At 41.9% G+C, this 72,089-nt stretch overlaps 1 protein-coding gene across 2 annotated transcripts; it reads right to left on the bottom strand.

The window, feature by feature from the left end:
- Positions 1-25,466: 25,466 nt before the first annotated feature.
- Positions 25,467-67,889, bottom strand: LOC309337670 (VIP peptides-like). Of its 2 annotated transcripts, XM_081854403.1 has the most exons (8): positions 67,702-67,873; positions 37,173-37,542; positions 35,388-35,508; positions 30,981-31,121; positions 30,601-30,705; positions 28,957-29,094; positions 28,334-28,454; positions 25,467-25,843 (listed from the first exon to the last, which is right to left on the bottom strand). In XM_081854403.1, exons 3-8 carry the CDS (start codon positions 35,492-35,494, stop codon positions 25,835-25,837), a joined length of 621 nt encoding a protein of 206 aa, XP_081710529.1. In that variant the 5' UTR covers positions 35,495-35,508; positions 37,173-37,542; positions 67,702-67,873; the 3' UTR covers positions 25,467-25,834. The 2 variants fall into 2 exon arrangements, with proteins under 2 accessions (XP_081710529.1, XP_081710530.1); XM_081854404.1 differs by lacking the exons at positions 25,467-25,843; positions 28,334-28,454; positions 28,957-29,094; ... (2 more) ...; positions 35,388-35,508; positions 37,173-37,542 and adding an exon at positions 58,331-60,918 and having other exon boundaries at positions 67,702-67,889.
- Positions 67,890-72,089: the final 4,200 nt, after the last annotated feature.

Here is a 72,089-nt window from a genome sequence, read left to right as displayed (position 1 = left end):
CCCCTCAGCAACTGTCGCCTGAGGCAGTTGCCTCCCTCTGCCTGGTGGTCACACCAGCCCTATCTGTCAGCATAAAACAAGTGCATCTATTTTCATTGCACAGGCATTAAAGAGGATGGGAAAGCTAACCTTGTTTCAATTTCTTCCAAAGTGGGCATTTCAGTGATAGCTGTACACCTCCCTGTGTGCTCAGTGTTTTCCCTCTTCCTTTTGCTGAGCCCACATGCCTTCATTCAGAATGGAAAATCTGATTAGTACTTAACTGACCAGTTTGGCTGAAATCAGAAAAAGGCAATTAAACAATGGGAATACTGCGTAATTAGATTTGCCACCAGCTAATTATCAGCCCGACCGCATCCAGCACTTCCACAAACGGATGGAAGGAGGAATAAAAGTTGCAGTCCGGCAAGTGTATATGTGGCTTTCCCTCTGCCTTTCCCCAAAGAACACTTTAAAATTTAAGCTCTCCCCTTCATTCCATATGCATTTTCACAGGCCTCGGCCAAAATAAGCAATTGTTTGCATTGAGGCTGGGGGTGGAATTGGCATTTCATGGGGAGAAAGGAAAGAAGGGGGGCCTGCAGTTCTTTGATTGGTGAGCTGGTAGGAGAGGGAAGAGACATATATGAGTGACAGCAGGCTGCATTTTTAAATCACCCTATTCCACAAAAAAGGGACACGGGTGGCGCTGTGGGTAAAACCTCAGCACCTAGGTCTTGCTGATCGCATGGTCGGCGGTTCGAATCCCTGCGGCGGGGTGAGCTCCCGTCTTTCGGTCCCAGCTCCTGCCCATCTAGCAGTTCGAAAGCACCCCTAAAGTGCAAGTAGATAAATAGGTACTGCTTTCTAGCGGTAAGGTAAACGGCGTTTCTGTTTGCTGCGCTGGTGCCGGCTCGCCAGAGCAGCTTCGTCATGCTGGCCACATGACCCGGAAGTGTCTCCAGACAGCGCTGGCCCCCGGCCTCTTAAGTGAGATGGGCGCACAATCCTAGAGTCGGACCCGACTGGCCCGTACGGGCAGGGGTACCTTTACCTTTACCTATTCCACAAAATTGCTTCCTTTCGCAGCCCACAGATACGGCTGGCAACCTTCCTTAACACAACTGAAATTCCTACCAAACTGACCCTGTATCTTTCCTCAGAAGTCTGACTTTTTATGGAGAAAAATGACTGGAAAGAAGGGAGGTGGTGGCAGAAACACAAAGTGGACTCTTCCTCCCCCCAATAGAATGAAAGTATAGACTCTCCAGGTTCAACCTTAGGTTCTTGGGCTCAGCCCTAACATGAGGTACCGTAGTCCTAGGTGGGTGGGAAATAGAGAATGTGCCTGGACAGTCACAAAGTGTGGGTAGGCATGTGTGAAAGACAGAAAGACAGACAGACAGAAAGAAAGACAGACAGACAGACAGACAGACAAGCCACATCAGTACAGAGCTACTAAAAGATATCCAGGAGAAAACAACAACGGATGAGTGAAGAAGGACCAGATTCTTTCAAAACTGCTGAATGAGCTGGTGGCTGTGCTCAGGTTTCTTGGTTTCAGACCTATATGAGAGTCATACCACAAGCCTTGTAAGTCCTTTTGTGTGCGAAGGAGTGGATGTACATACATGAGTAAGTTGTAGTTGATCAGTAGCTGGAGAAGAAAACTTATCTGCACATGCTCAAAGGAGCTTTCCCTCACATATTCCACAGTCAAGCCACAATATTGAACAAGGGAATCCGAAGAAGCGAACTACAGCTGTGATGGTGGTGTCTGAATTTTGAATATTTACATACTGCCCTCTCATAAAATATCAGGGTGGTGGGCAGTAATTTAGAAGCATAAAAACAGTAAAAAAACAGTACAGAACAATCCTTAACTTGACCGGCTACTCAATAATAATAAACAACTGCACAGATCTGTTGGCATAGTGACCGCTCCCCACTTAAAACGGGGGGCGCCTTTTGCGTGGACGCGTGCAGCCCTGCCTGGATCTGGAGTGGCCCCATCAGCATAGGCTTTGCCTTCCCTCAGGTGGGATACCTGGAGGTCCCCGCCTACCCCAGTGAGTTGTCCAATCCCACCTGGGGGAAGCGTTGCCAGGGAAACCAGGCCAGGTAAGGGGAGGGATTACCTGCCCACACAATAGAGGGTGGATCTTAATTGTTAATCCTCACTTGGCTCCAGAGCTTCTCCCACCCTACCCACCCTCAGTTAATGTCTTCTTTTGCAGGTTAACTTTTCTTCATAGGTTTTGCAGGTTAACCTGTCTCCACAGGTATGCGGGCGCTGCTACGATAAGGTCGCTGTTAAAGGGCCGGAAAGGAATTTCCCTGCATTGGCAGGTTTCGCCTTTCCCGTAGCAAAACGTCACAACTTTGGCGGTATCAGGCCTTGGGCGGAATCCTTTAGTCCATCTTCCTCTTTGCGGCGGCGATACCAGGGTTCCCCGTTAAAGGGGTTTTTGAAGGGAGGCTTTGGCCGTACGCCGAAAGGTCGTCATTGCTCTCCCCTGCGGTGGCGGCGTAACGGGGGCGGCTATCTCTGCTTGAACATATGTTCTCCAGAGCCGGCCCATCCCCCCCCACACACACTGGATAACCCTGATGCTCCCTAGGTCCCCGGCTGGGGACTAGGGAGGGAGAACGCCCAATGCCTGAGCCAAGGTCTACCCACATTTGAAATTTAATAAAGTTGTGGCCAATTTAATCCCATAGCACGTTGTCTAGAGTCGTTATTCCACATGACGGGGGGGACCACTCGGGATCTGGGGACTCCGCCTGTCCACGCAATTACTGTTTACAACTAATCAGCCAAATCAAGAATTTGGACTGCCAGTCCACCAGCATGCAACAAGGATTGCAGTTTTACTTGGCCTCTGCCTATATTTAAGACTGATTAGAAAACACACCCTCTAACTTGTGTAGAATGCACAGAAATTAGCCACAGTCAAAGTTGATTGCCTCTGTGTTTACAGAACACCTACAAAATTGTTGGATTGATGCAGGAAATCCAAAAGTGATATTTTGCATTTGAGGTCACACAGTGAATCATTCATGCCTGTCCTTTCTGGCTTCAGATCTATTATTACACAGGGGCATCTTCATGTTCTGCAGGCTACCCTGATTGATCACATCTGCTTTATAAATCATATTTGGCTCACCATTCCCCCCCTCCCCGTCTCCAAATTTGCATCAGTACTTATCTGTGAGAGCCACAGGGCAACCTTATTCCACTGATTGCTAAAATAGCCCAAGGACAGGAATTATAAGTGGAGAATGGAAGTAGTTTTAAGATGTTGGAAGTTTGATATGGATAAGCATCTAGGATTTGCAAGGCTTATCCCTAGATTATCAAAGCCCTTTAAGATTTCTCCTTTCCTCCACACATTTTCCCTTTTTAATCTCTCTTGTTTCATTCACCATACCAATTTACAACAGCAAGTCTCCTTCATGCTGTTTGAAATTCCACAGAGTGATCCAAATAAGGTGATCCATGGATGAGATTAGGCTTCCAGATGCCCATCGTTTTCTGAATCAAAAGCAATTATGTCACTGAACAATAATCTAGTTTTGAAATATAATTTTGGTGTGTGTGTAATGTGTACGTATCAATCTTTCAGTGCGGCAACACCCAAACTTCGAAACTCATTGCCTATTGAAATCACGCAGGTACACTCGCTGTAGTCTTTTCAACAACAGATAAAAACAATTTTAGATTGTCTGAAAAGCCTATGGGGACCTGTAGATGCTGCCATGTGATTTAAGCTTATTGCTGATTTTCATTATTTTGGGGGTGTTGTTTTTAACTGGTTGGGTGTGTATTTTACTGGTAATTCTATGCTTTCGTCCTTTTTGTAAACCTGCTTTGAGGTTTTATGATAGTCAAGCTGTATATAAATGTTTTGAAATCTCCTGAACTGGGTCCATGCCCTGCCATACTTCTTATCTGACTGAGTTTACAATCTGAGCAGGAAAAGAAACAGGCCAACAAGTGAACAGCTACTCTTTCCTCATTCTTAGGCTACTTACCAAGTTCTGGCTCTTGTAATGGTGGCAGGACAGCAGGATGGGGGGGGCACATAAGCATTCATGGGAAAATATTAGTGAACTATCATTTGTCTTGTGTTTTTGGCTGTGCATCGATCTGCTGCTGTGAAAAGTAATACTCTAAAAGGGTCTATAGCGGTAAAAAAAAGATGCGTGTCAAATATTCCATGCTAAACAAACTCTCATTGTGTCTATACTAGTTTCTGTACACATACTCAGATTTTTCTTCCGTTTTTATCTAATAAAAGCAATAACACAAAAAATCAATACTGCATTAAAGCCAACAGCAAACTCCCTTTGATATTTATGGCTGTGGACTGCATGGCTATAAAGCAATTGGGGGGGGGGGTGTAAAAAAAACCAAACTCATAAGGCTATATAGCCTGAAATAATCATTAAAATATTGTTGGAAGTGACCTGCTGGGCCCAGTAGCATCTTTAATAGGGGTGTGCAAGCAGGGGTGTCATTTAGTTACCAATTTGCTTGTGTTATTAAAAGATTATTATATTTTTTAAAAACTTTACTTATTTTTTTAAAAAAATTATAAATCAACACACATCAAACAATTCATACATTAAACATTGACTTCCCTTCTCCCCACCTCAATGGTTCATTACATTGCTTCGTTGCTGCATACTCTGATTACTATCTATTTTAGCTCGTCCAATTCTTCTCTTGATTATATTTTTACTGCTAGATTTATTATTCTAATCCTGCTAATGTTTTAAGATGTTTACAGCAATCTTTCAAATAATCAACAAACATTTTCCAACATCCTTAAAAATTCCCCTTTCCTGCTCTCCTAGTTTACCAGTTAAGGTAGCCAGATTAATTTGCTTTGTTTGTTTGAATTATGTTAATTATTACTCCCCTTCATTTTCGTCTCCTGTTACTATCAAAGGGAGATCCTGTCTGTCTTCTGCTGCCTGTACCTTTGGGTGTCTTTGATTCAATTGGGAATGATATCTTTAAGGTATTCTATGGCTCCCTCAAAGCATTAGATTGTTTAAAAGAGGTTCCATTTTAGAGGCACATCCTATATAATCCCCCATTTATTTCAGCTGCATTTCTTCTGGTGAGGTTTTCCATCCAATTGTTATGCCATTTTCAGACATTCTATTGCCTCTCCAAAGGATCATCTCTGACAAATTTTAGATTGAGAAGAGCCAGGGTTCTCATATTATGGTCAATTTTAAAAGGTGAAGAGAGAAAACAGAGCTTATCAACTCTCTCCCCCCCCCCTTTCCTCTAACCTTTTGGTGATGTGTACAGGGAGTACACATCTCCAGTTGAAATGAACGAGATATGAATGGATTTCTTCCTTCAAAATTCATTCATTGGAATTCTCATTTATTTCTACAACTAAAATGGTTTCATTTCTTTTCAAAATCAATGCCCATACTTAAGGCTGCATCCAGCAAAGTTGTCTTGTCCATGCAATGATTTCTGCATGTGCTGAGGAACTTCCCTCTCCTCTCCCTGCATATCCCCCAAATCTTTTCTGGGGTTACTCTAAGCCCTTTGGTGCAGATTTGAGGGCATGCAGGGAAATGTGAGAGTGGGGATCCTCCCATACCCAAACAGAAGTCCTTGTGCGAATGGGAAGCCTTCACTGGATACAACTCTTTCTCTCTAAAGATGAGGTGAAGAACCTTTCCCCTTGCCACTTTTCTTCATGGGATATTTTTTCCTTCTGCCACCTCCTTTTCTCTCTTTCTGCCACCCCTTTTCTCACTCCCACTCTCTTTAACTTCTCTTCTCTTTCTTTTTAACTCCCTGTCCAGGAGCAGCCAGCACAGAATGGTGGTGTCATGCAGCCACCTTCTCAACAATGCTATTGAGACAGGGGTTGGGGCAGGATGGCAGTGAGCTCAAGGCTGAGAAGGCACATCATTGGGGCAACAGTCATGTGTTTATGTTTCCAAGCTAAAGCAAAGGAAGTGGCCTTATAGAGGGATGGAACTTTCAGAAAACCTCACCGAATATTTTTCTAGTTCCATCTCATAAGAAGCTATTCCGTTCCGCTAACAATAGTATTTTTTTACCATATTATATGCATTATTATATGCATATGTACATTATGATACATGTAACATCATATATTAATTACATGTATAATATATGCATGTTATACACATACGCCCTCCAGGTTTCCTAAAGTAACCAGCACATGAACTGATGCATACAACAATGCATATAACTGCGTAAAAATATATTTTGATATTATAAAGTTATGCTACAGAAATATTGTACAGCATAATCCAGACTCTCTAATATGTATTTTTGGCATACAATTAGTAGGGCTTAAAAAAAAAAAAAAAACACCTGAAGAATAATACATGGACAGTTCAGTCACGAACGGAAACGCAATGAGAGACAGTCCAATGCAAGCAAAGCTTGATTGGGTTGGTACTGGCAGGTTTCAACTATAAATCTATTTAAAACGGGTTCTTCCTCCATCTCTAGCCTTACACCAGATCAGACCATCAATCTAGCCTATAGGCACTGGCTCTCCAAGGTTTCAAGAAGAAACCTGCTATTTGATCTTTTCAACAAGAGAGAATATGGTTGCATCCAAGCATGTGCTCTACCATTCAGCTATGTTCCTGATGCTCTTTCAAAACAGTCATCATGTAGTCCATCAGCAGAGACCAGAAATAAATACCAAGTGCAATGCTTTTAAGTTTGGTGTTGATACTTCTTCCCCTGCTTCATAGGGTTCTTTCCTATATTTGGCATCATGCTTTAGTATCAGCAAATGTCACAGACAGACCTTTTGTTTTCACTTGACCACTTCAGCCTGCATACAAGTTCAATATTTAGCTAGGCACTGTTCTACTTTATGAATCCCAAACATTCCCCATCTGCTGCAAACCACATAGTCTTAGCAAACTTTGTCCTGTCTTGCTGGACAAAGAGATTATTTGACAGCAGTTTAATAAGTCTTCACCTGGCTCCTTGAAACCCAAAAGGAGCACTCCAAATGAGATCCAGATTACAGTCAATATTCAATATGCCCTCTGGAAAGCAGATGTATATCATCAATAATTCTCTCCATTTTATGGTAGCTTTTCTTCCTTCAGGTACTTATTAAGAACTTAATTGCATGGTGGAACTTATCCAGTGCTTTTTTCTAGGGAGTATTCAAGGGTACACAGTACTGGCACCTCTGTTGTTGTTGTTGTTGTTGTTGTTGTTGTTGTTGTTAAAAAGTGTAGCACTTACTGTAACAACTTCATGGTGAGTACCGGCACCACTTTTTCTAGGAAAAAAAGCTCTGAACAACTACCTATAGATGTTAAGAGAAAGAGACTTTTTTCAGAGGACCATGCAGGAATTGTGCCATCTGAAGAAAATTACAAAAGTGTCAATCAATCCACATGCAATATGGAATTAGAAAAATCAGTGATGGGGTGGAACTAGGGTTGGGAACATAGGAAGCTAACTTCAGACTGGGATCTCTCCCAGCCGTTCCTGAAGATCCTGGGATCTTCTGCATGCAAAGCAGCCATTCTGCCACTAAGCTGTAGCCCTTGCTCAGGGTTGATCAACTGAACTTTGAAAGAAGCATAAGATTCCATCCATTGCAGCTTTCCTGTTTCATACTGAATGGTTGAGAGGACCATAAAAAGATTAGATGTTTCTAGCTTGATCTTGTTTTAAGGGGTAAAGCATATTGTCAGGGACTGGCTGAACACTGAGGAGTGGTGGCTCTATTGCTGAGCTATGGAGAGTCTGACCATAGCCAACATCCAAATCACATTCTTTCACCCAGAAATCTTTCATGTGATTATTCCATAGATTTAACATTACTGAGTATATGCATTTCTCCTATCTTCCAAATTAATGTTCTATTGTATTTGCTTATCTATTGAAAATTGTTATCGAAAATGGCTTGTTCTGTTTCACTTTTAAGACCCAGTGAACTATGGCTTTAGTGGGGGAATTTAATCACTTCAAAACTTCCTTTCGGCAAAATAAATTTTATGTCCATATTGTAGCAGTGTTTCAAATGTGCTACCTATTAGAATAGCTTTATAGAAGAGAGATGCTCATGGCATTTTTATTGCACTTTCATTTGGCTGATCTTCCCCTTAGTTTACAAGATTCATTTTGTTAACACTACTCTTGGTATTAAAGTGCAGGAATCATCTTCGTACACCTTAGGGTTGCTGGGGCCAACAGCAAAATATACAGACTGAAATTAAGTATGAAAAAGTGTTATAATATTATAAGAACAATACATGTTTTGAAGGCCACTAGAAAGGAGGCATTTTAAAAAAAATATCTAAAATCAGCTTCAATTTCTTCCCAAACATTAACTGGTTTCCTGTTGTAATGGCATCTTTTTTCAATTTTTTAAAAAATGAATCTTAATACTACTCTGAAAAGAGATATAAAAAAAAACCTGTGCATATGTATTTGAAAGAGAAGTACAATCAGAGCTCCTAGCTTCATGGAGAAAGCCCATATGGAGGCTTTTCAGACATTAAAATATGAGGTTAAGCATACATGAACCCACGTTCCCCTCCATGTGTTCAGCTAACATCTGATCAGGGCAAAATTTGGAATATTGACATTTTAAGGCCATGGGTTGGTTCAACATGAGCCAATGCAAGTTCTGGATGATATACAGTATATACTGCTATACCATCTACCAGAGGCACGTGAAATTCATGCTGAAATCTGATATGCCATGAGCAAGATTTGCCGTTGTGTGAATGGTGTATGTTCTTCATGTGTGAGGCACAGGAAATTTACATTGTGTTTAACAGAGAGTTCGGTTTTCTTAGACGTGTCAGTAGCCTCTACTTTCTCTACCTCTCTAAGATTGTTCATCTTGGAAATTCTAGACCACAACGTTTCCCATTTCCACACATTATACAATTATTGTCAGATCACCATAATCTACAATAATGCATGAAACCATGATGCCAGAACTTACTTTTTAAATTACTATGGCAAGAATAAAGTCATCAAGTCACAGACTTCTATGCTGCATAAGTGCTCGAGCTGGAAAAAGATATGAAGGCTTCAAGAGTAATACACTGGCTTTATTCAACTGCATGAGTCAGTTCATTGCTCTGCCAAATGGAGAATGTCAGTGTTATTTCATTTTCCAATTTGTTACAAGTGTACTTGTCATGCTTCCTGATCAAAAAAGCATATCGGCTTGGGCAGCTCACTCTGAAAGTTATGAGGACTGCTGCACCCAACCACAAGCAAAGGCACTCCATCCCGTGAGGCAGACGTTGGCATGATGGCGCAGGACGGCTCACATACACATCTCATGCTGTCTGCTCTGGTTTAATCACGTGTGCCAAAGTTGCAGAATCAGTTACTAAAACCCCTCTTATTTCAAGCACCACAAAGTTGGGAAACTGGAAGCTAAGACTGATGTATTAACAGGCAGGCCCTGCTGAAACGGCTGAGCTGATGCTTCCTGATGGGAACACTGGATTGGCTCTGCCAGTGCCCCTGTACCATGCTAACCTCCCCACTGCCGCACCCCTCTCCCTGACAGTAAGCAGCAGTGGTACTTCCTGCTGGGAAGTTAGTGTTGTAGCTCCACTCTACTGGGCAAGCCTCTTCTGGTGTCCCATGATCAGCAATGATGATGTTGAGAGCCAGTGTGGTGTAGTGGTTAAGAGCAGTGGACTTGTAATCTGGTGATCAGGGTTCGTGTCTCCGCTCCTCCACATGCAGCTGCTGGGTGACCTTGGGCCAGTCACACTTCTCTGAAGTCTCTCAGCCTCATTCACCTCACAGAGTGTTTGTTGTGGGGGAGGAAGGGAAAGGAGAATGTTAGCTGCTTTGAGACTTCTTAGGGTAGTGATATCAAAGTGGGATATCAAATCCAAACTCTTCTTCTTCTATGTCACCAATTGTGCTTGCTTGCAACTTATTCTCATAAGCCGTGTGGCTCCATCAGGACTGGGCTCATACTGATGAGGAGGAAGTAGAAGGGAAGAGGAAATCATATAGGTTCTCTCCCTTCCACCTCTCCTATGCAGCAGGGAGCCTCATTGGGAGCTGAGGAGGGCACTGACCACCCACTGGGATGGCTGAGGTAGAGGCGATGGAGAATGAACAGGAGTCAGAAGGGGAACTATCACGTGCTGCCTCTGTAGATGGGTACAGACTCACCCATACCCAGTGTGCATTTACAAATGTGGCCTTCTTGCCATGCCTCATATGTAAAAGCTTGGCAGGAGTTTGGGACGTATTCGTTGCTTCTGCTCAGTTCCGAACTTATTGTCTGGCTCTTGAACTCTTGGCTCCTAATGCTAAGACCATCACTTTAATTGCTTGAATAAAGAACTCTGTCTTAAAGGTAAAGGTAAAGGGACCCCTGACCATTAGGTCCAGTCATGGCCGACTCTGGGGTTGCGGCGCTCATCTCGCTTTATTGGCCGAGGGAGCCGGCATACAGCTTCCAGGTCATGTGGCCAGCATGACTAAGCTGCTTCTGGCAAACCAGAGCAGTGCACAGAAACACCGTTTACCTTCCCGCCGGAGCAGTACCTATTTATCTACTTGCACTTTAACATGCTTTCGAACTGCTAGGATGGCAGGAGCAGGGACCGAGCAACAGGAGCTCACCCCATTGCGGGGATTCGAACAGCCGACCTTCTGATTGGCAAGCCCTAGGCTCTGTGATTTAACCCACAGCGCCACCTGTGTCCCATGTCTTAAAGGTAAAGGTAAAGGGACCCCTGACCATTAGGTCCAGTCGTGGCCAACTCTGGGGTTGGGGTGCTCATCTTGCTTTATTGGCCAAGGGTGCCGGCGTACAGCTTCCAGGTCATGTGGCCAGCAATGTCTTACATGCAAGTTAAGATCCTCTCCCACTGTTCTGGGCAGGAGTCCGCACGTGTTCTGTCCAGGAGTGAATGCAGTTATGGGAGAAGTAGCATGTGAACTTTAGGCTTCCCTTCTGCCTATGACAATAATACTTTGTCATTTCAGTGTGGTAGCCACAGGAAAGCAGCTCTCCAGTGGTCTGATTTCACATAGCACTGGAAGCACAACTGATGCTAGGATATTGCAGTGACTTTCAATGGTAATTTCGGCAGTGCTTATGGAAGGGTGATGCTCCTGTGGCCACAACCTGGCGGCCATCCATAGATCATGACACAGACAGGGAAGCAGTTTTTGGTGACCTTAGTTAGGCCTTAATGAGGCCTGAGTATAATGAAGACCTGAAGTGATACAATAACACAAAGAAAAGGGGGAGGGAAATATTTACTATCAATTGCCCAGAAAGTAGTACAAGAAGTAATGTTAAATCCTGAAAAATTGAGCTAGATATCAGACTGTTCCTCCTAACTGTATATTTGCATTCCAACTGCTCTTATCTTGTCCACATCTTAAATAGTTTAAACTGAATTTTTGCCCTGCCTTGTTGGCAATTTTACCTTGCTATGCCACCAACAATATGAATGACCCTAATACGTTTATTAAGTCAGTTCCAGTTTGAAGCTGAGCATTCACATTTGCGTCTAACATTTTCTTCACCTCTGGGACAATTATTTTTTAAGCACATCAGAATGTAATCAACATGTTTTCAGGTTCCTGAGGCTAAAGATTTACAGAACAGAGCTTTGTAGCTAGGCCAGTAAAGGCCATGGTAAGAACACTGCAGGTTAAAATGCCCTCTCACAGACATCTTAAGCTCACCAACAAATCAAAGTTTCTGTCCTTTTGGAAATCCCCAGAGCCATGCTCCTCTGACAGGGATGATATTATCTGTCACCTTTAAATCGTCTAAGCCTCAGTTCAAGCAAGCCTTGACAGTCTCTTTAGTTGCCAAGGTCAATATCTCTGTACCTGTTGCAACCACTTGTGACAGTAAAAATGGAGGTAAAGAGAGATGTCCTGATACAGAAGAATGCTGCTCACACAATGCTAATTCATAAAAGAACCTTTTGCATGATTGTCAAACACAACATGTGGTCATCTATTCCATCTTTGCAAATGCCAAACAAGAGTAGCCTTGAAGAGGATGAGTCCTGAGGTTATAGCTTTGTTGGAATCAAGGGGCTTTTTGAAGTTTCAGTGTGTATTAAAAAGGAAGCATGATGCATGGTGACATCATAAGACAATCAGCAGATAAGCCATTGGCAAATATATATTTACTAATAATCAGAAAGGATTTGTTAAAAGAATCACATCAGAGTAACTTGGTTTCTTTTTTAAACTCCAAAGTGTTACAAGTTGAAAGAGCCTTTTATAAGAGTACTACTACCAGTGCTCCCCCCCCTCCCCATTTAGGGGTACTCTCATTTTCCTACTCATATTGAAATAATGTCCCTCAATAATGCCAAACCTACAGTATGCGTACCCCTGCGTATCCCCAGGAAAAAAGGACTGACTACTGCTATGCTGGGAGAACATCTAAATGACCCAACAACATGAGCAGGGTTTTATGCAAAGGTCTTCCCTTCTGAACTGGCAACCCCTCCCAGCAGTTTGCTAATTCCACAGAAACAATCCATGCTAATCCTGCCATCCAAACTGTTCAGTTAGTGAGACACAGCTCAATGATGTAGACGTATCTGCTCGTTGATAAAGAACTCCAATGTGGATGGGATAATATTTCTATGTCATTGGACGTGGTTGGGGGGAAAAAATGGCAGTACTGCTGTTTTACCACAAATCTTTTATTGTACTGATATGTTCTAATGCATTGCTGTGAACTGCTTTGGGCTTTTCAAAATGTAAGCAGTTCACAAATGTTTTTAAATAAATGAATGTCCCCTTATTTGACCCAAGACTGACCAATTGTTAGATAGATAGATGTATAGACATAAACGAAAGAAAGAAGAAAGAAAGAAAGAAAGAAAGAAAGAAAGAAAGAAAGAAAGAAAGAAAGATGCACACCAATTGCCCATAAGAAATTGCCTCTATTCCTGAAGAAAATGTGTATACAGCTCCTTTTTGGGAAACAAATAGCCTCTATTGCAGCAGGGAAAATGTCACATCTAAATCAGTTATACCTGATGAAGAGTTGTTTCTGATCCCAAACACACTGGAAAACACTGAAGAGGTGGCAGTAAAAAATATTTATTGCTTTCACTTTGATTACTTTCATGCTATGTTTGCTGTACCACCTGCTGCATTGATGACACTTCAAGATAAGCCAAGGTAGCCCAATGGATGAAGCTGGAGGAATAGTGTGGATACAGTGAATCTTGACTCTTAACAGCGGTGCCACACTTCCAACTGAGAGACAATAATATAATGTCATGTCAAAATGGGTATGAAGAGAATGTCTGCAGTAGACTAGAGGTAGATAGAGAGGATTACACCTGTGAAATCAATCCATTTCTTGTATTTCCTACCAATAGTGAATGAACCCGCTTGTAATCCTAGCAATGAGATTTTTGATAGCAAAACTTGTTTGACTTTAGTAGACCAGAAAAGGTGTAGGTTTTAGAGAGAATGATAATATGGGCCCAAGCATCATTTTACCCCCTTCAATTCAACATCCCTCTGCATGTGCATCGGCTTGGTGGCTCAGCAATAGCAGCAGCTTTCCAATTTATTTTAACATGACTATTCTCAGGTAAATGGATTGTGAAATGCAGACTTAATGAGAAGATTTAAAAAAGCATGTTCAAGAGTATTTTCAGCCCATTGAAATGTAGACTATAAACAACATACTTACTCTTTTCTTATTAAGTTTGATTTCTTGCGTAGTATGCCTTCACAGAATAGAATGCACAATGTTTTCAGAACTGGCAAATCAGCGAGACCAATTCCTGATCAGAATAAAGAATAGTTTATTTTTCATGCTCCTCTTAACTGTTGGGAAACTCTTGTGTACCCATTTCAAAAAAGAAAGAAAAAGGAATAATCCTGGTCAAACTAATAGTTCTCACCCGAGCTCAGGAAGGCCACACAGGTGAGATAGCTTGAGAAAGACAACTGAGGAGAACAGTTTGAATATTTCATTTGCACTGACTTGACCATCGCTCAGTGCACAGTGATTTTAAATTGTTGTCATATAGTTACCAACCATTTTCATCCATACATGCCATCATTGTAAAAAAAATGATACATGTACAAGTGTAGTATAAGCTCTGCAGCCACAATTAGAGACCTGTGGACATATTAAAGGGCTACTATAGGGCGGGTGGCGCTGTGGGTTAAACCACAGAGCCTAGGACTTGCCGATCAGAAGGTCGGCGGTTCAAATCCCCGCAACAGGGTGAACTCCCATTGCTCGGTCCCTGCTCCTGTCAACCTAGCAGCTTGAAAGCCCATCAAAGTGCAAGTAGATAAATAGGTACCGCTTCAGTGGGAAGGTAAACGGCGTTTCCGTGTGCTGCTCTGGTTTGCCAGAAGCGGCTTAGTCATGCTGGCCACATGACCCAGAAGCTGTACGCTGGCTCCCTCGGCCAATAAAGCAAGATGAGCGCCTCAACCCCAGAGTCAGTCACTACTGGACCTAATGGTCAGGGGTCCCTTTACCTTTACGGCAAATTAATTTGGACAAAAGCTGCCATTTGGAAACAAAATCTGACTCTTATGTTTCTCTGCTGGCATGGGAGCTATTAGCAGCATAGGAAAGAATGACACTTCAAGTAATGTTACAAACCCCAGGCCACATGGAAGCATAATATATTCCAACTTGTCCCCATACTAGGGAGGCAGTTCTTGACACAGAGGAACTGAAGTATGGGCAATAAGTTGTTTATGGTGCAGACATTCTCATATTCCTAAGAAGTACAGAATAGAGGAGCATTGAAGGAGCAAAATTAGGCAGAGAAATGGATGTGGCATTTGTATTGCACACTAGACTACATTCCAACCACACAAAAGCCAGAGGTTCTACACACCTGTCTCGATCCAAACAAGCACAAGGACATTTCAATGACACATTTCTGCCAGACAAAAGCACTCAAGAGTGGTGTATCCTGGGGCCAGACAGAGAAGTTGCTATAAATCTACCAGGAGGCCAAATGGTGCTGCTAAAAGTTGAAAGTATATGACATATTTTAAGCTAATTATGCAAATACTATGGAAAAAGGAGTGGATTACTTGTTTAGTATTGAGAATCACTGCCACAAAGACTAGAAGTTTATTCTTTTCAAAATGTTTGCTTGGATTTTCATTATTCTAACGCAGCCAGGAAGAATATGAAAGAATACTGTGAGGCTATAGACTTAGCAGCCCCCTAGAGAATGATATTTCAAACTATGTGGCATAATGGTTAGAGTGTTTGACTATGACTTGGGAGAGTAGGGTTTGAATCTCAACTCAACCACAAAGCTCATTGACTTACTTTGGGGTAGTCACCATCTCTTAGCCTAACCTACCTCACAAGGTTATTGTGAGGATGAAATGGGGAAGAGAACCATCTACACAACCTTGAGCTCCTTAGGAGAAAAGGTGGCATCTAAATGTAATAATTAATTAATTAATTAATTAAAGATAGTCCAGAGTACTTTGTTTCACTGCTCTACACATCAGCTAAGGATGTGGATGTCTCTCACTCCAAAAGATCACTCAGGATCTCCCAGGTTAAAAGTCAATTACATTTTCTTGAACTTTGAGGACTTTTAGGCAAGCCTACAGTGTTTTGGAATGGATATATTCTGCCCTGTTCTGAGATGTGTTATTATTATCTGTTGATTCATGATGCAGAACTTAACCTGGCACAGGAGGAAAAACACTTCTTCATTGTAAAAAGTAGAAAATTCTGAGATGCTGATATTCAAGAACAACCCATACAAGATGTTGTAAAGAGATTTGTATCTTAAAAGCTTCAGATAAAAAGTCAGCACTTCTTAAAATTAAATAATGCTACCTGTAAAGAGTTATGTGCTTGGGCTACAATGATGAAATTTAAGTTTTAGTGTTCTAATTTAAAACATGATGTAACAACATAGTGACTGGATGATATGTTGTTCATTTTATTGGAACTTGCATTTAAAGTGGGTAGGGGGACCCTGTGGCCCTCCAGAGGGACCAGGCGACCCTTAGCTATGCTGGCTGGGGCTGATGGAGTGCCACATTATCTGGGTTGCATGATATCTTAGTAGTACCCTGAGTAGACCCATTGAAATTAATGTACATGACTAACTGGTTCACTCATTTCAGCGGGTCTACTCTGAGCTCACAAACTGGGAGAAGTTGTCATGAGCTAGGCTCGCGGAACAATATAACTGAAATACTCTCTTGTGATAGAAGTAAAGTTACTAATGCAGAGCAAAGAAAAAAGCTAAATTAAACTATGCTATACTAGAAACAAACTTCACTTGCATCCTCTTAAAAAAACCTGCAAGGGGGAAAGAGTCCGTGAGGATCCTGGGGAATACGCTGAATGTGTGAAGTTTGTGAATGATAATGCTGGTATAGCTCTTAGCTTGAATAAATTCTTGTTTTGCCGTCACACAAAAAGCCAAAGGTCACACTCTGGGGACTCCTATATTTTCCCAAGTGGGAGGAAAGGAAAATCAAGCCTTGAAAAACTTACTAATTACATCAAAGAAGATAAGCAACTGGGGCTGATGAAAGATCACAAAGAAAACACACAGATACATTGCATTCCAAATGCTGCAAGCTAGCAAAGGAACCTCATAAATCCTGCAAAGGTTTCTGTTAGCTTAAGAGGAAGGAAGGATGGAACCCACATGCAATCAGTGTTAGCAACTCAGATATATAAGGAAGGCGTCAAATGGCTCCTTAAACCAGGGTTACAGTCACCAAAATGGAATGCCTAGTTGCCATTTTGGGGCCAGACAGCTCAAAATACGACTTTTATGGTTCCTGAAATTCATTCTGATTGCACAGATAAAATGAATAGAATTCTACAGGGTGTGTTGCTTGTGTGTGGAAACAGTAACGATCCAAGGATCCCCAGGCAGTGTTTGAAACTCCCATTGTTTTAAGCACATTCTGCAACAATTTAATTTCTCCAAAAAAAGGCACTTACAGTAATTCAGCTGCAATTCATTTATGTATTAAGCAGATGTATATATAGTGCTCAAAAATGCCAGCGAATACTCCCACACCACAGTGCTTCCATGAAGATGAAATAAAATTGCCACATACTATTTGATCCAAGTAAACACAGGCGGAACACAATATGCAGCCCATCAGAAACCCTGATTAAAAATCTCAAATAACAGGAGTCACTGTTGATGCATAGTGCAGAATAATTCTGCAGCACTAGCGGAGATTTAATGCTATTAGTACCATTCATATGGAGCTCTGTATGAAGGATTGTAAAGGAGCCTTTCTATGGATAAGCTATTGTAGCACCCTGCTTGTGGTTAACGCTTAGCTGGAATGAAATATTCAACGCAGCAATAGAGAAATTAAAATAGTAATTTATTTGTCAGACAAATAAATGAGAGGCTCAGTGGTATATGGTTACCAAGCTCTGGCCTGGCCTCCTGCCATTCTGGCCAGCACTTATATTTCCTTAATCCAGCCCCCTTGCTCCTCCTGTGGCTGCCTCTGTCCAATCAGCCTGGTTGAAATTCCTATTGGCTGTTTGCTAGAACCAATCACAAGAGATACACCCATTTCCTCGCCCTTTTATGGAACACAAAGAGCTATATATTGTTACATCTATAAATGACAAATAAGTAGTAATATATCTTACATATGTCTCAACAAGGAATCTTAATTACCAGCTCACCTCTTGCCCTCCTTGCCCTATTGCCTTCTAAAACAAATAGTTAATCTTAAATTTTTATCTTCAACAGATGTCAAGGATCTTGAGTTCACATCAACATTGAAAGATCTCCTTCATTTGATGGTTTCTAAACAAAAAGGCCTGACAACTATATATCAGGAGTGCTCGATGGCGTCTCCTGTCTGGCAGGCGGCTGGGCTCATTTGCCCCTCTGGTCTCCTATTGCAATATGACTCTATGAAATAAGAATCTAGCATTTCTTAAATCCTTTGCATAATTACATTTAAGCCAATATATTTAAGCTAATATATTTCATACATTATCATAGGTAGCCTTTTAAAAGGAATAAGGCCTTTGTAAAGTAAAAAAAAGGAACTCAGTAAAAAACAGCTTTAAAAGAAGCCTCTTCAGTTTACACCCCTCCTTTCACAGCCAGCTAGATGCTTCTCCATTGCTCCTGGCCTTAGGAAAATACGGCTCAAGTTTTAATGGGAGGCCCATGGTGTTATTTTACCCATTCCTAATTGTGTTTATCTCTGCTTTTTTATCTTCTGTAACATGTAGGATCAGTGTCCTCGCTCTCAGCCTGTAATTTCCTTTTTTTTTTACGACTTTGAGAATTGTTTTCTGCTATAAATCAGGGGGCCCCTTTCCTAGGAGGAAAACATTGCCAAGGTTCTTTCTAAGCAGCTGGTCTTCTGCCTGGCATGAAACATTTGAAAATCTTTAAGCTTATTTTAAAATGCAAGCCCTGATTAAACATATAGAAGCTTTGATAAAAATGCAGGCTTATGATTAGATGCCTCATTATTAGTCTGAGTTTGCAGTGCTACTATAATGCAGCATGGCTTCCCAAATTAAAGATATATATGACTAGATTCAGGAGACCAGAGTTCAAATCACCACTCAGCAATCACCCTCACTAGGTGACCTTGGCCTACTCACTATCTTCTAGCCTAACCAACCTCACAGGGCTGTTGTGAAGGTAAAATGGGAAGCGGGGGAGGGAGGAATAAACGCACCACCTTGAGAGCTCTTTGGAAGAAAGGCGGTATTTAAAAGTCATAGGAATAATAATAGCAGCTATTGGACCTTCCCAGAGACAACTGTGGTATGGGGAGAGGGGGATGGAATATATCAAAGCCCCACATTGGAAGCTGGCCTATAAAAGAAGAGGGAAATACATACACACAGCTGAGGGGCGAGAAAAGGGAACAGTGCTACTCAGGTATTAAAATACACACAGGGGGAGAAGCACTGCACGACCTACTCTCTCCCCTTTCAAAGCAATGGGGCAGAGAAGGCACATAGTAAAGGCTATTCTTTGTCAAAGTATTTTAAAAGGACAGGAAAGAAGAATGGGGGAAACTACCTCAGCCATCCTTCACTCACAAGTCACGGAAACAACAGCCGCCGTATGGAAACATACTGGGAGCTAATGTAGGTCTTGAGCAATTCCACAGACAGAGAAACATTCAGTATTGTTCTTTCATATTTCTAAGTGCCCATAGGCTGTTCTTAATGAGGTCCTTCTGAAAGAAAAAGAGTGGGTTTAAAAAACACAAACAACCCCCATACAAAGGAAAAGCTGCTGTGACCTTCTTACGTGATGTTCTGTATGTTCTGCTTTCGAAAGGCAGCCTAATTATCTCGTGTGAGTAGCACTCTTTGAAATATAAGTAACGTGTAAACACTGTTCTACCATATTAAAGCCTAGAAAAATGAGCTCTTTGAATTGATTACACTTGGAAGAAAATATATTTAAAGACTAGCATTGTAGTGCCTGCTATGGATAATTCCACTGTCTTGACCCCAGTCTCTTTCAAAAGTTGGCTCCATTTCTAAGGTAGAAAGAATTAGGGTAAGTACTTGTGGCCCCCTCACCTCTTTCAAGTGCAGAATGAATCACAGAGTAATCTTCCAAGCTGTGCTTTCAGTTGGATTTCTTTATGCCTGCACAGCTGCAAGCTAATAATCCAGTAGGTAATCCTTTTGAAAATCCTTTGGCTCTACCGTCACCCTCCCACCAATGGTGACCAGCACTATGCTTTGGCTAGATTTCAACTGCAGTCTGTCTGTCTGTCTGTCTATCTATCTATCTATCTATCTATCTATCTATCTATCTATCTATCTATTCAGAAGCATTATATGCTGGCTTCCTCAATCTACTTTGTCAGTATCTGGTTAAGAAGTGTCTAGAAAGAAAGAGAAAGTGGTGATAGCCATGTCATTGTACCTAGAAAAATTTAGGCACTTCATACAATAATTAATTTCATCATCCATTTAGAAGTAGATTCTGCTGGTATTGGGCCTTGCAAATAAAAAAAACCACTATATTCTCCTAAGTGTAACAGCAAGGCACAGTAGTGTGTCACAGGAAAAGTGCTCTAAAATGCCTTCGGTGATTAATTATTGTGATGAATGTAATGTAATTAAAGAATTGGGCTCCTGTGAGCCCAACCAAGCCATCTACAGAGGATTGATTCATTATTCTTTTATTTAGCCTTTGCCCATAGCACACAGTTTGTAGAGCATAGGGCTACCATACGTCTGTGCAAAGGTAGAATTGACATCCAGGGGGAATTTCTGAGGGGACTTTCCGAAAGGCGGCGTTTTGTCCTGGATCTTAGGCAAGTTGATCAAAAAATCACGTGGTTTTTTGGCATTTTTGTAAAAAAAAATATCTCTACAACTTTGGGGTTTGTCTTTAAAAAGCTCAACCAATTTGGTGGTTCTGGTTTTTGCTTTCTGAAATATGGCAACCCTAGTAGAGCACCCAGTTTGCCTGCAGATGATCCAGGTTCAATCCCCAGCACCTCCAGTTGGGACTGGAAAACGCCTTCATGTCTGAAAGCGTTGCCAGCCAGCTTAGACAATACAGGCAAATAATCTGACTCCATGTAAGACAGCTTCTCACACCCTGAAAGCCTCTGTCGAAGGCACATAATTCTGTGCTATCTTTTTCATGGGTGCAGTTAGACTATCCAGTTGCTCCAATACAAGAGATGCAGCAAAAGTATCTGACCTAGAAGGAGCCACACCCCAAATGATGCAGAAACTCCACATGTCAACTCCCTAGCCTTGGGGAAATCTTCCTAAGAGATGTGTAACTGGCTGTATCAGTGCCAGCATTCAGAAAGGCTTTGGAAACCCATCTGTTTCAATTGGCTTCTGACTAAGATTATTTTTATTAAGATTGCTGTTAGTGTCAATGTATTGGTTTCATGCTGCTAGTTATGGGATCTTGTTAATTTTTTTAGGCTGGGCTGATCAATGCCTCAGAGTCAAATGTAAAGACTCTGAAGGCCTTTATTGACTTATAGAAGTATGCCCAAATATAAGTTCTACTATCAGTCTTGGGAATGATGAAATGTGTCCTGCCTGTGACTCAGAATGCCCTGGGGGAAAAATTGAAAAGTGAGTTGTATCAATCAATGCATGCATAAAAAGGCTATGGGAATCAGCCATCAGAGTGGGAGAATATGGTATAAAGCCTGGATCGGTAGCTGTTGTTGCATTTAGAATTCAAAGATAGGGTGACTCAGACTTTAAAGATGATTTAGGTGAAAACAATATTTCGGCTTCTCTGCTTCAACCTTGAACAGGCTTTTCAGATAGGCAAGTGATTTATTTTTTGAGGTTCCAATAGGAAACTGGGTTCTGGGCTTTTTCCAGTTGAATGTAATCTGTGGCTATTTGAGTAAGTCATGTCTCCAGAGACCACACATGCTGGCTCCACAGAAGCTGGGCTTATCCTATGAAAAGGTCAGTGTGCTGCAGAAGTCAGTAAACCAAACTAATTCGGGCTGGGGAATTGCTTGGAAACAAGGCAGAGAATGTTTGTAAATGAGAACGCCACTTCCTGCAGTGTGCTTGTGCCAGTTTTCTGGAAAAATAAGTCCACCATCCAGTGCAGATCTAGTTTTTCCCATTCTTACAAAATATTCTAACATCTACTGCATCTATCTTATTGCTTCCCAGCTTCTAACCATAACTCATTTGCCTATGTTAGCCATATTGCACTTTAACTTACGTTAAGCCAATTCCTCCTCTAAAAATCTGAGATTCCCTTTATGTCTGACCCTCTAGGGTCCTGCCCTAAGCTTTAGGAACACCGATCAGTCTGGTGACATTAAGAAAATGTCAGCTGGTTGACCTCGTGAAATGTGTTCTTCACACCCAAATGTGAGCTCTGCCATAGATAACAAATGCTACAAGTGATGAACATGAGATTCCCTTTTCATAACAATGGACTGTCACAAAATGTGCATCTCAATCTTAGCCATGTTTATTTGGTCCCACTGGTATCAGTGACACTGACTTCTCAATAAGTGTGGTTTGGAGTGCTGCCTGCACACACTTGTCTTCGAGTGAGCACGGTTGACGTCAGAAGGACACAGTTGGAAGGGGTCTTATAGGCTGCCTAGCCCAACACATTGCTTGTTGCAAGAAATCCATCACTAAATCATCCTGTAGAGATGGCTAGGCTCATGCTGCAGTGCAGGGTGTCTTAGATGCATGCTGGGAATGACTGGAGAAGGTGTACAATGCTAGCTTCTCCTCAGTGGTCAGGTTGCTACTGAATACCAATTGCTGGAATCACAAATGGGGACAGCGCTGTTGCACTTGGGCCCCAAAGACATCTGGTTGACAGCTCTGAGAACAGAATACTGGACTTCTTATGTTCTTAGGTGCAGATCTATTCAATTTCATATTCAGCATCAGTTGCTTGAAAGAACTTCTGGGTGGTGGTTACAGAGATACATGTGGTGGTTACACCAAATGCACAATACAAACAAATCACATGCAGTTAAACCCTAGTGGGCTACTTTCTTACTCTCTCCAATGAGTCAAGAGTACTGACCTTTCCTCTACACATTATTTTTCCAAACTCTGTAGATAGAGGGACAAAGGGGCTTGTGGGAGTTGCAGCAGAAAAGAGCAGGTGGGTAAAGCTTAAGCATTCCCTATGCTTTTCTGGTTCTCTGTTTCAAATGGCAACCTGTAGATGCTGCTTCAAATGGGAGCTGGACAACTGGGATTTCCTTACACGCATTCATGTGTAACATGCAGTTTGATGCTGAATTTCTCTCTCAAAAGCAGATGTTCTAACATCCTTGAAGTTTGGGTAGCTAATATGGTCAGCGATGATGGGTGCTGCAATCTAATTACTGCAGTTGTGTGATTGCATTCTAGTCTCTGGGATGTTCTGTTTGTAATGCTCTCAAACTTGCACACATCTTGACCCTGAGGAAATGTGATGAATGCTATGGCAGAGATCTCCCCCATGGCCAAATTTATAAAAACAAAGCTTCCACCCCTGCCCCTGCCCTACAACATATTCTACCCCCGGGCAAGACCCTGCTGGTGGAGCCTGCCCCCTCTTCTGGGTGAGAGAGGGGAGGGGTGTGTGTACAGTAATTCGTTCCAGAGGTCCGTTCTTAACCTGAAACTGTTCTTAACCTGAAGCACCACTTTAGATAATAGGGCCTCCCACTGCCCCCGCGCCTTTGGAGCACGATTTCTGTTGTCATCCCAAAGCAAAGTTCTTAATCCGAGGTACTATTTCTGGGTTAGCAGAGTCTGTAACCTGAAGCGTCTGTAACCCGAGGTACCACTGTACACCTTAGGTGAGAGATAGGATGTCTTAGTGGATCCACTCCCCATTTCTTGGCACATGGCTAATTGGCATTCCTAAGCTATATCCAGTGGGATTGATTAATTTCCTACAGGAAGCAGCAATGGCTTTAAAAGGTTAGAAAAATTCATTGAGAACAGTTATGTTGAAAGCTACTAGCCACAATGGCTGTGCTCTGTCTCCACAGTTGGCGGCAGTAATGCTTCCAAATACCAGTTGGTGGAAACCACAGGAGGGGAGAGAGCTCTTGAGCTTCCGTGTTTCCCACAGGCATCTGGTTTGGCCACTGGGATAACAGGATGCTGGACAAGATGGGCCATAGACCTGATCCAGTAGGCTCTTCTTATGTTCTTATGACTGGTGTTTTGTGCTAGTTTGCTTTTTTCCCTTTGCTGCATTCATTGTTTTAATTATAGTTTTATTGTATATTTATTTTGAATTAGGAAGTGTTGTTCATATTTGTTAACGCTGTGAGCTTCTTTCACATCAGCTTAGTTGTTGGAAAAGCAGCTTTCGCATATTCAATCAAATCAAGTGATTTTCTTTGGAGTATGCCAAGGCAGCTGCTGGATACCTATGAGTTTCTCATACTGTTTTGGAGAACCAAATATTCTATGTGAGTGCCATTTATTCCACCTCTGCTTTTTGTGGCACCCCTCTTTGTGATGGCCATATACACGCCATAATTTCACAGAGCAAAATAGGAACACTCCTGTAACACTCCTACAGTTGTTATAGCAGAGATCGTTGCTCGAGGTGCCCACTTGCACACCTTCCTTGCTTAACGTGGAGATGGTTGGGGACTCAGCACACAGGGTGACACACACAGGGACCTTGCGGGTGGGGCTTGCATTTGTAGTGCTGCCCCCCATCCACAGCTGCAGAATGAATGTGTACAAGGGAGCTTACAAAACTATGGTAAAGTAATACACCACCTGAGGCCACTGTCTCACATTGCCTAATGGTAGGAGCAGCTCTTGTCTAGACCATTCTGTTGTACTGGAGCAGTTCCTGGAACTATTTCAGGCATTGCAGAAGGTCAGTTAATGCAAGGTGTGAGCTTGCTTTGAAAAGTGCTATTCCTTTTACTTTGTATTGACCCCTGTTCTCTTGCTTTGGGAAATAACAGAGTTAGGGTGATGTCTATCACCTGACAACTCCCCAGTTTATTGCAGCACTGAATCAAACCAATGATATTTGCAGTGATAATAAAATGTCTTTATTGTCTGCATATTTCATCGGTTACATTCATTTTGGAAAAAAATAGTAAAGTGTCTCCAGTCCTATATATACTTTCATTGGTAAACATATACAATGTCAAATGCACTTTAATCCTAGCATCCATGATTTTAGCACAAATCAAGGGGAAGCGTTCACCTTTGGCAATTGTGAGATTACATTGATTCTGGTAGCCCAGTAGCTATATCATTAATTGGAAAAAGATACCTATAAATATACAGGATATATATCTGACTTTAGTTTGGTTGGCTATGAAAATAATCTGAATTTGCACCAATGATGCAGTCGCCTATGAAAAAGTCCATCCAGTGTTGTGCCCTTTTACTTTAATTGGTAGTCTTTCACAAAGGTTTATCTACATTTGGAGGGGGGCATTTACTAAACTGAGCCCGGCCTTGGCTGGGGAGGGCGGGGTATAAATAAAAAATTATTCTTATTATTATTATAAACCTGGGGGTGGGGAGTTTTAAAAATGTCTCTCATCTGGCTGAGATTCTTTTCAGTGTCCTCGAAATTCCTACAGGTATTTTGCCTTAGGAGACCCCTCCAGATTGTCTGGAATCTTGCTGGCAGTGAGAAGAGGGTTCAATGGCACCTTAGGGGTACATGAAACGCACCTGATAAGTGTTATGAATTGTACTGAAAAATATTTCACCACCACCACTCCTAAATTCCTGCCAACATTTTGCTTTAGAATAATTCTTCAACATATCCCCCTCCAGTTTCATCTTAGGCAATTCTAAGTATAGTGAAGCAGCAATTTGAATATAGTTAATTCATTTGGAGTCGTGCCGTATCCCCATCACTGCACTGAAAAAGTGAGAAAGCTCACTCTCTGCCCATCCAGTTCATGAGTTCAAGATAGCAGTTTAAGTGCTAAGGAACAATTAATCAGCATACAGTGATTTTGTATATGCAGCCATAAGCAGCAGTTTAATGTACTTTCTGTCCTGTGCGTTGCTTGTCTTTCTTTGAAATGCAGTTATCAAAATAACAGATTTACAGCATAAGAGATCATAGGATTTGTTGTGAGTTAAAACTAGCATACATATGTACAGCTTTAGGTAGATCACTCTAAAGTAATATTTACAGTGTAAACATCCATTTTTATTATATAAGAAACAAAAATATCACAATTTTCACTTCACAATATATCTGTTTTGGTTTAAATACGGAAATCATCTCTTTGAAATACTATGAGAAACTCAAAAAAATAGTTTGATCTCATCTTTAGGATTTTTTTGCAGGGTTTTTTCTTTTTACGGAGTTGTCTTCAGACATTCTAGGGAGAGAGAAAAATAACACGTACTTTAGAAACTTTAATTTAGAAAATGATGGTAACACTTATTAAAAGATTGTACAGTAATCCTGAATTTTAAAAAAAGTTCTCAATGCATATGCTAGAAATGGGTCTGAGTGACTCACTCAGTCTTTTGCCTACTTACCTGGAAGTAAGTCCCATTGAATTCTTTGGAACTTACTTTTGAGTAGATGTATAGGATTGCACTATAGGTAAAGAAATCAAATGAACCATGATTGCTATTGCAATGCTTCTGATGGTATACAATTGATGTAACAGTCTCCCACTTCGTGACACTTATTCTGAGCCCTCAGAGCATTCCCTTCTCTTGAAGAACAGAGCTGTGTGTGCTCTATGCTCCTCAAGCTAGCAGGCCACCCACAGGTGTAGCAAAAAAGCTATCACATCATCATTGCTGAAGTACAAGTCAACTGGTGGAATGGGTGGGAACAGGAGGGCAGTTTTGTCTTTCAGCTCAGGCAGCAAAATGTCTGGGGCAGGTGTGGCTCAGGTGGCAGCCATATGCAAACACAGGCACTGTACCCACTTAGGTCAGTGTATAGGATAAAAACCTTCTAAATGTGACTTCCACTTTGTCAGCGCCAAGACTCTAGCTGGAACTGGACCTTAATAGGTGGATATTCACCTACTGATGGTCTGTGGCAGCTGCGGACAGCATTTGGTTTTCTAGATATTGCTGAACTATAATTCCCATCATCCCTGGCCATTGACCATGCTTGCTGGGGCTGATGGGAGTTGTAGTTCCGCAACATCAGGTGGGCTAAACGTTCCCTACTGCTGGCCTACAGAATCGGTTGTATGATCTGGAGATGGAAGTGAAGCCAGGGCAAGGGCTTGGGCTAAGTCTTGGAAAGCAACGTATTGAAGATGCTTGTCCATTGCCTGGTTAAGGACAGAAGGCCAAACTTCTAGTATTTCTATCAGGGCTATTCAATCCAGGGGCCCCATATTCTCTGCCAGCATCACTAATGGTTGCACTTGCTTTCAGGAAAGATCTGGAGCCAGAGACAAGGCTCTCTCTTCCAATGCTGTGGGCTTTGTATAAGAGGTGATAAACCTGTGGCACCTCCAGATGTTGCTAATTCCAACTCCCACCAGCACCAATGTTCAGGGATGAAAGGGCTTGTAGTCTGACATCATCTGGTGGGCCACAGCTTTCCCATCCCTGGTTGTTCAACAGTGGCTCATGTTGTTGGGCTGTTAGCCAGTAGACAACAATAAACTTGTACAAATGCAGTTCTCCTTGGGAAAATGTCATGGTAAATCAAATCATCCTCATGGCATGGCCAATAATGTCATTTAATTGCCCAAATAGGAGCTGCAATAAGATATAGGGGCTTGTCTTTAAGCATCTCAATGGCAAAATAAGATAAGAATGATAAGACGCATCATTTCCTCTAATAGCAAACCCAGATGGTTGAGTGCCCAATAGGATTGGAGCCAAAGTAGAAACAAGAGAGAAGTAGCAGGATGCTTAGAGTTATGCAGAAGAACAAAGGAGTGGGGGTTATTTCTTTTAAACAAAAAACAAAGGGGGCAAAACCCCAAAGTACAGTCTAGTGAGACTGAGCACACTTAGTGGCATCCTGAAATGGACGACTCCTGTTGATGGATGGGGATGCATGGTTTAAATAAATGCATAATTTCTCTCAAGTTATGTTTCACAGGACTCCTTCAGAAAAAAACTTCACTTCAGTAAATTCAAACTCTAATAAGTGTAAAAATCATTTTATGTTTGACACTGATTGCATGCCATCTACCCATATTATCCTCAGTACTCACTGATATAAGAAGTCAACGTCCTTCCCACAGTGCCTCTTTTGACCCACTTAGGCTGCAATCTTACCCATGTCTACACAGAAATAACTTCCTTTGAATTCAATGGGGCTGTCTCCCAGGTAACTTGTGCTCGTACTGCAGCCTTAGTAAATAGCAACCCACAGTGTGAGTGTCACTAATATGAATATAAACCAGACTTCTGGCCAAGAATCTTTTTATGCTTACCCACTAACTAGATGGTCAGATTCAGAAGCGACTTAGATTTCAACTAATCAGAAGGCCATGAAAGGTATGAGGAAAGGTGTGGGTGGACTTATTTTTGTTTTAATTAAAAGAAATGCCAGTGTAGTTATCCTCAGAGACACAGTACTATTCACCCTAATTAAACAAGTCAGTTTGGGTTTCATGCCTTAGCACACACAATCTGAGAAAACCCAAGTGAGCCAGGTGAATTAACACTATCAAACCACTCATTTTCATTAGAAATACTTCACAGATAATATCGTTATTTAATCCATGCAATTATCTTCCTGTGATGTGATTCCCACAAAAATGTCATATGGGAGTCATGTCATTAAGAGCAATTTTCTGGAAAACCCTGGTGGCACATATGAACTATGCACATAATAAACGTAAGATGGTTACTCTGGTTGGGAAGATGTTCAGACTTACCAATGGGAGGTGATTCAGAAGCTCAAGGTCATCTACAGTGACATCATCATAGTTTTCGGAGAAGGCAGGGTCAAGCAATTCCGTTTCATCCCGAAGGCTGGCTGGGTTTAGCTCTTCCTGACTGTGGCAAAGCAGAAGCTTAGATTTAGTTTAATTTACTTCTTCTTGTAATTCATCTTAGAAACTTTCTCCTTTGTTGCATTTTATTGCATCATTAGCCTTTATTAAAATGATTCAACCTGTCTAGCTTTATTATACAAAACAATGTATAGCACTTTTATAGAAATCAGTTTACCTCAAGGCATAATGCTGAACGTTTTAGTTAATAATTATGTAATTGCTGCTTGAGAACAAGCGGGTTAGTTCTCACATTCTTAGTTAAATCATGCCTTCTATAGAAAGCATGGAAAAATATGGCTGGATCGTGATACCCTTTCTTTCTGTACACAATCTTTGTTCTTTCAAGCTATTTTTGTTATAAATTGTGCTCAGAAGAAAGCCGCTGTGATACAACGTCGCTTGCACTTTTCTATATGTTAAAAGGAAGATTGCGTTAATAGCTCGTCACTGCTGGAGACTTCTAAAAAAAAAAAACCTGTCTTTTGTGCACTCTTTCTTCCTACCTTCTTTTCCCAGTTAAAACAGAGTTCAAATATTTCTTCACAGCCATCTGCTTTCGAAAGCGACTGTAGTTGTCAGTAAAGACAGCATCTGAATGGCGTTTGACTGGCGGTGTCTGTTCATCAAGGGGAGTGTTATTTCTTGAACATAAAAGAGACTTGCAATTAATACAGGAGCCAATCAAAATGCAAGAATTTCAAAACCCACAGGTTGTATTTCTTGAAAGCTAAGTAACCGATGGAAAGTCTATTCTCACTTTTCTTTTACTACATTAATACAATGACCTCATTTCTTGACCATGCTCTTAATTCAGGTGTGGGGAACCTTTGCCGAACTACAAATCCCACCAGCCCCATGGTTAATATTTAGAGGGCCAAAGGTTCCCTTCACTGGTCTTAAAATGTCTGTGGAAGATTGCTATTCTATATGCACTTACCTGGGAGCAAGCCCCACTGGACTCAATGGGTTTTACTTCTAAGTAGGCATATATAGAATTGCATTGTAACTGTCTCTTACAGTTGTTTTCATCTATTGTTTGCTCAGAATAGACCTACTGAAATCAATGGGCCAAAGTTAGCCATGGCCATTAATAATAATAATAATAATAATAATAATAATAATAATAATAATAATTTATTTGTACCCCGCCCATCTGGCTGGGTTTCCCCAGCCACTCTGGGCGGCTTCCATAGAAACCAAAAATACACTAAAATAATTATAATGGGTTACTCTGAGTAAAACTTAGTTGACTAAACCAAATTTACTCTGGAAAGAATTCAAATCTGGTGGTAATAAATATTGGAAAGACACCTTTGAGTTCTGTCCTGCACTGTTAAGCATGCTTGAAAACTCCACTGAAATCAGTGCAAAATAAGCGTGGATCTCTCATTGATTTCAAGCAAAACAAGCAGTGACAAATGCTTGTTGGATAAAATACAGCATAATATGAAATGGAGTTGCCTTTATACTTTTGACTGTCAGTCGCTCTCCCAGCTAGCAGTCTCTTTGCTACCTGTCAAGGATGCTTTAGCTAAGATTCCTGCATTGGACTAGATGACCCTTGGGATCCCTTCCAACTCTATGATTCTATGACTCTTCAACAGGAGATATCAGGAACTGAACAGGGATGTTATGCAAGCAAAGCTAAGACTACATCCCTCCCACCATCTTTGGCATACTGCTTGTACCAGTGATGGATAAGCTTGTTCCAATTATGGATATCCAACTTTAAAAACTTGGCTTTCAGATTTCACTTTCAGAACACTGGAGACACTGAGGGTGGCCTGCTAGCAGTGACCAGAGGAGAAATGAGTGCTGGAAGGAGCACAGAGAGAAGAAACATCATGGTGCAACTGCAGCAGCACAACCAGATGGCTTCATCTGCCCCAGATGCAACAAAACATGTCTCTCCCACACCAATCTCTACAGCCACAGCAGGCACTGTAACTCTCCAGCCGTTCAGCTTCACCCCCAAAGTAGCACTCCTCCATTTTCTCCCAAGATAGATGCCAACAAAATACAAACACAGGATGATCGTATGATCAATGTTTGAATTCAAACATAGTGGAATGTGGGTATTTAAGAGGAACGTAGGGGAAACCAGCTGAGTCTGGGAGGAATAGTTACTGGGAGGAATAGTTACTAACCCAACTCTTTTTCCTATAAGTGATTCCAAATATTTTCTTGCCGAAATTTGACCCAAAAGTTTGCTGTAGCCGCTTGTGAAGAGTCCATCGGCATGTCTTGTGTTCCTGCAATTGAAAGTCCTACAGTAAAAAGCTGTGACCTACATTCTCAAGATTGTATATAGTTTCATATTTACAGCTAATGTACAGACAACCATATAGCTACTGCAGCTAAAGATATGTGGATCCTTACAGTTCCAAACGCATAATTCTAGTAATGCAAACATAGCTTAAAGGTCATGAAAGAGGGAGAGAGGTCAGAAAGCCTCAGTGAAATTACAAGCAGTTCAGTATTCAGATTTGCAATGATTATTAGATTTTTTAAAAAAAAAATGCCTTACCTATCCATAGCTCTGTACACATCATAATAGAACTTCTCATTCTCAGGTAGTGTAGTTTGCAAAATGTCAGCCTCAGATTTTAATGAACCTTGAGAATGATCAGATTCACTTGCTCCATCAAATGGCATTCTGTTTCCTAATCTAGTGAAGAAGAGGAAAAGAAAACAATGTTTGAAGATGCTAGAGAATTCTTACAACCGCCTCCCAGGTTAAGATTGACTATTACTATAAGACGCCTATAGTAAGCAATTCATAAATGAAATCATTATTGTCATTCATTATGACAATGAAGAATATTAATCACAATTGCAGATATTTTAAAACTGTGTCGATATTATGCAGATGTCCCTACTCTTTCAATTATTTCAGTACAGACTTCACAATGAACAGTTATACATGCAGAATGATTTCATTATGTGCTGATAAGATAATACAGAAAACATGGTCCTGCCAATGGGAGAGATTTAGGTACACTGAGCTCTCCCATTCAAATCAAGGGGACTTCAAAGTAGTTAACTTCAGTTGATCACAACCATAGTAAATGACCTAAGGGAGTTTCAGTGCAAAAAGGAGATTTTTATAGTGCAATCCTATTCATGTCTGCTGAGAAGTAAGTCCTATTGACCACAAATGGACCAACTCCCAGGTGCATGTTTATAGCATTGCAGCTTCGGTCTGTAATTTAACCTATTATATAAATGCATGCACATGGCAGTCCCTGTGGTGTTATATTGATAAGCCTCAAACATGATGATGGGAGCAGGACAAGGGAAATTAGAACACTATGCAAAAGTCAAATTGCCATGGTTTAAGTATGGTGACCAGGTATAAAAGAGGACAGGATTCCTACACCATTAACAGTTGTGTAGAGGAGGAAATTCTAGCACATGTAGCTAGCATAATAAGCTATTCCTGCCAAATTTCCCTCTTCTAAACTATTAAAAGTGTCGAAGTTCTGTCCTCCATTTCACCTGACCCCCCTGTTATCAAGCTCCAACAATGTTATACAATTGAAGAAACTCCATTTCTTCAAAGGATCTTACAGAGCCCCCAAAGGCTTTCCGTAAGTAAAAAAATGTTTCCTTGTACGAATACACAAATGTAAACGAGAAGCCTCCTCAGTTTGCTGATGCTGTTCTTCATAAAATCAAACCCCCAGCCAGCAGTCTCTTTAGATAATTTACCTGACAAGTTTGGGGAACCTTCAAACATCACTGAATTGTGTCTGAATTGGCCAAACATTTGGCTTCCCAGGGCTGATTTGACAACTGTAGTCAATAGATAATCTCAAATGAATGATAATCTCAAACTACAAATCAATAAAACAATTAAATTGTAATAGATGTTTCGAAACAATGGTTGGACAAAGTGATTCATAGCATGCCAACTATTAACCACAGGGTAATCACACTGAACTATTCAGGACTGAATATGTGACCCAATTGGATATATACAGGAAGTAAGAAAAAACTAAGATCAGAAAGATTGTTGTTTGAATATCTGCTAACTTTTTTCTGTGAAACTGACAACCATCTCTGGCTTGAGATGACTAGTTCCATATTCCTTCCTGCTTCTATCTTTTCATTTCAAGAATCTGTATACCACTTTTTATCAGAATTGATCATAAAGCAGTTTACAAAGGAAATTAAACACCACAATTAAATAATACTGTATATAAAGCAGATAAATCAAGACCCATTCAACTCAGTCCCCACCAAAATTCCTCAGTCAACCACCACCTCGACACATTCACCCTCCCTCACTCTCAACAATCACCCTTCCCAATAACCAGCGTAAATTCTAAAACTAATATGTGATGTGACTAAAGGAAGAGAGCGTCCTAGTTCTGATATGATGTTGAAAGTCATGTTTCTGCTAAAAAAAACTTGAGTTGGGGGACATTTAATGCTCACTTAAAATCTACAATGGGATCTTGAAGCTCCTGGGGGTTGGTAAGAGGTGGAAATAACCCCCAGCACTTGTTTTCCCAAATTTTCTCAGAGAAGGCTTTAATAAAAGCCATTTTTCTCCTAAGGATTCTTCAACATAAAATTCTTTCTGAGGTAAGATCCATGGACAATACTGAGTGCTACTTATAGCAAACATATAATCCATGATGCCCACTTTAAGATTCTTCCAGCCCTTTGATTCTAGAACTGCTTCAGTTCTGAATTTTCCAATGTGTTGAATACATAGACATGCTATAAAGTCCTTTGTAATGACGGTTTTGCATTGATTTGACATCTGAGCTTACGATTATGTTCTATAAGATGTCTGTTTCAAGCACAGGGTTGAGAAAAATATTTTAAGTCATATATGAGAAACCGATGGTCTTTCATAAGTTATTGGACTCAAAAATTTTATCAGCCCAGGTCAGCATAGGCAGAGGTCAGGCATGATGTGAGTTGTAGTTGAATACCATCCGGGGAGCAACAGGTTCCCCACCCCTGAGTAATATGTTTCTTTTATCACAGACTAAATACCAAGGTAGTTGTGATGGAAAATCACTTGCTGAATATTACCTATGTTTCACTTCAACCTGGCTGTCTCTTTGTATGGAATTCCATTCTGTCAGTCCTAATCATGATCTAATGGTAAACACAAGAATATCTGGATCCTCTTTTGAAAGACCCAAATTGTTTCTGACAAACTAGTGCCGTTCTCAAAAGCACAATTCAACAAGAACGCCTTTCATCTTGCCATGCCCCTTCTGTGCCTATTAACAAGCTATTAGAGTATAAATGTGGTTCTGAAGCTGGACATTTAGTTGGCTGGCATTCACTGCTAATGACCGCTAAGCTAGGCTAGACCCTAGACTGTTGAGTGCTAATACTCAAGCAGCTCATGATAACCGCCATTAAGAGTATGAATGCAACCAATAATTGTGGACATGTTGATCTGGATTTATATTCTTCTTCCATATAATAGTCCATATTAAACATTTGTAGTAATGGAAGCTGAACTAAAGCTAGAGGTTTTATGTTTCCTGGCAGAAGAGCAGTCAGGAGGCTTAGGACGGACTTTGCTTGATATACACAAGGTCTTCTTGTCTGTTATAAAACAAAGTTTTATTTGGGCTCTCTGTTTTACTGTTAGATATTTAGTTGAGAGTATGTAGGTTGGGGTGCTGGATCTGCCAGTGTGATCCCACCCCACTTATAGGTGAGTTTATTATATTGTATGAGTTTATTATATTGTACTCTTGAGTGCTTTTGAACGAAGACGGAATGGATGAATCTTCTAGTTAGTTTCTAAAGATTCTCCTGTTGTGGCTGGAATATGTAGATAGTGTTCAGGCAACATGCCTCTTGGTTTTATTTACTAAACATTTTTCTCTAAGTTTTAATATGTAACCGGGCAGTAAACATGTGTGGTTTTAAGAATATCCATGTCTATGTCAAATGCTTATTAAAGAGCTATCTTTTATCCCTGGGACAGATTGCTTTGAAATACACCTGACTGTTTTTCCTCTGTCCCCACTTCTTGCTGTGTGTGTGTATATACCTGCATCCTTTCATAAGGAGAGGACCCTTGGAAGCTAAAAATCAGGCCCTTGAGGAGGAGGAGGAGGAGGAGGAGGAGGAGGAGGAGGAGGAGGAGGAGGATTATGATGATTTACTGTATCCCAGCCACTCTGGGCATGGATCCTAGAACACACCAAGCTTACAACAGCAATTTCAACACAGTAATAACTAATGCTGAAATTCTGATGAAACAACCTTCTCTAACATGGGGCTTTCCAGATGTTTCAGACTCCATCAGCCCCAGCCGGCATGGCCAGTGAGGATGGGAGCTGTAGTCCAAGAACATCTGGAGAGCTCTATGTTGGAGAAGGCTGTGATAAAAGGATGGAATGGAAGTAAAGCAGATAAAGCAAATGGTAAAGAGAGCCATCATATTTTCACTCTTTGGCTAGGTATTACAAGGTTGCAGATGCACTTCCATTGCATGCAAGGAATCTCAATGATTTTTCAAGGGCACTGAACTGAATAATTTGATGAACATTTTGGACTAACATCTATCAAAGTTACTGCCAAGTAAATATGTCCTCATTTCTTCCTGTCCATTCGTATTGAACTAGTTAGCTATTTCTATCCTCTTACGCATGAAACAGTGAGAGTCAGTAACAAAAGGCATAAAAGCATACATGAAATATCCAGTCAAGCTATGCCCAAAGTTAAGTTTTCAAAAAAGTGCTCAGTTTCCTTTTGGCTAGTCCAAGTAAAATGATATTGCAAATTTTCCTAAGCACATTCAGGTTGGCCATTGCAAGGTAGGCAGCATTAGAGCATTTCAAACTGGAGGGTTTGGGTTTTTGTTTTGTTACAGTTTTGTGACATCTGCATCTCCTGTTGGATTTGCAAATCATACTGTTCTCTAGGTAGGCTTAGCTGGAGCAACCCTTACCTCATAGCAGAGTATGTTCCCAGAGGAGGTAAAGCGAGTGCTTGAGTGCAGAGAACATAGAGGAGAGCAAAGGAGAGGAGAAGCTGGGGGCCACTTCCATGTTCCATCTCTGTGGACCTGCCTGGACAAAGATAATTTTAAAAAATGTTAACCTCTTGTTGGCAATGCCAAAATTTTGCATAAACAAAAAGACATGGCAAAGGGTGGCCTAATAAACATGAAATTGGTAATTCTGAATAGGCAAAGGAAGACCACTGTAGGGCACATTTCAAAATATTAAAAAATTATATTAATTTAAAATATTATTAATTGGGCAAAATCATTTGGATTCCTAGTGTTAAGGAATTGTCCTTGAGGTTGAGAGAGGCAAATAAGTTTCTTATGACAGATTCCTTGTGAGATAAATAATGTGCAGTTGGTAGCAAAGGCATGGATGATTCTTGTATGAATGAGAAGATGAATCACAACAACCATTCGCTGCAGGGGGTTGGACTAGATGACCATCTAGGTCTACAGTTCTATGATTCTTTGCTGCCTTGACAGATCAACTTCTTCATGCATTAAAAGTGCTTATTTTGGTGAGATACACAGTATAAGTTACCTAGAAGCTTTCGGCGAAGCTTAACTTTAAAAAAAGTCAGAGGGTTGACATGCAAGCCGGCAGAGAGAGAGAAGGAGATAGGTACACAGACTGACAGAAGAAATCACCTTGTTAATAGTATATTGGGGTCAAAATGTTAATTTAAATCAGTTTGATTTTCATAGTGATTTTCCTGTGTCTGGTATTAAAATATAACCATATAACTTTGATATTTCTTCCACCTGACTTACTTTCTTATTGAGCCTAAATGTATTTTACTGTTTTAACAACTGAAAATGCACCATGTATATAATTCAGCATATAAAATCATACAATTTATGAAATGTACAGAGCAAGCATTTTTACTCATAAGTAAGTCCCACTTTGCTCAGTCAGAGTCACTGCCAGATAACTGTGCGCAGGACCACAGCTGAAGACAAAAAGTGCAGTTCCTCTTTACAGCTTTGAATCAAGATAGTAAATAAATGCTGTTTGCAACCCAGGAGCAGTTACTCGGCGATACCGTTGAAATTCACTGGGAACAGGTCCAGAACTTCCACTTTAAGGGCTTTGGAACTAGAGACAAGGCACTAATGAGCTGGAAAGGGATTTCACATGGCTGTAACGATAATTCATTCATTCTCATGCAAAGCCATCTCTTTTCATTGTTTTACAGTAGCAACTGCACACAGAAGCCCCCCCCCCCCCGGTGTGGCAGGGGGGAGCCGCATTCCCTCCATCAGATACCAAGAATGTTGCTAAGAATAAAATCCATGTGAAATGCCAGCAAAATTGAAGGGGACAATTTCAGAGGAAAGGTCATGTGCAACTCAATTCACACTCTAGAAATCTGCATATGGGAGAAGAAGCAGAAGCAGAAAGAGAAACAAAATTATGATAAGAAAATAGAAAAAGAGTAGTGAGCAGGGACTCCCATAAGTATAACAACCGGAAGTAAGATCAAAAGCTGGAGCAGATCTGAAATACTGATTATTTTTCCTGAGGCCAAAGGAAACAACTTCAGTTATCTGGGAGATTCATCAGTAAAGGCATCAAAAGAATAATTGTCTCTCGACCAGAATTGGTTCCAGTCTGTGCATAGAAACTTTTTAGCCATATTTCTTTTGCCACAAACAAACATTAATATTTCTCTGAACTGAAATCTACCAGCACCACAAAGGGAAACTCCTAAAACTTTTACTTACAAAGCCGGAAGAGGAACCTCAAAGGCGGATGACACTAGGAGCTTTCCGAAGTGCTGAATTCCCTCGGCAGCTCCTTGGCCGTTCCACAAGTTTCTTCCTCAGGTGCTGAGCAGGAATGTGCCAAGGAAAGTGCCTGTCCGTTTCTGCTCCCTCTAACTGCCGGTCTGAAGTTTCAGCAGCTCTCCTTCCTGGGCGAATGCCTCTCTCCCCCTTCAGTGCACTCTGTGCAGCCTTTCAAGCAGCCTCATCTTATAGGGTTTATATACACAGGACCACTTTTCCGCTTCAAAAAGAGCAATCACGTTACGTTGGAGACGTCACACTCCCAAGGGGATGAATGGAAATGTCTGTGATTGTTTTGTCCAGGATGCTGTGAGACAAAGGAAGTTCATATTTAATTCATGGGAAGCCCCCCCCCCCGCCTCCTCTCTGTTTAAATTGATTTATTGCTATATTGATGAATGACTTAACATGAGTAACACTGGACTGGGCAAAGAATGCAGCTTTTAAGACACAAATCCTGCTTTCAGGAAGATGGGACTTATAAAACAGAAACCCAGAGCATTAAGTCATAGTTACCCATAGTGGGTCTCTTCTCTCCCCAATTCTTTTAATTTCAAGGAAATTGCCAAGCCAGAGCTCCCTGACATGTCTTTGGAAGATGAGCAAGAAATATCAGAAGATCCTGATATCAATTTCAAGACATACGACTATGACTTTGACTTCTAAATTCTCAGATCAAAGAACAACTAAGTTTCTGTACTGTGTATGTTTGATTTTAACATATTGACATCAGGCTATACTAAAGGTTATTTTCATATTACACAGAGAGCAAACCTAAGTGCTTTGCTTAGTAGAATTTCCTACATTTCTACACTGGAGCAGATAATACCTAGGATGTTCCTTTTTAATATTTTCCTTTTCATTTATTCCTATTTCTTCACTCTGCCAGATATCCTTTCTTTTCAAGGACAGACTGCTCTCTCTCTCTCATTTTACCCAACGTGTTTGCCCATTCCAGCAATCCCAGCTAATAAAGCATTAGTCAAAACTTGTACCCATAAACTAAACCAAATAATGGCTGACATTTAACTCTCTAGTTTGTTTGTATCCCTGATTCCCCAGAATTAGCGGGTTAGAGGCCAATTCTTGGTGCTGAAAAAGAGAAACAACTCGTAAAGTGAAAAATTTCCCTCAGATAGACCTGTTAGGTTTCAATGAAATTCCCAGGCTTGGACTCAAAAAATGTTACTTCATCTGAGTGACGGCTCAACAGAGCCACACCTCAGATCCTCTTCCAAAGGCTGTGGCTTGTAACATATGAAATATAAGCATAATTGAAAGATATATGTTCAGAAGGACAATTTCCCAGCAGGCATGTAGAGAACAGACTATCTGTCCTAGAGGTTTGTCCTCACCAGGAGTGCCAACTTGGCCCTACTACTGTGAGTGCTTGGGGCTGTGGGTGCCATGCAGCATGCCTGGCCCTGGCATCAAAATTTGTGGATGCCCAGCCCTTTCATGGGGAATTTGTGGGTGCTCAGGCACCCAGGGCCCCAGGCAGTTGTCACCTGTGGCCCCCACCCATAAATTTTTAACATTTCCTACAGCTAGGTTTATGCCTTCCAAGTTGCTCACCATTTGCACAGCGAAAGAAACAGTTTCTGTAATAACAAATTTTAGATGACAGGTGTATACTCACCCCCCAGGTTTGCTTTCATTACTTTGGTAGAACTGTTGTTTTAATTTTATTTCTCTCAGTATGCAAGCTGGCCAGGCATCACAGGTCTCTGACCAAGTACAAAGTGCTTTTTCTCAACCATTCAGTAGCCACGGTCACCCCAATAATATATTAGCTTTGCATTAATATATTTTCATTTTATAATATTATGTATATAATTTCATATCAGTATGTTCATTTTATGTTGGCCACTTTGTATGTTGTTTTTGGAAGAGGTTTACGCCAGGCTCTGAGTTTTATGCATTGCATTTGCATATTTTATCACATTTGGTAAACCATCCAGAGGACTTCAGTTGATGGGTGCTCTTGAAATGGGAAATTAGTAAATAGGTGATGATAAACAACTGTTTAAGGATCAGGACTATGGGATCAGAGGGAATGGCTTTCATCCTGTAGTGCCTAAAACCCATTTTTCTTGACTGCTTAAGCTAATGGGAGTTGGAGTCCAATAACATCTGGCGGCTTCTTCTTCTTCTTCTTCTTCTTCTTCTTCTTCTTCTTCTTCTTCTTGAATTTATATACCTCCCTATACCCGGAAGTCTCAAGGAGGTTCACATAAAAAGATCACAGTATACAAAATTAAAATTAAAACAATAACCCAATTTTAGGTTGAAGTGTTTATTAAGCTGTGACGCACAGATTTTACGTCACTTGAAAATGCAGTATTAGGAGATATGCAGAAAAAGTATTCAAGGGCCAAAACTAATATGTACATTCCAGGAGCCTTCAGTGCAGTGGGGCAGGGGATTGAAGTTTCCAATTCATAAGCAGCAAGGTTGTGGCTCTGAAGACACACCAGCAGGAGCACCTATGCAGCCCCAGCCTTGCCAGGGCCACCCTCCCCCACAGTCTTGATAAGCAGCAGCAATGCCACTGTCAGGTGGATGACTCTGAAACCCCAAACCACCACATTGACCACTCCTGCTGCATTCTCTGTCTTTATATTCCCACCACATTTTGTAGGCTTACACAGGATTTATGCATTAAGCATAGGCATCAGGTTTCTTCTGCAAAGGATGTGGCTACATAGGTTTGTTCTGCAAAGAATATTTTGTACAAAGATTTGTACTAATCCCAATTAGAGAGGTGGAGTGCATTGGAGGGCTCTGGCAAGGCAAGGTTTGATGGTGGGATGAAGTCAAAGCACAGACTTCCAAAGCACTTTGTGTGCCTTGGCAATCCAGACATTTTTAAACAGCTGCAGACATGTGCCTTTAAAAAGTTTTTGTTTTTGTTTTTACAAACTTTCATTATAGCAGTCTAATAGCACAGACCAAGTGGCTAGGAAAGAGCAAATACCAGACTAGGTGCTTTAACAAGGCAGAGGAGTAGCAACTATAATTCCAGTCCAAAAGAAGCAACCAAGGCTCAAGAGTCCAAGATTAGGTGCATTTAGAGGGGATGTTAGCCAAATGGGCTTGGCTGCATAGTCTCATCTCTCCATCTGAGTCCTTGTCCTCCAAAGTCTCCCATTCCTGCTCTGAATCCGAGGCTCAGTGGGGACAATGAGAGGCATATAAATAGCATAAAGTTTCAAAAAGTAAAGATAGCCATGTTGACCTGTAAGAAATAATCCAAAATTCATATTAGGGCAATAACTTTATTGGGCCAACCAAAATATCACTATCTGCATGTTAAACTTCCCAGTAATTTTAATCAGGCTAGATGGTATACAATGGAAAGATCAAATGTGGGAGGAGGTAGAAGACATTCAAATGAGGCTCTTAAGCTGTTTTGTAGGTTTAAGGCCGTGCCAAGGGTTGGATAATCCTAAGAGTTTGTCCGCAGGCATTTTTCTTTTAATGTTTCTTATGTAACACCCATCCAAAGGGCAGGAAAGTGGAAAGATTGCAGTAAACAACCATCACTTGGTCAGTTGTGGATTATGCACAAGGCATGATCCAGCCAAAATTAAAGTTCCATTGGTTCCATAGAACATTTGAGCATTAATAGAAACAATGTTTAATTTCCACTGAATGGAGCTGTTTCTTCTCACTCTTAAACCAAGCTAATTTCTCCTGATCTTTATCCAGAGATTTCCAAATCATAACCCATCTGCTCATGAGCAAATGCCACTGAAATTTAAGATGACTTGCTCAAAAGTAAATCACATAAGACTCATAGCCCCCAAACCCAATAAATGTGGAAGATATTACCATTTCCTCTTCCTTCTAATAAACTTCCCATCTCTCCCCTGTTTCATGTATTTGCGAGTTTAGGCAAACCTGATGGTGAATATTCAGTAATCCTTAATCACATTTTCTAATTCACTTACATAAAAATTAAATGAATTAAACCCAAAAAGAAATTGTCTGGATTTGTTTTCTGGGATGACAGCAGTGACTTAAACCAGAGTTCCTGGAAAGGACTGATTCCAGGAAGTTTGTTCCCCTTCTTCCTCTGTAACTGGCTGGGAAACAAACAGTCATGGCCTGGGATGGTAGGACAGGCCATCGGTTTCTTGTGGTCACCCAGTTCTTCATTAAGTTTCCTAATATTTAACTTTACAAGTAGGATATAGAAAGTGAGCAGGAGGATAGGAAAGGGTGCTGAAATAGGAGGACTCAAACAAAGTACTTAGTCCATAGCAAAGTTCTATTATTTATTATAAACACTAGTCTCTCTCTTTTTTTTTAGAAAGCTGAACTCAAAGCAACTTACAAAAATGAATATTAAAAACAAGCATAAAAACAATCTAAAATGCACCATTAATATATATAAAAGAGCAGAACCAACCCAACCCCATTAAAAATAAGCACACAAATAAAGTTTGGGTGAATAAGAATGTTTTTGCCTGTTGTCTAAAAATAGATGGTGATGGTTCCAGGTAAGCCTCCCTGGGGAGAGCATTCCATAAATGAGGAGCCACCACCGAGAAGGCCCATACTTGTGTCTCCTCCCTCTGCACCTCCCTCAGTGGGGGACACACAGGGCCTTGGATGAAGAATTCAGGGTCCAGGTTGGCTCTTGTCATTTCATCCAACTTTTTCAGATAAAAAACCGAAGTGTGTGTCTTCTGGGATGCACTCCCAAGTCACATGACCCATGCCACAATCTCACCCTCCCAAGAGCTCTTTTTGGGGGGTGCATTTTGAGGCACCACACAATATTGCGACCCTGGAAAAAACGCTTTGGGGGGCATGTGTGTGGGGCAAGAGTGCATGAGATTGCAGCACTGACAATGGCCATCGTGATCTTGTGAGAAAAAATGGGTTGTCCCATTTTTTCCTGGACACTTGGTGGGTGTGTGGGGAGAATCAGGCCTTGAAGTATTGAGGTCCTGAGCCACAAAAGGCTTTGCCGGTCAAAACCAGCACTTCGAACTGGGCCTGGAAACTAACTGGTAGCCAATGCAGTGACGTCAGGTGTCCTGTTAGGTGTTCAGACCCATCTTGTCCCCGTCAGCCATTTGGCCACTGAATTCTGCACCTTTTGCAGCTTCAAAGTTCTGCCACCTACTGAAGTGAATGGAAACAGTGTAAGAGCAAAGCAGTGCTCTTCTGCAGTTCTTGTGAGAACATGAGATGAGGACTGCTGGCTCAAAACATCCAATCCGGCATGCTGTTTCCCACAGTGGCCTAGAAGGCTGAAAACAGGGCATGGAAGGATCAACTCTTGTATGATTCTGTGTGCCCAGCAGCTGATTTTGGGGGGTATCTGATCCTCTGGTTGGTGCACACTGCTTTGAATGGGAAGAGGGCTACTGATCTAGCGTTATGGCTTAATGACATCCACTGGTAGATTAAAAGACTCTTTCTGTTGAGTGGTGGCAAACATCTAAACATGGTGTACATCAGTATGAAAGTTCAGCTTAGCCCTCCAGGTACCTCCCATTCATTTTAGTGAGAAACTTCCAAGTGTCTGGAATGGGCTTGAATTTGTTTGTTTGTTTGTTTGTTTGTTGTTTTAGAATAAATATAAGGAAAAAATAACTAGATTCTTCTTAGTAAATCTCCACTTCCTGCTCACTGGGAAAGAAGACATGAAACAGCAAAGAGAAGGAAAGGTTGTAAGAGAGCATCAATCTGAATAGCACTGGCTATTTGGAGGTGGCTCAGGGAACATATATTTAAAAGTGATAGTCACATGTTCTGCTTTATGTAGACACCATACAATTCAATTCTCTATTCTGAGAAAAGTCACAGGCCTACTATAGCAACCACAAAACAGAGTTCAGAGTTTTATGGCTTGAGAACACGGTGGTTCAACATGGCATGAGAGCACCACCTTGCGGTGAAAAGAAATAACTTCCTAATCTAATTTTGGCTTCCCATAACACTTTTTATTAGGGTTGATGGCCATTAAAACATTTCTAGTTTAAATGCGAAAGACTCTCGATCCATTTTCTCAAATCTCTGGCAAGAGGCTATGTTCCTGTTCCCCTGTGAAATCTTACTTATCACAAGGTGATATTTATCAGCTGACTACTCCTTCCCCTTATCTGAAACAATTTTTTGCCTTGCCCTACTAACATCAACACCAGCACAAAACAGATCCTTTCATAAGCCCACCAGACCACAGTTTATGAAGGAAACATGTTTTGAATTAAATATAGCGTGCTTGCAAACCCTGTGCTGAGATGCTTGCTGCTCATTCATGCAAGTTTTTTTTATATATATAATCCACATGGTGTTGTCTGCATCAAAATGCCAGCACTTTATATTCCCACTTCCCCATTTAATCTGGATTTATCCTTCACAGGAAAATCTAATGCATATTTAAGATTATTATTTTTAACCCGTTTGAGGTATCCAAATACTCACCTGCAATATTAAATAAACCCCTATCTAGAAGCACTAATAGTCTGCCTCACTGTACATGCAACAGGAAAACCCACTCAGTCATAAAGCTGACTACAGTATGTGACCTTGGCTCAGTCCCTCATTCTCAACCCAAAAAACTTCACAGGGTTATTCACAGAATAGAATGGAGTGGGAGAGTGAATAGAAGTGTAGTGTAACAGCTTTATATGAAGAAATAAAAAGGGAGGAAACACTGATTCCTGAAACTAACCCTTGATTTGCAGCCCATGGTCTTCTTACAAGAGTGTACCTGGATTCACATGTGCACAACCGGCACTCATGTATGTGTATATACACACTGCTGAGAGGTTTAGGATCTTCTGCTGAAGTTATAATGCACACTTGTTTATGAGTATGTGTTTTACTTTTAACCCTATGTCCCCAAGAAGCTTTCACACAGAGGAATAAAGAAAGCTTGGTTGAGCCTGGATAGCTCAGTTGGTTGGAGCACGGTGCTCATAACACCAAGGTTGCAGGTTTGATCCCCATATGGGACAGCTGCATATTCCTGCATTGCAGGGAGTTGGACTAGATGATCCTTGGGATCCCTTCCAACATTACAGCTTTATGATTCTATGATTACATGAAATAAAAGTGACTATTTTAATTGCAAAAGTGCAGTTTAAGCAGGCAGCAACTCCTGCAACATCTGAAGAGTGATGGATTCCCTACAGGAATGTAGACATGACAATTTTGCCATAAACCCTAGCTAGAAGTAGAAAGGGGGAGGAAGGAAAGTATACCTGTTCTTAAAGTTAAGTGGAAGTGTGCTGAGTCTTGGGGAGCACTGTGTAAGTTCTGTCCTGTTGGGGCTAGAAGAGATAGCTACCTGTCAGCAGAGCCAACTGCCTACTGGGAATCTGGGGTTTTAAAAATAACATTCTTTCTAGTAGGAAAGGGAGGGGATTTAAAATGAACAGTGGCCTACCCCTTTCTCACCTTGACCATCCTAGTGAGAAATGGCTAAAACTTGGTCATCCCATTAGTTTCTCACTCTGTGTGTGTTCTGCTTAACAAAAGGGTGAATGTCAGGGAACTGACATCGGAGCCAGAGGTGGAGGCAAGGCTCTCAAGTGATGCTGGAGAGGGGTCCAGCAGGGAGAGAGGGAGCTCATCAGCTGGGGAAGGAAATCAGCGTAACACCAGAGATAAAGGGGGGCAGATGGGAGAATCGGCGATGGGGCTCCAGGACTCTTCGCTGGAGACCAGCGGGGAGAGCACGGGTCCTCCGCTACCCACACCCACCCTGCGCAGAAGACTTCCACGCAGGGAAAGTAGGCGTAGACTTGGCGTCAAAGAACTTATTTGCTGGAAGAAGTTCAAGAAACGCCCACTGACGGATTCTGCTAGCGACTGAACAGCCACGAAGTGAAGGGCTGTCCAGCCAGGAAAGGTTTAACCAGGCTACCTAGCCAGGAGTGGCGGCAACTTACGCATGAGCAACCCCTTATAACCATTACAGTGAATGACTTGGGACAGTGAGCAGTTAACTGAAGTGGCCGTCTCTTTGCCTGCCTCCTGTACCATCATTAGCTTGAAGGCATCCATTCAGGAGTTTGAATAGACTTTTGCTAGCAACTTGATGTGATGTATGGTAGTGATGTATGGAAGTATGGAAGTGAGAGCTGGACCATAAAGAAGGCTGATCGCCGAAAAATTGATGCTTTTGAATTATGGTGTTGGAGGAGACTCTTGAGAGTCCCATGGACTGCAAGAAGATCAAACACTATCCATTCCTAAGGAAATCAGCAGATCGTGAAGCTGAGGCTCCCATACTTTGGCCACCTCATGAGAAGAGAAGACTCCCTGGAAAAGACCCTGATGTTGGGAAAGATGGAGGGCACAAGGAGAAGGGGACGACAGAGGACGAGATGGTTGGATAGTGTGCTTGAAGCTACCAGCATGAGTTTGACCAAACTGCGGGAGGCAGTGGAAGACAGAAGTGCCTGGCGTGCTCTGGTCCATGGGGTCACGAAGAGTCGGACACGACTAAATGACTAAACAACAACAACAGCAACTTGAATTGCATATGTTGACTTTTCCAAGGTATGAAGTATTTCCTGAGATGAGGCCAGTATCAGGCTCCTACCAAAGTCAAGCAAGGTTCAAGGTGGAGAATCTCATGTCATGTTTAGGTTAAACAGTGGTGGACTTGGGTAATACAGTGCCCTGTGCAAATCTCATGTCATGTTTAAGTAAAACAGTGGTGAACTTGGGTAATACAGTGCCCTGCGCAAGGCCAAAAAATTACGCCTCCCCACAGCCCTCGTGCTGCCTTCCCAAAGGCGGTTAAGGAAGGCACAGTGCTTTGGGAAGGAGGTGTGAGGCTCTGGCAGGTTCATAGAGCCCTCCCTGGGTCCTAGAGCCCTCTCAAAGCTGGCAAACTGCTAACTAGATTTTGGGAAGGAGGAAGGAGGACTCGAGGACCTTGTCAGGGCCTCACGCCTGCTGGCGACCCCCTTGGCTAAGCACCCAGTAAAACACCAATCAGCAATGAAATGTAAATAAAACCATGGGGTTTACTTTTAAGGTACCACATCTAACTTTGGGACACTGGTTGAGAAAAGATTATCAGAGGGTTATCCTCTGATACTATAGTTTTCTGATTCTTGCTATTCTTTTCCTGGGCTTGAAATGTATTTATCTGCCCAGACTTGAGTGATCCATGCCAAAGTCGCTAACCTTGAAAGGTCTTACATCAGTGATATATGAGTTGTTGAATTTGCGTCAAGCTTCCACCCATCCTGTAGAGCTGTTGTTTCCAAATCTCCCCTTTTTTGCACCTGTTACGTTGAGAGTGCCATTTAAATCAATCTGCAGATCAATGTTATATCCAGACTCTAGCAGGAAAGACAGCAGCTATTTATATCTCTTCTTGTGATCCTAGTAAATATGTTTAAATGCACGTTATGACATGAAGGATTAGGAGTTGAAGGATATAAATATAGTGTGTGTGTGTGTGTGTGTGTGTGTGTGTGTGATGTGTTCCCTGTGAAATGACCAAAAGCGACAGGTTTGTACCAGGATGAGATTCAGAGTAATTCTGGGGAGGTTACAATGTATAGGACCTTTTAGTAAGAGGGCAATGAAAGAAGTATATCAAATCATTGATAGTGTGGAGCACGTGCACAGAAAGCAATGCTTTCACGCTTCTTCTTTCATAATACTAGAACTTGGGACCTCCCAATGAAGTTGAATATTGGAAAATTCAGAAAATATTTCTTAACATACTAGATACCGTATTTTTCACTCCATAAGGCGCACCTGACCATAAGGCGCACCTACTTTTTGGGGGGGAATTCAAGAAAAAAAATATTATTTAAAGGGAGAGCTGAGCAGAGCCTGTATGCATCCCAGGCTCTGCTCAGCGCTCGCTTTCATGAGCCCTATGGAGCGTGTGTGCGGCGCTTGCAGTGCGGCGCTTGCAGTGCGGCACTTGCAGTCAGTGACAGGCTGCCCTTCTCCCTCCTCGGGGAAAAGCCCCCAAGAGCCACACACACACTCCGTGCAGCTCTTTAAAGGGAGTGTGGCTCTTGGGGGCTTTTGCGGGAGGTAGGGGAAGTGAGAAAGCCTCGCTCTGTCCCTTCCCCCCACCTCCCACAAAAGCCAGGGTTAGCTGCGCAAAGCCTCCCCAGGGCAGTGGGATGAAGGCTCCCCGCTGTCCTGCAGAGGCTTCGCGGGCTACACCAGAGCTGCTCCCAGAGCTTGCAGGGCTAGTAGTGGGGGAAGCCCAGCTTCCCCCCTCCCAGCCCCAGGGACCACACATTCGCTCCATAAGACACACAGACATTTCCCCTTAGATTTTAAGAGGGGGAAAGTGCATCTCATGGAGCGAAAAATACAGTTTAAAACCTCCACAATAGGGCTTCCAGTTTTTGCTGCCGTGGTGAACCACGGTTCCTACGATAGCAGACCCCAGGCATGCAGCCAGTTAAGGATAATTTGAGAGTAATTGTCCTTGCAAGCCCCCCCCCCCCGACTGCTTTCACTCACAGATCGTCTGGTACCTGCCTCCACTCCTACAGAATGCAGGGGGGAGGGGACGCTGAGTGCATAGCCTCCTCACACATCGGAAACTCTCCAACGTGGTCACCGTGAATGGAGATTCTTTTGTTTTATAAGATATATCAGAATTTGGACTTAAGAAACTGGCATGTTCTGGAAAAAGGAGACAAATTAACCTGCTAAATGAATCAGCCACCGAGTGAAGGAGGACTCGAGGATCAAGGTCTTGATCTGGAAAAGATTTTTGTCGTAATTGGATTGGTATGTGGTGGAGAGAACCCTTTGTTTTGTCTTTATATATTCACTATGCTGTTTTACGATTTGGCAGCTCTTCACGGAAGAAAAAAAAGTTAGTTACTAATGGATTATAATTATTAATGGATAGCAATTATTAATGGAGGAAATCAACAAGAACTTTATAATGCTTATGGATTAATTGAAAGAATGGAACTGTGTGGAAAATATTGGGATGTTCTGTGGCAATACCCTCCTACGGAGGACTCTAACTTTGATTTATTATGGTGTTGGCGAGATATCAGCTTGTTATCGGATGGGAAAGTATTCAAAGAAATCGCTGGAAGTCTGCCTGGAGTAATGGTCAGACGTCAGACCACTTTCAGTTTTAAGAAAAGCATGATGGTGAAAGGTCTCTATGCAGTAAAATTGAGTCCTTGGAGTGGGGGGGGGATGCCAAAAATGACTGATTGCAACCAGAAAGGAAGGTTGAACGTTTTTTTAAAAAATTCCACACAGAAAGTTACCAGGTATTAACTCCTCTTGCAAATTAAAGGATATAGAACAATTAAATACGAACAAAAGTCAACACATCAGTGGCTGTTAAAATAAAGGATCAACGCCGGAACTGTATTTTTTGGATTAAATAAGCAAATTGGAGTGGGAACAAGGAATCAACATCTCCTAAAAATCTCCTAAAATCAGAACATGGGAAGTCAACCAAAATGTTTAATTTGGAATCTGACAATTGGCTTTTTAAATTGAATTATGATTTGGTATTGTATTAATGAAAAATTAATAAAAAATATTATGACGAAACCTCTACAATATATGGTGATGGCCATTAAACTACATGATTTTAAAAGGAATCTAAATCAATTTATGGAAGATAAGGGTTATCAATTGCTGCTAGTAAATGATAACTATACTACCTCTAGAATTGGAAGCAGTATTCCGGCTGTGGCCCTCATATCCCGCTTGTGGCCTTCCCAATGGAATCTGCTTGGCCACTCTACTTATGTTCTTTTGCTAAGTCCAAGCTATCTGAAAGAACATGTTCCCCCATATGAACCTGCCCAGGGTTTAAGATCTTTGGAGGACGCCCTTCTCTTGTTCTCACCACCCTCAGGGACGCTTGATAGGGATGTGGAAAAAAGGGCCTTTTTGGTGGCTGCTCCCAGACTTTGGAACTCCTTCCCTGGAGAAGTTAGACTGACTCCCTCTTTCTCATCCTTCCAGGAGCAGGTGAAGACTTTCTTGCTCTAAGTCCCCCGAGTCCCTGTCAGGGAAAATTTCTCTAATACCTGAGATGTCACACACCAAACAGCATAAAAGAAAGAAACAATAGCAAGTGAGCTGGGAAGGCTTATGTTGCTTGCTCCACTGTATTTACCCAAAGCACTCCTTCTGTTTGTGAACTTTTTGATACATGCCTCTTTTTCATCCAGGGATGGAGCTATAAGAGCACTGTGGAGGGCAGCACAATTCAGCATACAGGACATCCATGAATTATGCTTTACTCACTGGCTTCAGTTATTTCCTGGAGTTAATGTACGGTTCAAGATTTCTCTGTAGTGACCTTCTTCTTCCTTAACCATCTTGCAATAAATGACGTGTCATGCTACTGAATGATAATCATCGTGTCAAATGAGAATGTTCTGGTTTATTTAAGTCAATGAAGCGGAAGTAAGAAAACCAATGGAGTAAGGCTTTCACCTGAGCTCTGAAACAATAACATTGGTGTAGGGAACCTTTGGCCTGCCAGATGACGCTGAACAAAAACTCCCATCAGCCCCAGCAAGCATGACCAGTGCATAGCTGTCAACATTTCCCCTTTTTAAGGGAAATTCCCTTATTCTGAATAGGATTCCTCGCAAGAAAAGGGAAAAGTTGACAGCTATGGCCTTGGATGGTGGCAGTGGCCTTGGATGGTGGCAGTTGTAGCTCAGCAACATCTGGCAGGCCAAAGGTTCTTGACACCTGCATAAACAAAGGAATGGGAGGATGGTAACTGCATGTCATTCAAGAAGTGACTTGCCTTATGAACATTCCTTATTTATTACAGCATCATGGAAAGTAAGAGGCGAGAGGGTCATTTCTTCTACTTGATAGTCCTCTATTTGAAGGACTCTCCATTAAAAGTCCAGTTTAAAGACCAAAAAATGAGGGTACAGCAGAGGCATTGAATTTGTTCATCAACAGGTAATATCTGGACAGCACACTTGAGTAGTGACACACAGGCCACCAAGCCAATCCACTTCAGTTTGGTAAGTCACATCCCTACCTCACTGTGGTCAGATGTCCTGTATTTCTATGTAAGTAACAGTAATTCTAAATTTGCAGAGGTTTTGCACATCTTTTTTAGGGGACACATGGCAACTCTTAAGCAGTCACCCTAGTAAGACATTAGAACTTTTAACAGCATACTAAGTAATCATCATCATCATCATCATCATCATCATCATCATCTGGGCGGCCCCCAACAGAACACCAATAACAATAATAAAAAAGCAACAACATCAAACATTAAAAACTTCCCTAAACAGCGTTGCTTTCAGATGGCTTCTAGAAGTCAGACTGTTGTTTATTTCCTTGACATCTGAAGGGAAGGGCATTCCATAGGGTGGGTGCCACTATTGAGAAGGCCCCCTGCCTGGTTCTCTGTAACTTCACTTCTTGCAGTAGCATTTCAAGACGGAGATATCAGCTATGACTTAATCCATTGCATTATATATAGCTATTCTGTTCCAAAGGAATACAAATCCTGGTTAAGTGCCAAGACTCCTGGAATTTCGGACATCTCTTGGCAGAGATTGAGGTGGCCAGCAGCAATATACTCAAAGGCACAATAACATTTAGCCATGAGCAGAATTAGAATGGAGGACAGGCTGATGTTACACAAGGGCCTTGATGTTTTCTGGCTGCTGTTTCATATAGCATGGATTTACTAGATTTTGCATGGAAACCTGAATGATTTGTAAAATAGCTGCTTGTGTCTCTGGGTGGTATGCAGCATGGGATTACGGAAAGGAAAAATAGTGTCTCCATATTAACAAACGATTGTCTGAGAGCTATTCAAATAAAGCAAACCAATAAAATTTTCAGATCAATTCTTTTGCTAGAAATGATACTTTTTCAAGGCATGTGGAAACAATGTAAAGGACTATAGTTGTCAAAGTATTCTCTGTTCGGGGTTCCTTTTAATGTCACATAAATACATTCCTGCATGCATTTAAGGACAGTTCATTTGCTCTTGAACCAAATGGCATTTTACATAGTCATTTTGCTTCGGAATCCCAGCTAGTCCTACAATGGGGTTTTGTTTTGCTTTCAACCAATTGAACTTTAACTATATTTACTAACTGTTCAATGGCCCTGTTTAAAAACTCTGTGTGTGCATGTGCCATACCCATGGTGGTATGAGTTTCCCTTCAAAACTTTGGAATAATCACAAATATTGTTTGTCAGACACTGCCTCAACTCACTTTCTGCCATTACTAAGCAGGACTGGATGAAATGTTAGTTGGAATTATTCCTTGTATAATCATGTTTGCACCCACATCTACACACTTCATAAAAGCAATGTACAAATTGACCCAAGTCATCCATTTCTGAAAGAAAAAAGTGGTTGAGTTGGTTCCCTTTTTTCAAATAGGTTTCAGATTTTTGCAAATACTGTAACAATGGAAGAATCAACATACCACCACCGAAAAGGCAAGATCCTTAATCAGCAACCAGTTTACACTTTAGTTGCAAGCTTACAAAATTTTTAGTCATATCAGGGCTTGCAGTCCAAAATTTGATAGCAGTTCAGTTATCAGCCATTGGTTAAAAATGGTGTTATCAAGTCAATGATGGGGGGGGGGGTGCCTTTTGTATGAGATGCATCAGCTGTATTAATTTTGTTTCCTTTGGACATGCTATGCCAGAGATACATTTCCCATTCCTGTTTCTTTCATTTCTCTAGAAACTGATTTGCATCACTAGCATCTTCTAATCTCATAAAGTAATCTATAGACCAGGGATCTGGCATGTGTCATTACAAGTCTGAGCAGACATTTCCAGTAAATACAGTTTTCGTTTTACACTTAAAAACAGATACTGAGATGACTCAAAACATGTGGTGATTTGCTTGCGAACTTTAAAAATTTGATTTCATGAAGTAGGAGCAGTTGTCTGTGTCTGAACAGCAGGGTTGAAAGTCTTTACCAATGAAAGGTCAACATTCCAACAGATACGGCTGGAATCATTCATCTTCTTTCACAGAATGCAAATGATCATTATGAGATAGGTCACCAGGCTTCTGTTTAGGAAACAGGGAAATGTGAAAAGTGCAAACAGGCATCAGAGGAGATGGATTCTGCTTGGCCCTTACTGAAGAAACCTTGCAAGGGTGCTGTTTTAACACCAGGAATCAGCATTCAAGTGAAATGATAAAAGCAAAGTAATAACACTCTCAATATATACAAAAGAATCTCTTCACCCTTCATATAAAAGGAAATGGGAATGGGATTTAGCAAATATTGGGTTAACAATCATCAAAGTAGAATGGACATGGGCATTAGAAAACATTCCAAAAATGCTTATCGGTGTGAACCTGAAAGACAATATTAAAATGGTACTTAATTCTACACAGCATTAGTAAAAAAATTGTCGAAAACATGCAGCTCTACAGTTCTATGATTCTATGCATTGTCTTGGAGCTAAAATAGAATTAAGGCAGATTTAATGCATGTTTTATGGAGTTGTAAAAAAAATAATGAGGGGCGCGGGTGGCGCTGTGGGTAAAACCTCAGTGCCTAGGACTTGCCGATCGCATGGTCGGCGGTTCGAATCCCCACGGCGGGGTGAGCTCCCATCGCTCGGTCCCAGCGCCTGCCAACCTAGCAGTTCGAAAGCACGTCAAAGTGCAAGTAGATAAATAGGGACCGCTTACTAGCGGGAAGGTAAACAGCGTTCCGTGTGCTGCGCGGGCTCACCAGAGCAGCTTCGTCACGCTGGCCACGTGACTCGGAAGTGTCTGCGGACAGTGCTGGCTCCCGACCTCTAGAGTGAGATGAGCGCACAACCCTAGAGTCTGGCAAGACTGGCCCGTACGGGCAGGGGTACCTTTACCTTTAAAAAAAATAATGGTGCATTTCTGGACAGAAGTACTGGATTCAAGCTTAAGTCTGATTCCTCAAGGTGCTAATTTACAGGGGAGCCTATGCATGCAGGACAGACTCCCCTCATCAGACCATCCCACCACAATGCATTGATGACGGGAACAGTGGTGACAGAGAGGCAATGGTGGGGGACATTCTTACCCCAGCACAATGAACAATCATGTGAGGCAAGTATGTTTATGTATACTTTGTTGTTTAGTCATTTAGTCGTGTCCAACTCTTTGTGACACCATGGACCAGAAGCCTTTAGAACAATGTGCCCTAGCAGGAATGAATGTTCCTGCTATTGCCCCATTAAAACTGGAGGAAGTTGTCTTGCAGTTCCTCCTGTGGCTCCCAGAGTGAATGTTCCTGCTATTGCCCCATTAAAACTGGAGGAAGTTGTCTTGCAGTTCCTCCTGTGGCCCCCAGAGTGAATGTTCCTGCTATTGCCCCATTAAAACTGGAGGAAGTTGTCTTGCAGTTCCTCCTGTGGCCCCCAGAGTGAATGTTCCTGCTATTGCCCCATTAAAACTGGAGGAAGTTGTCTTGCAGTTCCTCCTGTGGCCCCCAGAGTGAATGTTCCTGCTATTGCCCCATTAAAACTGGAGGAAGCTGTCTTGCAGTTCCTCCTGTGGCTCCCAGATAACATCAGACCAGGCCATTAGTGAACTAGACCTGCAAAAATGCTGGCCAGGATGGTGCCAAGGACGCGTGGCTTTAAGCCAATCTGTGCCATTTGCACTCAACCTTGGGTTTTTAATATGGACGGGAGACAGTGTGGTTACATTTCCAGATCACTTTTCTTGGGGCAGTTTGGAATCCTTCTCTTCATGCTGTCTCAGATAGAAGTCTGATTTCTTCTTGTGTATCAGATTCTGTGGTGTAGCTGATAAACAACACCTCTCCCAAGTCATCAGGTCAATCAACTGATGAGAAAGGGGAGGGGTGATCTCTGTCTCCATTGTGGTGCTGAGATTTGGCAAAAAGGCCAAGACCTTCCTGCCCAACCCACCTGCATGGTGGGGATGAAAATCACTCTGGTTGTGCAGGTGTGCTCTACCCTTTTAGGCCATTTCTGCCAAATTAGGTTAAGGGTCTGGCTGGGGATTCACAGAAGAAAGCTTGGCAGACCAGATCAGACACATGAGCTGTCATCTGATCATTGATAATGTAGTGCACTGAGGACCGGATCTGAACATGGGAAGCCATAGTGCAAATCTCACTCACAGGCAAGCTCACCAGATGACCTTGAGCATGTCACTGTCTTTGAGTTAAAAATGCCTTGCTTATAGATATGAAGATTTGCCTTCCATGGTCAAAGCCAAATGACAGACAGACTATCCTTAAGGCATATGAGATTCAGAAGAATTGAAATCAAGGCTCAATCTTATTTTACTCACATCTGACTTCTCTCTCCTTTCCTACAGGTCAAATTTGCCATGGCGCTCTGGACCATTATTCTTCCTCTCCTACTAATCCTTTCTCTTTCTGATGGCTTTCCTGATGATGAGCGTATCAAGGAATGTGGAGCTCACTATGCTGAGCTGGTTAAGAACCTATGCGCAGGTATGTTTTCTGTTGCCTACCACAGATAATTTGCTTATAATTGCTTTACCAAACTCAAATTTATTTCTTGTTCCTTGTTCCTTGTTTTATTACCTTTTATTTCTGATTACCTTTTATTTCATGGATTAGCTTCTTATTGCATTTTGAATATGCTCTCAGTGACTTTCAGCTCTTCATGGTAAAGAAGAATTTACTTAGCTAGCAAGCTTTCACTAGGCAGAGAATATCTGGAGAATAGTAAACATCAAACTTTACATAGGAAAGTTTGGGGAGCTAATAAGCTATACCTCAAACTCATTGATCAGTTATTTCAGAACAGTGGCCAGGTATCAATGCATAAAATCCACCAAGAGCTGGTCAGTTCTCATTTAAAATAAGCAAAACACTAAAATTCAAATAAAACTCACAAATGGCTACAAACAAAACTGCTTGATTCTAAAGTTGACAATCTAGGCACGCTTACTTTGACGGAAGCCCCACGCTGAACTCAGTTTGAGTAAACAAGTGCAGGATCAGCCCTAAATATCAGCTATTTTCACTAACCTTGCCAAGATCCCTGATTCACATAGCCTGAGCTTTGCGTAAATCCACAGGATCGTGGCTCCCCTGAGTCAATCTTGTCTCACAGGAGGGGAAAATCTACTCATGTTTACACCTGTTATGAAAGGATGTCACATAGAGGAGGGAGAAAGGTTGTTTTCTGCTGCTCCAGAGAAGCGGACACGGAGCAATGGTTCCAAACTACAAGAAAGAAGATTCCACCTAAACATTAGGAAGAACTTCCTGACAGTAAGAGCTGTTCGACAGTGGAATTTGCTGCCAAGGAGTGTGGTGGAGTCTCCTTCTTTGGAAGTCTTTAAGCAGAGGCTTGACAACCATATGTCAGGAGTGCTCTGATGGTGTTTCCTGCTTGGCAGGGGGTTGGACTCGATGGCCCTTGTGGTCTCTTCCAACTCTATGATTCTATGATTCTATGAAACTTACCTCCATGGGTAACAGAATAGGTTAAGGATGACACCCTGCATATGTCCGAAACCTGGATTATTGGTCACTTGCTCTGCACCCCCCTGTATGTTGACTTGTAAGGCAAGGAAAATAGGAATGATAGGATCAAGTCCTGTTAGCAGTGACTAGTAGACTTGAGAAGGACTACTTCTCTACTTGAAGGAAGCCCCATAGTTCTGGCCAATTGTACACAAGGCTTGAAAGATGCATGTACGAGAGAGTGACTTCAGCTTTCAGAATACTATATTTTAAATATAGATCTCCCATTCTCCTGCAGGAGGTGTTTCTGGGAGCATTGGAGAAGAGTGCTGTACCACTGACTGCTCCTATAAGGAGATAAAGGAACGCTACTGTCCCTGAACAATGTCTATGTGTGCATGGAGAAATAAGTACTTTGCTATTGTGGCTTTAAAGTAATTGAAATAAAGTGCTACCAATAGAAATATAAGCAGCCATTGTGCCTGATTATGTATGTATGTCTGGAAGTTATGTACTGTATTTCATCAGTGCTGTATTATTTTAAAATCCCTAGATTGCAAAGTTCAGAAGAAAATTATTGCATCACTCTTTCCTTCCTTTTTTAAAAAAGAAAATCTTTGCCTTTGCTTCCAGGCCCCAAAGGTGGCCCCCAAAACACCATCCAGCTTTTAAAATAAGCTGTTAGAATTCAGTACATAGGTTAAGAAGTCCTTTGTGCCAAGGGTGTGAAAAGGGGTTGGATTAGATGTGGAGAGGTGTTTCCTCACTGCAGACCTGGGGGAACAATTAGGATGGTCCACCCCAGAGACTGAATCTAGTTCATTTCCAGAGGTCCTCTGGGGAGTTCCCTATACAGTGGTACCTTGGGTTAAGTACTTAATTTGTTCCGGAGGTCCGTACTTAACCTGAAACTATTCTTAACCTGAAGCACCACTTTAGCTAATGGGGGCCTCCTGATGCTGCCGCGCCACTGGAACACGATTTCTATTCTCATCCTGAAGCAAAGTTCTTAACCTGAAGCACTATTTCTGGGTTAGCGGAGTCTGTAACCTGAAGCGTATGTAACCTGAAGCCTATGTAACCCGAGGTACCACTGTACCTGCTTCTATTGAAGCCCTAATAATTTTGTGGGAAAGACCCTCACTAAGAAAGGGAAAATACACCCCCATAAAATATGACATGGATTTGCCAGAAATATGCAAATGTTAATTTATACATAAAGGTAAAGGTAAAGGTACCCCTGCCCGTCAGGGCCAGTCGTGACCGACTCTAGGGTTGCGCGCTCATCTCGCTCAAGAGGCTGGGAGCCGGCGCTGTCCGAAGACACTTCCGGGTCACGTGGCCAGCATGACAAAGCTGCATCTGGCAAGCCAGCACCAGTGCCGCACACGGAAACGCCGTTTACCTTCCCACTAGAAAGCGGTCCCTATTTATCTACTTGCACTTAGGGGTGCTTTCAAACTGCTAGGTGGGCAGGAGCTGGGACCGAACGACAGGAGCTCACCCCGCCGCGGGGATTCGAACCGCCGACATTTCGATCAGCAAGTCCTAGGCTCTGTGGTTTAACCCACAGCGCCACCCGCGGTCCCTCAATTTATACATACTTGTGCAAATTTAGTTATACTTTCTGTAATTTAAATAGGCTATAATGACTTCCCTTGTAGTTGGGAAGATTATACACAGCTAGCTGCAATTGGAACTTGCCAGAGGCTTGACACAGCTGACCCACATCTCCATGCAGCTTCACATCTGTCGAGGGGGGCCCTATTCCTCCTTGGCATACTATAAAGTGGAGGAGAAAGTAGAAGGGATAAAGTAGCCAGGGGAGCAGTACAGATTTGGAGGGAAGAGATACAGTGGTACCTTGGTTCTCGAACTTAATCCGTTCCAGGAGTCTGTTCGACTCTCAAAATGGTTCGAAAACCAAGGCACTGCTTCCGATTGGCTGCAGCAGCTTCCTGCACTCAATCGGAAGCTGCGGAAGCCGTGCTGGACTTTCGGCTTCCGAAAAACGTTCACAAACCGGAACACTCACTTCTGGGTTTGTGGCATTCAGGAGCCGGTTTTCTCGGGAGCCAAGTCATTTGAGTACCAAGATACCACTGTACTTTAAAAGTGAAGCATGCAGAAAGTAGAAAACAACAGAAAACTTTTTCCGAGCCCAAAGAGCACACCTTCTAGGGACAGAAATTGAGGGGAAAGAGAAATTACTTTATGCAGAAACCTCAGGGAGGGCTCTTTACTTGGAGCACACACACCCCGCCCCCTGGTGAATGCCTGTGGGTACCAAGTCTGTTCTTTCTACAGCTTAACATGTATTAAATAATAAAAAAAAGAGCCGTCTCTTCCCTCCTAACAAGTCAAAAGAAACAGAGACAGGTAGGGATGGGAACAGGTAGCTCACTTGCCATAGGGCCTTCCTGCCAAGGAGGAGGAGAATTAATCAAGGGAATTTGCACAAATAGCTTGTCAGTATCAATGGTGCTAAAGAGCAGAAAAGAGGTCCTGCTGGGGAATTTTCTTTATCGGTCTCCAAGTTCTCAACTACAGCATAAATAAAGAATCAGTGCTTTGTTGTAACCAGATTTTCAAGGGTACAAATCTGATGGCATGCAGTAAGGGGAAAACTCATTTCAGGTATAAATTGGAATATTTCTTAAAATAACCAAAAATATAACATAGAGCAATATTTATGACTTTATTTAAATCCCAACATTTCCAACATGCCGATAAAAAAGAGATTTGTCTAGTCTTTAAATATATACCATCAAGCAACTGACCACAAACCACAGGATTCATATTTCAGCTTCCCTGACCTGAACACACAAAACATTCCTTTGTGCATCCTGTGTAAATTATAGCAGGAAAACACAGTACATAATGCAGTCTCATAAATTCCTTATGAAAACTAATGCTATACATGAGATAATACCTTATATAAGCTATATACAGATCATTTGCAACATTTCCAGAAGTAAATACTAAAAAAACAAAAAACCCATTTATTTAAAGAGCTTTTCCATTATCATCGAAAACACAGACTGAACAACTTAGCTATGCATTCTGGAGGAAATCTTATTCTCTTCTGAACAGCAATTGTATTCATTTCAGCAGGCAATGGAAGCAGAATTAAAGGCTCAGGGATTTTTCATTGCTGTGATATATTTCTAGGTAGACTAATAATAACAGTAAGTACACTAATAATATCAGTGGCAGTATCATAGACAATGAGGTTAATCCAAGGCATGATTATTGCCAAACTGAAAACTTTGACAGCCTGCAAGCATTGGAATGCATTGAAACCAGCTCAAAATTTAACATTATGTGATTTGATGGCAACATCCCAATAAAAGTACCAAGACTCATCACAGGGAAAGCAGAAGCATGACTGACATATACTTCTCCTTTGCACAACTCTTTTATTTCATGCTTAGGAGGCTTATTGGAGGGATTGGCTCAGGAATCCCCTCATCCTGGGGTTAACACTGACATTGTTGCACACATTTTTTTTTAGCTTTAGGGCAGTGGTTCCCATTCCCCACCCCCACCCCCATGGACCACTTGGAAATTGTTGAGACTGGACCACTTGGAAATTGTTGGGAATTATATTTCCCTGCCTGTTGTTGCAAATGTAATGTGCTGTACAATTTTTGACTGTGTATTGATTGTTTCTTTTATTTCTGATATTGCATTTTACTCTATCGCATTTTGAATTCCATAGAATTCGATAGAACTCAAATTGGAAGGGTTCTGCAGAGACACTCCACAGAGCACCTGAATGAAGCTTGCAGACCACAGTTTGGGAACTCCTTCTCTAGGAGATTTTTCTTATGTTTAGCCTTATGTTTAGTCCTGATGTTTAGCTTTCTGAATTCAGTGACACTTACTCCTAAGAAAGCATGTGAAGCTAGCAGCCTTAATCAGATAATGGTTCCAATTAGAAATATCTTAAAACATAAATCGAGGATCTTAGCCCACAGAAATATAATACGAATACTAAGCTATTTACATCTATTTTTAAAAATCATGTAAATCTTGTAATCACATGGCACTATGGCCAACTGCTGGCCACATGACCCGGAAACTGTACGCCGGCTCCCTCAGCCAATAAAGCAAGATGAGCGCCACAACCCCAGAGTCAGTCATGACTGGACCTAATGGTCAGGGGTCCCTTTACCTTTATGGCCAACTGATGAACAAGTGGTAGGATTTATTTACTTACTTTGTATATCAAAATGCCCAGAGGAAAATGCTTTGACAGAAAAGAAAAGAAAAGAAAAGAAAAGAAAAGAAAAGAAAAGAAAAGAAAAGAAAAGAAAAGAAAAGAAAAGAAAAGAAAACCTAAATAAAAACAGCAGTTTCATCACTGTGTTTAAGGTTAACTGGAGGATATTCACAAAGATAACTATTTTTACATTCTGTGTCTTCAGAAATGAGTCAATTTGTTAGACTAGATGAAGTCTGCATCTAAACTAAAGGCAATGGTTACAATGCAAATATAAACACACAGTGATGTTGCATACCATTGTGAATAATAGCGCAAGAGAGGCCTTTGTCGCCGAAAGAGACATCAGGGTTTCACTCCAGCAAATGCCTATCATAGAGGGGCACAGAACTATCACTTGGGTCTCCACACTGCAGGTCCTTGCAATGGTAGACTTCATAGGTGTCTTCACAGAGCCCACAGAAAATCATACAACTGAGATTCTTTCTATATACATACATCCCCAAGAATTGGAGTCAAGAGTCTGGGAAAGCCTTTATGATAGAGTCGTAAGCAGGAGGTGGTGTTTGTGCTGAGTTGGAGACACGAAGACTATTATTGGACCAGTGGAACTCGGGACGAGATAGGCTGTTGGTGGTGGTGCCAGTAAGTGTGGTGGTGGTGGCTGGTACCAGCGTAATCAGCTGACTCTCCGTTTCTACAGGAAGCGGGGGGCTCTGCAGGAAGGGATGAAACGTTGAGGCTCGGAAGCTTGATTTCCTTGGGAAGGAGTTGGCCTGCTCCAAGGAAGCTTGCCTTTGGAAGGTCAGGCTGGCCAAGCTGAGGTTACTGCGGCGTTCGCAGCTGCTGTTGCGATAAAATCCTGGCCTGCTGGCAGAAGATCCACGAGAAGCTCTGGGACGCCGGCTAGAGGATGAGGTGCTCCACTGGGAAATATGGGCACTGGCTCTGCGACTAGACAGGCAAGCCAGCAATGCCCAGATTACGCCTCCGATCACAAGTCCAATGACCATAGAAACGGAAAATGCTATTATCATATGATCTAAAACAAAAGAAGTAAAATGGGGTGAATATTTCAGGGAATCATATAATTCTGGAGTTGGAACGGACCCTGAGGGCCATCTATTCCAATGAAAAAAAATACAACAACTCTACTAAAATGTGTGGGAGGATAAAAGCTTTATTTTGTGTATCAATGGAGCTTGTACTTCTCATATACAATGCAATCCTAAGCATGATGACTGAGCTGTAAGTCCAAAATCAAATGGACTTTTGAAGTGTGTTCAAGACTGCTGACTGAGATAGACCAAACAGAGTACAAGATTTATCACTTCAATTTTGCATAACTTTAGTGGTCAGTTTTCACATTATTTATCAATTAAGAAAATAAGGTCAGTGTGTTCACAAACTTCTGTATTCACAAACTATATTATTTTGAATGTATCTCTGTCCTTGTTTAAGTAGAAAATTTGCCTTCATTTGTTTTGTAAAGGCTAATCTTTTTTAAAGCAATTAAAAAAATGCTTTGTAGCTTTTTCTGTAATCAAGTGGTAAATAAATTGTATGAAATACATAAAATATGAAATAAATAAAAATCAGTCCTCCCTTTGAGAATGTGTCCAATTGCACAGTGGCATTCCCCACAGACATCAAGTTTGTACTCCGTAAGAAAGTAGACTGTTCTGCTGAACAAGCCCTTCAGTTAGAAGAACAATATTGCCATTTAAAACATGCCTTCAGTTAACAGTTGAGGTAAATAAATTTTGCCTTTGATGTGAAGAATTTCCAGGAAAGCTAAATCATGTGAATAAGTGTGGCAAAATTTATCAGGAATGCGATTTCACACATCTCTAGATCAGAGAGTGTGGCAGAGAGTAAGCTAGCCATCTGTTGCAGAAAATAAAACCAAAATAATATTGTTGTATCTTTTTATATCAATAACAACAACAACAACAACAACAACAGACAACAATTTTTCCTTAGAATGATCAATATATCCATATAGTGTAAGTATATTGCCCTCTGCTGGAAAACTACATAAATGAATATATCAGTTTCACAGCCCAACACTCCCCCACCCCTGCCAGTCCACACAGCCATTAAAAAGAGAATGGGGGGGGGGAATATTACCAGAAATTTAACACATTTAGTAGGATTTTGAACCCTTACATGACCACTCTTACATAACAATTCATTTCACAAGGTTTCCTTGTGAAAGTAGCTACAAAAACTGTTGAAACCAAATTGGCAATCTCAATAAAGAAGGCATTTATGACTCTGACTGTAAATTTCTTCTGGATATATTTGAATTTCTGCTCATTTCTTTTTCATATCTAGGCTTGGATGTGTATGTGTTGATATATTTCTTTAGAAATATTTGGCCAGTTCGGTTTACAGCTGTTGTAGGAAGGTGATATGTATTATTTCCAAAATATACTTCCCCATGGTAATCCACCACAATCATTACTACCAAACGTCAACTTTGCACCAGGAAAAGTCTTTGTGACCAGTTTCTTTCCTGTGCCTTTCAGCAACAGCTTGATATTAGCTGATGCTAATTGTTGCCATTAAAAACTTGCCCTGTGATTCCCGCACACCACGCTGCCTGTTTTGGGTCCACAGTTGATGGCAATGCTCCAATCATTTCAACTCCCATGGGGAAGTTTCAGAAGGTACTCTCTCCTTCTTCTTATGCTGCTGCAGCTCTGTAACATGGCAAGCTAAATTCCCCCGTCCTAAAAAAGTATTAAAGGTACAAGAAACTGACTACTATATTTTTTGCTGCTCTGCTATGGTGTTAGGTACAGAAAGACATGGTAGGTCCCAGGAAATGGTCTAAGCAGGGGCGGAGGAAGGGGGTGCGGTGGGTGCGGTCCAACCCAGGTGTCACCACTGAGGGAGGTGACAAAATGCCGGGCAGCACTCACTGCAGGGCCTGCAGCACACCCAAGCCACACGTCTCTTCTGGGAGAGACATGGTGGCTTGGGCGCGCGCAGGCTCCACGCTGCCCAAACGGTCTGCCCGCTGCCTCCCCTCCAGCTATAGGGCAACTGAGTAGGAGGAGGCAGGCAGACTCTGGAGGCCCCACAGTGCACCCCACACTGCCCCTATGGGAGGCTTGCCCCGCCCCTGGGCGCACCGCCCATAGGAGCCCAAGCGGCTTCCTCCGCCGCTGGGTCTAAGGGCTCGTGCAGCCACCCTGCTGAAGCTAAGCAGGTCAAGGTCTGACAATTCAGGGAAATGTCTGAGATCCTGAACTCCTCAGGCTGTTGACTAAATGTGCAGGCTTATTTTACAGTTCCTCACTTGCCTGCTTAACAGTTACGTGCAGATGCAGAATGGTAATCTTGTTCCCTGAACTTGCTTTTCCCCTTGTCTTCCTCCTGTAATTCCTGGGTTGGACTACACTACAGCTAGCCCAGTGCATTCTGGGAATATGGTCTGGATCAGCCATAAACATGGCATCCCTCTCTCCCCGCTACATGCGAAATCACAAGCATAATTGAATATTCACAGCACTTGAAAACACTTCTACCACAACTGTACAAGAAAAAACACATTGAGCTCCATGATGGAAGAAGATTAAGATAAATGTTGTCAGTAAACAGCTGTTACTGAAATTGTCAGAGATGAAAAGCTACTTTCTTAGAGTTTCAGTAGATACTCAAAATAAGGCACTTAACCATTTGAAACCTGAATCATTACAGCAGAATTATTTTTAAAATAAGCTAATTATGTCATGAGGTAGTTACCTACCTTTATTACCGATGTTTCTATAGTACTGAAGTGGTCATTAGCCATTTCTGTAATGTTACCCTTTCTTATCCCCCACATAAAGAATAAGTGGTCATATGCAATATAGCAGATAATAATAATAATTACGATTCCAGAAGGCAATTAGACAGTAAGAGGGGACAATAACATCACCCAGACCTAGGTGGGGCTTGATTTATGACTTTTGTTCATATTCAAAATTATATGAGGTGGACATTTCAGTTTCCTGTAGTTGTTGGTTACCTACCAATCAGCATGGCTTTTGCAAAGTTGGCAAGCCTGCTGCCTGATGTGGAGCCAAGTTGCTTCAGGTGTTCCTTACAAAAAACGGAAATTCAGCAGACATTGCAATCAGCAAAATATCCTGTAACATTTGCAGAATGCATTAAAAATTTGGTCAACAAAACTTTGGCTTTGTGACTGGGAAAGATGTAGCTGAGAAGAAAGGCTGTGCATTTGTTTATTTTAACATTATACATTGAACTCCAACTTCCTTTTCCTGCCATATGTGAACAAATATTTTCAGCACATTTACAATATGCTGGTTTCAGTAGCAATGTGAATGACGGGTTGATTTCTTTTATTAGTATAATGAATATGGCACAGTATTCCTCCCACTACATTTTGACTGCTACTTTTGTCACCAAAAATAAAAATAATGGGTAACTACTTTACCCTTTAAAGGTAAAGGTAAAGGGACCCCTAACCATTAGGTCCAGTCATAACTGACTCTGGGGTTGCGGCGCTCATCTCGCTTTATTGGCCGAGGGAGCCAGCGTACAGCTTCCAGGTCATGTGGCCAGCATGACTAAGCCGCTTCTGGTGAACCAGAGCAGTGCACAGAAACACGGTTTACCTTCCCGCCAGAGCGGTACCTATTTATCTACTTGCACTTTGACGTGCTTTCGAACTGCTAGGTTGGCAGGAGCAGGGACCGAGCAACAGGAGCTCACCCCATCGCGGGGATTTGAACCGCCGACCTTCTGATCGGCAAGTCCTAGGCTCTGAGGTTTAACCCACAGTGTCACCCACGTCCCTATACTTTACCCTTTAGAAAATGACAAAACTCCTAATTGTTCAGGTGGGTAAATTGCTCTGGACTCTATCACTCCGTTACTGGGTTCATCCCTCTTTAAAGGTCCCAGATGCATGTTTTGTTCCCAGGGAAATTAAGGGTTAGCTCAAGCCCAAAAACTGATTTAGGTCCCAAATATCTGCAAGATTGCCTCCTTCCCTACAGACCCTCAGCAGAGAGTCCCTCATGGTATTTTCCAAAGTGTTTTCAGAAAGGGTGTGTGGCTCTACTTCCAACAAGCCTCTACCCTAGTCCAGAATATCTTGAATGCAGAATAGAGAGAAGTGAGAAGTGCATATACCAGTGAAGGACTTGGGGCTTTCAAATTTCAGTGATTCCCTGTGCAATGCCAAAATTAGTTCCCCACCCCTGCCTCTCACCTTCCTTTTCTTGTTGTGGCATTCCCCTCTTGACTCAGTGCCCAGTCCAGGCAAACTAGTTGCGCTCCCCTAAATCCACCTCTACAAACACATTTTTCCCACTCTCCATTTTATATGCACAGCAACCCCGTGAGGTAGGTTGGGCTGAGGGACAGAGATACGCTCAAAGTCACCCAGTGGACTTCATGACCAAGTGAGAATTTGAACCCTTGTCTCCCAGGTCCTAGTCCAACTCTCTAAAAGTTTGGGTTCTATGCCTCTCTGGGTATCATACTGACTGAATCTATGTTCCTCCTCGAACCTAGGATAATCACAGTTGCTGTTGATACCTCTGATCTCAAAACCCCCATGCCTTTAGGACAGTAATTCTCAAACTGCTCCAGATCCAGTGCTGGGTTTACGTATAAGCTAAGCAAGCTTTAGCTTAGGGCCCCACTCTCTTGGGGGCCCCCCAAAAAATTAAAGAAAAAAAATGATGTACATTTCTAAAATATAAGATAAAAAACAAATAAAATAAAACCTACATACAGCAACAGTGTTTTGTGTTGTGTAGGCTCCTATGATGTAAATATCCCTGCCTGCTAGCCTGCTCCCTAAAATATCACTGGTTTGCTCATTTCTATGGACAGTGGTACCTTGGTTGGCATACGTCTTAGTTTGCATACATTTTGGATTACAAACACGTCAAATCCGGAAGTGTGTGTCCCAGTTTGCAACCTTTTTTTGGATTATGACCCTTTTTTGGTGGGGGGAGGCCCCATTGGTGAAAGCGTGCCTTGGGTTACAACCTGTTTTGGTTTACAAACGGACCTCCAGAACAGATTATGGTTGTAAACCAAGGTACCACTGTGCCTACATTCTGCATGTGTGTCAGGGAACTGCCATCAGAACAGAGGAGGGAGCCAGGGGGGATACAGAGAGCTTCCGACACTTCTGAGGATCAGTGCCTCTTCCAATGGTGGTGAAAGCCACACCTCCAGTGGAGCAGGGGTGGGGGAGGGGGCAGCCAAGCAAGGGGAGGGCTCAAAGATGCTACGGAGAGCCCAAGCCCAGCTATCCAGGAAGCAGACATGCCGTTTCCATCACCCAGCCTGCGCAGAGGGGTGAAACGTAAGGAGGGGAGACGGAGATTTAGGGTGTCTAAGTTCTTATGTTGGGGGAGAAGCCGGAAGGGGCCACTCCCAGAATCTGCAAGTGACTAAGGCGGACAGTGGTTCTGCACTGTAAATAGTTTGCACCAATAAAACCTGTAAAAGATAGGATGGAGTCCTGCCTGGTTACTCACGAGCAACCACCACCAGCACTTGACAGCGTGCAAATGGCTTTAGATACCTATTAGGTCCATAAATTTCCATAAAACAGGCATGTCCAACTCCCAAGAGACTACAATCTACTCCCACTATAAAAATACTGGCAGTGATCTACCATTGGATTGACCAAAGTTGTTGAGATTTCTTTGAGGAGTTTTTTTGGGGGGGGGATAGATCAGGATCACCAGATCGACTGCGATCGACCACAGACACCCCGTGATCGACCAGTAAATCGTGATCGACTGGTTGGACATGACTGCCATATAGCATATATTTAACACAAAAAAACCAGCTGCAATTTGTTGTTGACAAAGGACAGCTGGATATATAAAGGGCCCCATTAACTTCAGTAATTTAGGGCCTCATCAAACCTAAATCTGGCCTGTCCAGATCCCTGAAGGATATGTGATGCTGGGGATGGGGGGCTCCTCTCCCAAAATGAAGGAGAATCTGCATGAGGGAAGCACTATCCTCAAGGAGGCAGCCACCAGAGAAGTGAGAAATTCACAAAGATAAGGGCCCCAAACAAATGTCTCTGTGGGATGGGAGCATCATTTAACAGTTTATGGTGGAAGCACACTGCCCATGTTTCTTGACATCATCTCACTGGACACTTAAATAGACTTATGTCAAGAGAAAACAGGGCAGGCTGTTCCCGTTTCACAGTTCATGCTAAAGTAGCTGGAATGCCTGATGCTATTGCCACAGGGGAGGGGCTGTGTTTTTTCCATATCCTGGGGTTTGAAAAAGAAATGGATGTTCTATGTTGATCTAGTAGAATAATAGTAATGAGGATTCCAGTAAGCCCAGGAATGTGGAAAAACTTGCCCCAGTCTACAAAACCAAGCAAATACACACACACACACACACAAAAACTTCTTTATAGTATTGAAAAATGTAACCAGGGCTGGTAGTAATTCTGAACTTAGCGTTGTAATGATCAAAAATCCTTAGTCAAACCTCTCAACAAAGTTTTCTTAATAACTGGCTGATTCTTTCCTCAGAAAGCAAAACAATAATAAATAGCGTATAGTTTTTCTCATGGTTGTTAAAATGTTGAACACATTCAATGAAACTTGGCAGGGAAAATGGGATAGCAAAATATTAGGGTTTACCATCTTTGCAGATATGCCTGTTGTAAAATATACTGTAAAATATTATAAAAAAAGTGTATAATGAACACGTTAGAAAGACATCATCTAATGGACAACATAATTGTATCACAGAGACAGAATTCAGAGAGATTATAAAAATAATTATAAGTCACATACTGATATGTACTTACCCCAGAAATTACTCGGCAATAAGTTGTCAGGACTGGTGTTGTTGGCATCCATGGTATTCAAAATTGTCAAAATAATGAAAATATTGTATCCACAGTGGAACAGTTGGTGTATATTAGAAATTTGACTTGGAAAAGAACGCCCTTACATATTCCCTCAGATTGTTCTGTTTGCATGAAAGGAAATCAGTGTATCACATTTCCTGCTTTTATACTCAAATTAGCAACTGTTTGCCTTATCTTAGATTGCCACATGGTTCCTGAGACAGGGGGACGATTTCCTTCTCGTCATTTCCTCGGCTAGGCAGTGAATAATTCAAGAACAATACTTCATCCCCCTGTGTTCTGCTTTTTATTGGATCAAGCTCATCCCTAAAATAAAGAGGAGAGTTACTTTTCCTTTTCCAGCATTTCTGTGCACAGAGAGCCTCACCCTGCATTCCTAACTATGCAAAAGCACACACATGGGCGACTCGTTTGTACGTTAGGAATTCATGACTGGACATCTCTAAACTTGGTGTGGTGTTGCACTTTTCAGAAAGGTGTTTTGTTGTTTCTCAGCCCAAGATAAACTGCTGGTACTAACCATTAAAGCTCCAAAGATAGGGTCCTCCCATATATTCCATCCTGGACCCAAAGATAATCTTCAGAGGCCCTTTCTCTGGGCACCATCACCAAATGAGGTGATGTGAGTGGGTGCCATTTTGGTGGTGCCGTTCCAGTTGTGGGATCCTCTCCCCAAAGAGGTTCAGCTGATGCCTATGCCCTGATCATTTTGGCAGCTCACTTTGCCTCAGTATGTTCTGTTCTGTTTGTTTGTTTGTTTGTTTGTTTGTTTGTTTGTTTTAAAAAACACATCCAGTCCTTTTTAGACCTTGGGCACTACTAATTTTGTTCTGCTTTAATCTAATGTTGTTTGAATTTATGTTTGGGTTTTTTATGTTCATGTTATTGTGGCTGTTGCTTTAAATAAATATTAATGGCTTTAAAGAACATTTAAACGCCTTCCACAGAACTTATTGCTAATAGGCAGTATAACAAATGCTGAAAATGAAGAGTACAACTTCCAATATTATTTTAGATGCATTTTTGACACTGTTCCCTAAAGAAAAGGAAATACCCAGACTTCCATTCTCATTCTTGCTTCTTTCTTACTGTAAACAAGAAATCAGAATGGGAGATTCAGGTCTGATCTGCTCCCCAGAAGCAACAAAGCTAACCCTTGACTCTTGTTGTCTCCCAGCTCTTAAGGAAAAGGGAAGAAGGGAGAATAGGTGTTGACTTTTGTTTCTGCTGGATGCCCAGACCTGCTTCCTGATCACTGCCCCACTTCTCTGAATAAGGAGCCTGGTATATTCACTGAAAGAGGTGAAGCCCACCTTTTGCTAGCATTGATATGGACTGTCCATTCCATGCATTTCTTAAATAAAAAAACTGCAGATCTCCACATTAGTTAGAGGCCAAACTAAGCAGAAAGACACCACATATTTGCTGACCTCAACCCTGCATCCCCTGCCAGCAAGGCAAGCCCAGGGTGTTTTGCATTCAGAGGCAAAACCAAAAATGGCACCCTCCTCTGCAGCTATTAAAATATGAACATGTATAATAATAATGGAAACTTAGTAGAAGAGCAGTTTAGAAAAACAGTAGTGGACAGCAGTCACCAAAACTACTTCTGCAGCTCTGAAGTAGCATGGCTAAGAGGAATCCAATCTGCAATAACACAGAGTCCATCATTTTGGCATGGTAGAAGTCAAATAAACCATACAGAATCAGAAATGCTTCCACTCACTATTTTTGGCCTATGTAACACGGGTGACACTGTGGGTTAAACCACAGAGCCTAGGGCTTGCCAATCAGAAGGTTGGCGGTTCGAATCCCCGTGATGGGTTGAGCTCCCGTTGCTCGGTCCCTGCTCCTGCCAACCTAGCAGTTCGAAAGCACGTCAAAGTGCAAGTAGATAAATAGATACCGCTCCGATGGGAAGGTAAACTGTGTTTCAGTGTGCTGCTCTGGTTCACCAGAAGCGGCTTAGTCATGCTGGCCACATGACCCGGAAGCTGTACGCCAGCTCCCTCGGCCAATAAAGCGAGATGAGCGCCGCAACCCCAGAGTCAGTTATGACTGGCCTAATGGTCAGGGGTCCCTTTACTTTTTTAAACAGAAATCCCCGAGCACTTCCCCAGGATAAAATTTAATGATGCAAATATTTGTATAGTGGTACCTCAGATTAAGTACTTAATTTGTTCCGGAGGTCCGTTCTTAACCTGAAACTGTTCTTAACCTGAAGCACCACTTTAGCTAATGGGGCTTCCCGCTGCCGCCGTGCCACCGGAGCCCGATTTCTGTTCTCATCCTGAAGCAAAGTTATTAACCTGAGGTACTATTTCTGGGTTAGCGGAGTCTGTAACCTGAAGCGTATGTAAACTGAAGCCAAGGTACCACTATATATGATTGTAGAAGCCTTTGGGACACACTGTCAATTTACACAGACACAATATTATTGGGCTTCATATGTGCTGATTTTGACCTGGAGGTAGCACTGCTTCCCAAGCAAAACCCTAGTGGCTTCCATCCTGCCCTCGGCTTCTCCCACCATGCAATCAAGCCAAAAGGCAGTGTCAAATGAATCACTTCCTTCCTTCTTGGCAGATGCTTTAGACGTGTTTGGGTAACTTGCAGCCTGTGTGCTGTAACCATTCCCTGCCTGGCCCATCCCAAGACACCCAGTGTGAGGTGTAAGAGGCGGTCTTGTTCAGCACCATTTCCTGAGCAACTGCTCTGGGAGTGGTGCTGTTCAGACCAGACATCTTACTCCCAGCATTCAGTGAAATAATTTGCAGGATTGCATAGGAAGGGGTACTGCTGGGACAAAAGTGGCACTTCTCAAGCTACCTTTGACATGTCAGCAGCATTACCAGGAAGGAATGCTGGCCATTCCAAACCACCAGAAGTGCCGTTTCACACAATGAAGACCTCTGGCAAATCCTTTCACAGGGCATCACAAAGAGGCAGCAGAGGCACAGGGGCTGCTACCTCAGCACATGCAAGCATAACTAGCCAGCACAGGCTGCAGGTGTCATAGCCTGCATTGGGCCCTGCTCACACACTCAGTAGCCACATGTCTGTGCAGAGCCCCATAGCCTTTGTCACCATCACGTGACTTCAAGTGGTAAGAGTGTAAGTTCTCCTTCTGCCATACAGCAGTGCTTCACAGCAGAAGCTTGAAGCTGTCCAGCAAACCACTGCATGAGCCACTGCTGTACTGTGGTAAATAAGCATTTTGTCTTTGAAATGTCGTCATGCCCATTTTGAATCTGGATTGCAAATTTCTTTCTCAAGGGCTCATGCTGCCTTTTTATACTCCTGACATTTGACAAAACAAAGGCAAATACGGTATGTTGCCTCACTGAGGCACTAAGATATCTAAGAGATAAAAAGCGCAGAGATACTTATGTATGCTCAAAAGGACCTGTCAACATCAAAAGGTGAGGTAAAAAAATGTGTAACAAACTTTTAATGAGCAAATCAATGGCAGATTTCTGGCTTCTAGAGTTCTCTGGAAAAATCAAGTCTTACATATGATATGGGAATGAATAATTTATTTTTAAAAACCTGTCATTATAATTGGTGGAGCAGAAGGTGAGCTCATATAATTGTATGTTATCACAGAGGCTCCATAAAATGTATCTCTACCCATTATGCCCTTCCACAGAGTCTCTACCAGTGGAAACTATGGAAAATAACAAATATCAAAAACAAACAAAAGGTGGATTGGTTTGGGAGAATTCCCTGACTGGGTCTGGATAGGAAGCTTTGTAAGGCTCCATCAAGCCTATGTTAAAATGACAGGCACATCAAAAGTACACTATTCTCAGCTATTGATTAGTGACAATTATTCTGTTATAAAGTATTCTTACTACAAACATGAGTTTCAAATATGAGTTTGACCAAACTGCGGGAGGCAGTGGAAGACAGGAGTGCCTGGCGTGCTCTGGTCCATGGGGTCATGAAGGGTCGGACACGACTAAACGACTAAACAACAACAACACCCCACCCCAGATAAGGGCAGTTCTGGCTATTAATGATATCCCTAACTACAGGGAACCCCCATTTACATGGGTGTTATGTTCCGAGGCACCATGTGCACCAGTGAAATCATATATATTCCACTGATTTTTCAGTGGGAAAAACAAACATCTTCTCCTGCCCCTTACCCTGTCCCCCACCCCACCCCATTCTGCTCCTTTTTGTGGCATTTTTGGTCACTTCCAGGTTCGGCCCGATGTGTGTATGCACGGCCATGCACATATTGAATGTGCAAATGGCAGGTTGCATGTACATCTCTTGGAATGCTTAGTGTTCCCCTAGACCAGGCATGTCCAAATTCC

This window comes from Podarcis erhardii, assembly GCF_964252035.2.
Source record: "Podarcis erhardii genome assembly, chromosome: 3".
Classification (NCBI taxonomy): Eukaryota; Metazoa; Chordata; class Lepidosauria; order Squamata; family Lacertidae; genus Podarcis; species Podarcis erhardii.
This window is presented reverse-complemented; position numbering and strand designations above follow the sequence as displayed.

Bases quoted from the DNA above. Each gene is read 5' to 3' on its own strand.
- LOC309337670 (XM_081854403.1), bottom strand. From the start codon at position 35,494: ATGGAACATGGAAGTGGCCCCCAGCTTCTCCTCTCCTTTGCTCTCCTC. The intron at 30,706-30,980 runs GTAAGGCATTTT...TTTCAATTGCAG, and splicing joins GTGTACAGAGCTATGGATAG to GAACACAAGACATGCCGATG. The intron at 29,095-30,600 runs GTTAGTAACTAT...TTTATGTTCAAG, and splicing joins CTTATAGGAAAAAGAGTTGG to AAATAACACTCCCCTTGATG.